Source organism: Vigna unguiculata, chromosome 3 (assembly GCF_004118075.2).
Source record: "Vigna unguiculata cultivar IT97K-499-35 chromosome 3, ASM411807v1, whole genome shotgun sequence".
Taxonomy (NCBI): Eukaryota; Viridiplantae; Streptophyta; class Magnoliopsida; order Fabales; family Fabaceae; genus Vigna; species Vigna unguiculata.
The window spans coordinates 62,396,529-62,449,549 of record NC_040281.1 but is presented as its reverse complement, the minus strand read 5'-3'; the positions used below and the strand labels follow the sequence as shown (position 1 = coordinate 62,449,549).

The 53,021-nt window shown below is 31.1% G+C and overlaps 6 protein-coding genes across 6 annotated transcripts; 2 read left to right on the top strand and 4 right to left on the bottom strand.

Annotated features, from left to right (window-relative positions):
• The first annotated feature begins 11,966 nt into the window (after positions 1–11,966).
• On the top strand, positions 11,967–16,030 carry LOC114177865 (two-component response regulator ARR2-like). Its single transcript, XM_028063451.1, has 6 exons — positions 11,967–12,393; positions 12,714–12,866; positions 12,951–13,331; positions 13,930–14,006; positions 14,107–15,288; positions 15,368–16,030. Exons 1-6 carry the CDS (start codon positions 12,141–12,143, stop codon positions 15,437–15,439), a joined length of 2,118 nt encoding a protein of 705 aa, XP_027919252.1. The 5' UTR covers positions 11,967–12,140; the 3' UTR covers positions 15,440–16,030.
• Positions 16,031–18,297: 2,267 nt separating this feature from the next.
• On the bottom strand, positions 18,298–20,821 carry LOC114177976 (COBRA-like protein 7). Its single transcript, XM_028063608.1, has 2 exons — positions 20,157–20,821; positions 18,298–19,963 (listed from the first exon to the last, which is right to left on the bottom strand). Exons 1-2 carry the CDS (start codon positions 20,674–20,676, stop codon positions 18,549–18,551), a joined length of 1,935 nt encoding a protein of 644 aa, XP_027919409.1. The 5' UTR covers positions 20,677–20,821; the 3' UTR covers positions 18,298–18,548.
• Positions 20,822–25,488: 4,667 nt separating this feature from the next.
• On the top strand, positions 25,489–26,498 carry LOC114176296 (leucine-rich repeat extensin-like protein 1). Its single transcript, XM_028061283.1, has one exon. It carries the CDS (start codon positions 25,666–25,668, stop codon positions 26,179–26,181), a length of 516 nt encoding a protein of 171 aa, XP_027917084.1. The 5' UTR covers positions 25,489–25,665; the 3' UTR covers positions 26,182–26,498.
• A 6,355-nt stretch (positions 26,499–32,853) lies between these two features.
• Positions 32,854–33,926, bottom strand: LOC114176848 (GATA transcription factor 16-like). The gene is made up of 3 exons (XM_028062028.1): positions 33,635–33,926; positions 33,418–33,558; positions 32,854–33,327 (listed from the first exon to the last, which is right to left on the bottom strand). The coding sequence occupies exons 1-3, from the start codon at positions 33,653–33,655 to the stop codon at positions 33,082–33,084; spliced, it is 408 nt and encodes a 135-aa protein (XP_027917829.1). The 5' UTR covers positions 33,656–33,926; the 3' UTR covers positions 32,854–33,081.
• Positions 33,927–40,391: 6,465 nt separating this feature from the next.
• Positions 40,392–44,720, bottom strand: LOC114178482 (importin subunit alpha-2). Its single transcript, XM_028064415.1, has 11 exons — positions 44,336–44,720; positions 44,116–44,212; positions 43,912–44,003; positions 43,687–43,818; positions 43,419–43,604; positions 43,167–43,330; positions 43,014–43,092; positions 42,688–42,816; positions 41,435–41,562; positions 40,958–41,345; positions 40,392–40,845 (listed from the first exon to the last, which is right to left on the bottom strand). Exons 1-10 carry the CDS (start codon positions 44,546–44,548, stop codon positions 40,976–40,978), a joined length of 1,590 nt encoding a protein of 529 aa, XP_027920216.1. The 5' UTR covers positions 44,549–44,720; the 3' UTR covers positions 40,392–40,845; positions 40,958–40,975.
• A 2,315-nt stretch (positions 44,721–47,035) lies between these two features.
• On the bottom strand, positions 47,036–48,050 carry LOC114179613. Its single transcript, XM_028066023.1, has 4 exons — positions 47,882–48,050; positions 47,481–47,731; positions 47,218–47,327; positions 47,036–47,122 (listed from the first exon to the last, which is right to left on the bottom strand). The coding sequence occupies exons 1-4, from the start codon at positions 48,026–48,028 to the stop codon at positions 47,088–47,090; spliced, it is 543 nt and encodes a 180-aa protein (XP_027921824.1). The 5' UTR covers positions 48,029–48,050; the 3' UTR covers positions 47,036–47,087.
• Between the last annotated feature and the right edge of the window lie 4,971 nt (positions 48,051–53,021).

The window sequence follows — 53,021 nt, the reverse complement described above, 5'->3', positions numbered from 1 at the left end:
TTTATCACTGAATTTATAATGATATTGTGATGTTGTGACAGATTTATAGTGGAAACTAATCACTAACTTTATTTCATTCATTGTCATATTATAATCGAAAATGTAAAGAGTCAAATTCCTCGTCATGTTCCACCAAACAACTTTTCCCACAAACACAAGTTAATAAATCTCATGTCTCTTACATGTATTTGCCACATCTTTAATTATTTTTAAAAATTCTTTTTTTTTTTCTCTCTCGAGGGATAGTGCTATATTTTAGTTCCACGTGATTTGATTTCTAATTTAAAAAAATATATATATAATTTATTTTGTCCAATAAAACAGCACTTGAGAAATTTTACTACTAACAAGTAGAATTGCAATTTTATTTAAAAGTGATTATTAATTAGTTGAATGAACAGTAGAATGAGTTTGAAAGAAAGAGAAAAAAGTAATATTATATATCTGGATGCCAACCCGCACGTTGTGATAAAATGAAAGTCTCTAAATTTGTGTGAAGTAACGTACGAATGCGCAATGAATTGCTGTTTTCCTCTTTTGTAAGCTGTAACACACATCACCTACCTCACCTCCTTTTTTCACGTACTTAACTTCTACTTCTTTATTAACATATAGGGACAAATCTAAAACTCGTCGTTCCATCTCACAATAACATGTATTCCTTTCTCTCTGCAGGATCCCTGAAATATACATAGAATAAGTGTTTTGAACTAGTTTTAATACCTTTAGATCATATATATGACCGCTACAACTTTAATCTTTTAGATTATGTTTTATTACTTTATATTTATTCTAACCAAAAATAACTTTAACCCTTCACCCTTTATTTTAGTAAGAAAGTTACTTCTAAGAACCGTAGTCCAGAATTAATTTTCTTGAAACAGTTAACTTGAGGATTTAATTATAAACTCTAAAACAGTTGTATTTGTATTCAGTTCTTTCTAATAATGAGTCTTGAAGAATGAAGTACTATATGATAATAGAACTTGGCTTTCAAAAGATAATTTTGTAAATCCTATTTAATAGCATAAAACTATTAAACAAAATATTTTGTAGTTGATAATCATAAAATATAGATTATTAAGATGTATTTATCATATTACATTCAATCAAATCAAAAGATTAAATGAGATACAAGTTTATGACAATCTAATGATCAATCTAAAGATTTGGAACTTTTAAAAAAGATATACACACGAGTCTAAAATATCATCTATACAGCTGCATCTTCTTTCCTTTTAATTGATCCAGCTACAACTTTTTTCATCTGTCCATATCAATTAAGTGATCATTGTTACAAAAGAAAACAAGACATAGAGAAAAGGTAAGCTAATGTACAAACAAAATTTAATCATTAAAGAATACAAACACTTAAATCATACATAACCAATCATCATATCTCATACAAAGACCTAAAAATATGATTTAATTATCCGGATACATGCATTGATATTAGACCTGGTAAGTAGTGGCGGAACTTGAACAAAAATTTTAGGGGGCCAAATTATATTTGTTATATATAAATTAATTTTTTAATTAAAAAAAATTCATTTCTTTACATCGTTTTCTTTATTCAAAATAAGTACTCATGATAATAAAATCCAAACACTATGACAATAATATATATGGAATCAAAAAAAAGTTACCTTTAGTCAAAGTGTTCATCTATGTTCTTTCAATGACTTAAAATCTTCAATAATTGAATCAAAACTGAAGCTAGTTGCAATATCACTTTCCATGAAAATCAACTCAATTACGTGTAACAATGAAAACATCTGAGTTAGGCCGTTCGCTTGATTTTTTACTAAAAAGATAGCACGGTAATCAATATGCATCATCTTTTAGTGGCGACATGAAAGAAATAAGTTAAACCATGTATATTGAAATCTTCTTGGATGATCATCTTTACCGGACAACGAATAATTTTCTAGATGCATTTGATATGGACCTCATTTTAGATAAGCCCTTCGTACCTCATTAATTTGATTGTGGGTATTGTCAAGTTTGAATACGCTTATCTGGATCACGATCTAAAGCATTTTCAAATTCATTATATATAATTTAGGAACCTTTTTTTTCCAGCAAAGAATGAATAAACTAAAGAAGAACACTTATGGGGTGCTCTAACCCTTTTACAAAAAGATCAATAACATGTATAAAAAGATGTAAAAGCTTGACATCGAAACCTTTCAAGACATGACAGTCAATAACTAGAGATCCATCAAAGATTAAAAAGACCCTAAAGAAGATGCACATGAGACTAAAGCAATAGCCACAAACTTGTTATGCTGCTCCAAAATACACAACCAAAAATAGAGACAGAAAGATCCTACACATGAATAGGTACAGGCAAGCGTATAATTTAGGAACCTTATAAAGTTGTTTTTCATTTTCTTCAATTTTTGAATTCTCGTGAAGTTTCACAATTTTAAATGACGTATATGTATTTTTTTCATCTTCATCACAAGCCTTTCTCTTGAAAAAAGAATCAATTATTTTACTCTTTTCCATAATTTTTCTAATATAAATTTGTCACATCTCACCTATTTACAAAAAGATAAAATTATGAATACCCCAAATTAAATCTTAAACAAAAACTCAATATTTTAAGAAAATTAATAACTTATAAATGATTAGCTTCCCTTATCTTAGAGTAGATTCCTAATTTTGCTTTTCCTTTACACAACTTCAAAGCCTAAAAGAGCTCTATCTACACAAAGAAGAGTTTAATCAACAATTAGAGCATGATTTTATTATCTCTAGCAAATAGAGATATGCCTAGAGCGTAGAAAAGCTACATATAAGAGAAAAACATATTGTTTCGAAAAAAAGGTAAAAAATGAACTTATTTAAAAGAATAAATTGTCCGGTCCAAAATGTTTCTTAACTCTTCAATTTTTTCGTAGTGCAATTTGATTTTGAAAATAATGGTGGTGAAAATTGAGATTGAAATAAGAGGAGAGAAAGAAATTGAGGCACGGAAGAGAGAAACAAAATAAAGAAGTGTAGGAAGTTATAATATAGAGAGAAAATGTGATTTTTAAATTTTAAAAAAGTTTTTTCAAACTAAATTAATATAAATAAAGTAATAATATATAAATATTTTTTTTAAATATATAAAAAATAAAATAAATAAAATATCGTTGGGAGATCCATGACTCCCCTGTCTCACTTATGTTTCGTCACTGCTGGTGAGTTGTGCACTTGTGGTGACATCCAATGCTCTGTCAAGCCATAGATAAAGAGTTTTTACTCTACCATACACAAAGTTAGTTTGTTAACGTATTTGACCAAGGTAAAACTCCTATAATAGGATCTCATGCTCCTCTCACCACATACTCTATTATTATTATCTATTTGAGAATTGAATAGTTATTAAAACATCAACAAATAACTTTCAACTGAATCCCCACATTAATACATACATTACTACAAATCACTATTAATCATCCTTGAATTCTTGAATTAGCATTGACCAATCTCAACTCAACCTCATCTAAATAATATCAATTACATATTATATATCACTCATTTCCTAGACAATAATTCACGTTTACCACAAAACACCAAAATTTTAGCATAAAAAATATTATTTGATTCTAATGTATTCGTTCAACATAATCATGTACTCGTTGAACATTTCTATTCTATTAATACTTTTTATTCGAATTCACAACATTTCTATTAAATCAAGTCACCTCCTTTTTAAATACCACATTTTATTGTTAAAAAGTTATTGCGCACTTTTTTTTTTCAAATATAATTATGAAAAAATTAATTTACTAAAAATCAATCTCATCAATCTAATGATTAATAATGTGTTTTGTGATATATCTCCTTTATTAGGTGGACTGTCTTATCCTAATCCCATAATAATTATGTTAATCAATATATTATAATAATATTTATAACAGTAGTAATTTTTACAACTTGAAAAAATCTCATTGAGGTCTTAAATATTTTTCCTCGTGTTATTCAGGATTTCTTTTTCTTCCATGTTGAAAATACCATCTCCTTATATTATTAGTGGGTTTTTATTTATACCGTCCGCATGATGAATTCAGGATAAATTGGATTTTGATATAGTAATAATTTGATTAATAATAGTAGTTATTAGCATATTAGAATAAAAACAGACATTACAAGTGTTCACAATTTTTTAAATATTTATATCGTATTATAAGTTAATATTTATATTGTATTTTTAGTTATAATATGTATATAAATTGATAAAAACAATGAGAATATTAAAAAGTACATGAATGTTAGGAGTAGAAATTATAAATATATATATATATATATATATATATATATATATATATATATATATATATAAACCTGTGATAGTTATATACAAAATATTTCAAATGATTATTTGACTTGAACTCATATTATAGATATTTTATTTTATTTCGAAAAGATTGATGTATTGAATAGATTTATAAATTTTGCACTTGCCATACTACATTTCGTTCGCACAGAGTCAATAACCACTTATATAATAAAGTAGATTTCTTTCATCTATGAGATTGTATGATCCTTTATCGATTCTCACTACCTAACACTTTTCTTTATGTGAGTTTAATATTATTAAAGTCAGGATAATCTCATACACAGAATCAACATTAATCTCATTCACACATAAATCAACATTTTACACTAGATTATGGGTCATGCGCTCACTATACTTGGCCACATACCCCACACAAAAATAGTAGATTATGATTAACATATTGAATCTACTTAGTCATATGCTCACTCATATTATTTTCAAAATATTAAAACATGTAATCCAATTTATTTATCGAAAAAAAAAATTTAACAAATCTTAATAATTAAAAGCATTTAAAATAAAATTTTCAAGTTTTTGGAACATTGTTCGGTTCAACCACTTGTCTTTCTCCAAGAGAGCCCACTTGTTGGCCCAACAAGTTCACCTACACTCACCTTATCATAATAGCTCGCACAATGAGGAAATTGTTTCGCCGAACAATCTAATCTCTAGAAGAGGTTTGTCTATTCACCAATCTTCTTTGAGCTCTTTAGATTTTCAAAAATTCACTTTCACTCAACAATTGGATGGCTCGTCCAACGAGTTTACACAATTTCAAAAATTCAATAGATGTATCAAATCAATCAATGGGTAAATTTGGAACAATTTTACTCTCTTGTACTGAAAGTGCTATAATTAGTTCAAAATGACTTTAAATGATACCAATTAATACTCACATAATTACACAAGCATCTCAATTATTAGATACATTAATAACTTTTATCACAACCCACACATAATCATAATCTATCATCATATAACAACTATATTTACTTTGGTCAACAATATATCACACAATTTTCCATAATCAATTCATTCAACCAAACTTACTCGTAAAGAGCAAACTAGTTTCCTTTACCTAAATAGAGTTTTTGACTCAATTAAAGACATTAACTCTCACATGATGTTCCATCTAAAAATAAAATAAAAACACATATCAATTATATAACATACCATAATATAATGATTACAAACATACGAAAAATCATCTTAAGCTTTTTTTTAACCATTTGCAACCGCACCACGTGCAACAAAAAATTCAATCTAACTCAAAACTTATACTAATCACAATTTTAATAGGATATATTATGACTCATGTCATATTCTCTAATCTATAAATAAAAGAGAATTATTTAAAATATATATATATATATATATATATATATATATTATATTTTATAGAATGACTACTTCTACTTTCAACTAATTTGTAGATTAATATGATATGATACCCACTTGTTTGATATGTTTCATGTAAGCAATTATATTATATATTTTATCTCAAAAATATAAGACAGATAAGGTAAGAGCTAACTTATTATTATTATTTAAAGTAAAGTTAAACAATTGTTTTAGTGTCACGATGTTATTTTTATTTTGTCTCTTATTTAAAAAATAATATATGTATTTTTTTAAAATAATCAGTATGTTTTCTTCTATCAAACTAATTAATAGAGTTAACAATTACATTTAACATTAAAAAAATTAAAACTATTAAAAACTGTAGGATAAAATGAAAAATTCATCATAATAATAAAATAAAAAACTATTTAACAACTATTTGACTTAGAAAATAAATTCCAAATATTTTATTTCACACGCTTCCATTTAGTGGCGAAAAATAAAGAAAAACAAAGATGCAGTTATTTTATAAAGAAAACTATTAACACTTTAATTATAAAAAAAATTATATCGTATGATTTTTTATAAAAATGTCAATATTTTTGGAATTGAAAAAATTATAAAAAATAGAAAATTAATAATTTAATTAATTTATTCAGTCATACTTTGTATGTAAGATATTAAAAAAAAATATATAGTATGTAAAGAAATTAATATAGTGTTTTTAAAAATTTGTTTGAAAAAGGGCATTATTTAGTTTAAAAGTATGATGTGTATGGTGTGTCCTGAAACATTAATTAGAGAAGGTAGAAGAAGGTAAAAAATGAAGAAAAGGACGTGTAGGAGACGCGCACGTACGTGGGAGTGGGGCCGCTTTCTGTTTTCAGCGATGATGACATATGAGTTTCCGTGGGTCCCACTTTTCCGCGTTGGTCCACTCGCTCTGCAACATCTTGCCCTCTTTTCCATGGCCCCACACCTTCCCAACACGCCACCTCTCTTTATCCTCTCAATTTTTTTTCTTTTTCATTTAAAACCCACAACAAATATTTTCTTCATTATTATTATTTTAAACACAACTAATAATTTCTTTATAAATAAACTAAAATAAAAATCTAAAAGGCATTGCTCTTTTGAATAATTGGACCACTCTCGCTCACTATTTTTTGTTAGTTATATCTAATCTAAATCGAGTTATGAAGTCAATTTTAGTTATTATAAATTCACAGAAATGCGATTACATATAATTTAAAAAATAAATAGAAATAAATATACAAGCTAACAATAAATACACAAGCAAATAATAGACATTTTTAGGAGTGTGTCAAATCAAAAATTGATAACTACAAATACTTTTTGGAAAAGAAAAACATTAATAACTTATGTCTTTTTGTCGTGTTTAAGATTTTTGAAATTCACTCTATGGACACTGTTGATGTTCATGATATGAAATTATCAATAATAGATAAGTTTTTATGTGTAAGGTTGACTGAATATGAATTTGATATTTCCGATTATTAACTCAACCAATAAAATTAGTTTATAATTTCAACATAACTTTAATCATCTTGCTAACATTTCAAAGAAATAAGAAATATCAGTATACATCATTCACTCTGATAATCACCTGCTAATTTATTCTTTTCGTATATTAAATTTATTAAAAAAACCATCTAAAAAAATATGATTGTCAATATATTCTTTTACTTCACAATTATATTAAGTAAATACAAAATGTTAAACTTATATGATTTTTATTTGTACATAACTACAAATTTAACAATTGAGCAATTTCATTAGTTTTTTTTTTTTTGTGAAAAATTTATTGTGATGATAAATTAGATGATTTAACTTTCATTCACATAAAATAATATACAAAATTTAATATTATACTTATATCTATTTATTTATACTTTTTTATAATAAGTATGGTTTAATTATTTTTTGCGAGATGTAATTTTTTATTATAGGTTTGATGTGGTTTACTATGTTTTGTTTCTAATTTTATTTTAATGATATTTAATGTAATAATAAATGGTTTTTGAAATTTCAGAATAATTAAAATGTGAATTTTGAAAAACTTTCGCACCTTATATGGACCAGTCTCATAAATTCTATTTTTGTTCTATATATATTTAAAATTTTCAATACAATCCATAAACAACTGTCTATTTTTCTAAAGCTAAAGCATGTTTATTCAATCATGAGACTTGGAAAATTTTAATTTAGGACACTCCGCAAACTATTATGAGAATTGAAAATAAGAACAGCAACATAATTATTCATTACTTATTATTCAAAGTCACTATTTTGTTAGATAATTGTAACTTTTATTTGTTAAATGTTTTTATCATTAAGAATGCATCCCAATAGTTAATAACTAAATTATAAAAAATAGCATCTATGCTTTCATAGTCAAAAGTTTATCTTTCATTAATAATTTGTTTCTTGATGGAGGTTAGGGTGGTAGACTATTACATGTCTCCCACCATGGAAATTTTCTTCGCACCGTTAGATCAACTCAATCTCAAATAAAAGGTTCAGATTTTTTTCTCAGGTGATGATCTTTATCTTCTTTCATTTGGTTCTTGTGCTCCGTCGAAGGTGATTTTTTGACAAGGATATTTTATTTTATTTATTGTCAATGTTTTTCCTCTTCTTTTCTTATTCTATTTATTTAATATTATTATACCAAATACTGATAATTGGAAATTTCAGATTTTCTTTGTAGATTTTTTTTTTTTTGCAGAGCAGACTTTAGGGAAATATTAATATCAGGAAGTTAGCCAATTTTTTAAGAACAAAAAACCGTTATTTATTATAAGGTAAATTTAAATAAAATTCATGATTTATCATAGGTTAATGAGTTTTATTTTATCCATGATTTAAAAAGTGACATTATTTTACTTTGACTGATGTTTCCTTAATATTTAGGCATCTGGCGGACAAATTGTGGGTCATACATACATGATAAGTTCAGTTTGGATAGCACCATGCATGACCCCATATTAGAACCAGAGAATTATAAAATTATTTTATAATAGGGTTAATCAATGATCATGTGAACTAATTAAAAATCTAGAGGTGTTTATTTTTCCAATTTTAACCCCATCCCTATTAACTCGGTTTGACTAAATTAGGATAAAATGAAAAGGAATGTTATAGGATTTGCATAGTGTTTTGCTTTATCATTATCTAAGGATATTTTCCACATTTAACACGTGTACTAAGTATTTTTCTTACATGAGTAAATAACATATAAATAAATAAATGCCATGTTACTTGACTTTGACTAATTTACATAGATTAAAGGGAGAGATGTTAATGTGTTTAAGTTAGTCATGAAACTGATGGTGTTATGTGTTTGGACTAAGAAATGGTTTTGTTAACGTTTTGTGGTGGTTATAACTAATTTAAAAAGAATAGCATTTACAGTAATTATGAGATAAATGAAATAAAAAATTAATTCTTTTGCGATAGCCATAATTAGATATATATAGAAAATCTAGATTATGATGATTAAAAGAATCGATTATTGCATGTTTGATTTATTTTTGATAAAGTATAATAAATGATAGCAAAATTGCATTAGAAGCTAAAATTGGGGGCTGTGGTAGATATGAATGATTAAAGGAAGAGATGATGGATGGTGGCATTGAAAGAATGGGGATTTGAAGAAAATAAAAGTTAGTAGATGAGAATGGGAGTGATGATTGAAATGCACACAGAACATAAACAGAGACAGAAACAGAGGTAGAAGGAGCAGAGAGAGAGAGAGTGAATTATTAGAATGGTATGCGAAGAAAGACAGGGAAAAGTTGGGGAAAGTTACTCACACTTTTCTCCAACTCCCATGAATCGCCATGTGGCTTAACTTAACTCACCATCTCCACCCCACACCCACACATTATAAATTATATATAATAAATATTTTAATTCCGCGCATGAACCCTCTCTCTCTCTCTAACAGTGACGCACACAAATATTCCATTTTCCTTAAAAGCATATATCACCTGTTTTCACTATTCTCTAGCCCATAAAAAGCTTAAATGCAAGAAACAACAAATAAATGAATAACCAGACATTATTAATAATATTGAATGATGAACTTTAAAGATTTAAATCTGTTGGGAGAAGACAAAGCGAAAGGCAAGAGTTAAGAGAAGAGTGTCATTGTGGGAGTAGTGGCCACTGGGGAATCAATGTCACAGTTTGAACTTCTATATATATACAGTCTACAGTTTTGTTTTCTAAACTAGTATTATTCTAAATAATCCCCACTTTTTCACAGTGAAAAGTGTTTCTTCTCTGCTCTTATTTATTCATCGTAAGTAAGAAAAGGTTCCCAACCGAATATACGTTTTTCAGATGATGCTGCTTTTTTGCACTGCTTCACTGCTTTTCCTGCAATATAAAAATTAAAAAATTTTGCCCCCCAATATATATAATAAAAAATGAAAAAAATGTATTTGTATTTTAGAAACATTCCCTGTGAAAATTGTGGTAGAGGAGATGAATTTGTAGTAGGTGGGAGTGGAAAAGGAAAGAGGTTATCCTATGAAAGGGGTTTGACGAGACACGTGGCGAGAGGGGGGAGATGGTGGAGGAATAACCAATATAATATTATCTTTGCATAAAAAAAAAGGGAAAGAGTGAGTCAGAGTGCACACTGATGAACGCAAAGAGAGAAAGAGAAAGGATAGGGATAGGGATTCAAGTTGTTGAGTGAATGAATAATGAAAGGATTGAGTTGAAGTGGCTTCAAAAGTAGAGCTTCGGAACCATAAAGTTCTTCAACGGAATACCCACTTTGCACTCCCTTTCTTACGTTACACATTTTCATATCCTTTAAACAATTAATAAAAAGCAAATATTAGTTCAAAATTTCTGAATACCCACTCTTGGCACACCAAAGTGGGTACCAAAACCACCAGCACTTGAAACATGATTTTGGACACATGAATGCTATTTTAAGGTAATTGTTGTTGAATAGGTTTCGAAGGTTGAGAATTTGGTTACGTTTGGAAGGGGTGCATGTCAAGGTGCTTACCATGGAATGAAGTTATATATATATTTTTTGGAGTCAAATCAATGAACTGGCTTGCATAAGTTGGGCATTGGTTTACATGTATGTGGACATTGACCCAAACTACCAACATCAAACTTTGTACTATTTTATTTATTTGTTTGCATAAAGCTTAAATGAGAACAGACCCACCATCGCCATGGATAATGCTTCCTTTAGTAAATGCTATAAATTAATTCCCTCTACATGCACCCTGCCCTACCATTTTTTCATCACAACAAAAATTAACACCAATCCGATACTTCTTATCTTCTAATATTACATTTTTCCTGTAAATAAACATTTTCCTTCGAATTCAATTATTCTATCTTCAGACACTTTAAATTAAATTAAATTAAATTAAAAAAATCAAAGTTAAAAGTTATATTTTAATTTATACATTACTTATTCAATCAGGAATACTTTCAAATATATGGATCACTTATTATAAGTTCAAAACATATTACGTGGGTACGACCTTCATGAAAAAAAAATCAATACTATATGTTATTTCTGTAAAAAAAAAAAACAAAACAAAAAATAGTTGGAAGGTTATAAATATTTTAAACAAAATTTACATTGATCAAGTAATTCTTAATTTAGTATTTCATTACTCCTTGATCAATCAAGAATTAATAATGAAAAATGAGTTTACTGAATACTAATGAGTATTTAATATTTCTAATCTCATTAAGAAGAGAGCATTAATTTTGAGATTAATAACAAAATAAATATATAATTGAGCATGATTATTAGATAAGCATGCATTGTTGTAGTAAAGATGGTAAACGTAGGCACAGTAAAATGTAAAAGGTTTTGGAAGAGTAGATTTAAGAGGAGGGGTTAGTCCTACCATGAATGAGCTGGATCCACTCTTTCAGGAGCCACTCACACCCAACTTTCACTATATTATATTTATAAAATTATAATTATTATAAATATGTAACATCACAAACTATCTCTGGAAATAACAAAATTAAAACTACAACTATTACCTTCATATTATTATTATTGGAAATTTATTAAGTATCATAATAAATAACATTGATGTCTTGCTTAAAACAATTACAAATACTGAATACAAAATAACAAATCTCATCAATACCGGAGAATAATTAAAGAATAATTAAATACCGAGAAATTCAGAGTGTAACAGTGACAAGGCGAGGACATAAGCTTGAGGCGCAGAACGATAGTTATTGTTTTTTATTTATTTTATATTATTATGAAATAAAAATATATTTCTCACCCAAAATTCTTCTTCTCTTTCTTTCTCCTCCGATTCTTGCGTTGCGAATTGGTCCAATTGCAAACTCAGCAGCACCTGCTCCTCAATTTGTTTCGCTCCACTTTGGCCTCGAACTCGATTCGAACTATGTGAACGCCACTGTTGTCTCTCGTATGTTGTTGCTGTTGCTGTTATTACTATTGTTGTGGTGGTTCTACTGTTCTGTTAGGTTCGGTTTGGATCTCCGAAGCATGAATCTGGGCAACGGAAAGGGATCCATGTCAACGGTTACTACAACAGCGGTTATGAAATCCGGAGACGCCGTCTCCGACCAGTTTCCGGCGGGTCTCAGGGTTCTGGTGGTCGACGATGATCCCACGTGCCTCATGATTCTCGAGAAGATGCTTCGCACGTGCCTCTACGAAGGTACCACTCTACTACTACTCCATCCTCCATCGGTTTGTTGTTACTGTTTTCTGTTTCTCCCTGTTTCCTATTCGAACGTCCGATAATTAATTGAACTTCTCAAAAAATAACAAAAGAGAAACAGAACAAAAATTGAAACCCCAACTTAATTAACTACTTGGGGATCAGTTTTTTTCTTCTTGATTTGTTGATTCTTCCTCTGAATCAGACTTTTCCTAACCGTTGGATGTCAGATTTGTAATTTTGTTTCTGTTGTGGAATTTTATCTTGGTTGATATGTATGCGAACTTTTAGAATTTTTGTTGTGGTGGTGGTTTCAGTTACCAAATGCAACCGAGCAGAGACTGCGCTTTCACTTCTTAGAGAGAACAAAAATGGGTTTGACATTGTTATAAGCGATGTGCATATGCCTGACATGGATGGATTTAAACTTCTGGAGCACATTGGGTTGGAGATGGACCTTCCTGTTATCAGTGAGTGCCTCGTTTGACCTTATTAGATCTGTTTCTGGTGGAGTGCATTGGTGTTTAAATTTGTATTTTCTGTGATTGTTGCAGTGATGTCTGCGGATGATGGTAAAAGTGTTGTTATGAAGGGTGTGACTCACGGTGCTTGTGATTATCTGATTAAGCCTGTTCGCATTGAGGCTTTGAAGAACATATGGCAGCATGTGGTTCGGAAGAAGAAGAATGAGTGGAAAGATGCAGAGCAATCCGGCAGTGCCGAAGAAGGAGATCGCCAACCTAAGGCATCTGATGAAGCAGATTACTCTTCCTCAGCTAACGAAGGCAGTTGGAGAAACTCAAAGAAGAGAAGGGACGAGGAGGAGGAGGCAGAGGATAGAGATGACACATCCACGTTAAAGAAACCGCGAGTTGTTTGGTCTGTGGAGCTTCATCAACAGTTTGTGGCTGCTGTGGATCAGCTCGGAATTGACAGTATGTATCTTTTGCCTGGGTTTTTGAAGTTGTTTGTAGCTTTTCTATCTTTGTTGCATTTCCACTGAAGTGAAGACCTATGCAACCGAACTTTTGATGCATAGTTGTTGGGATTTTTGTGTGTATATTGTCCAAACAACACTTTGACCACTTTGGTTTCCAGTTTCTCGATACTCCCATTGTCTGGTTCATTGCAAGTAGGTTTGGCATGGTTTTCAAATTATTCGGGTCAGCAATATTAATAGATACATTAAGACTCTATTTTGGCTTTAAAGTTGCATCTATAGTCAAGTCTTATCCCACAAGTTGGGGTTCTAGCCATTTTTATAGTCTTTCATGTATTTTCCGGAGTTCCTCTTCTACGTGTTTTACTTGACTATTTTCCACTGTTCTTATTGGAGCCTCTATTAGTTTGCTAATATCATGAACCATCTTTAGTGAGTTTTTCTCTAGTAATTTGCTTGTGCATTTGGTCATCTTGTCTTTTTATTGTATGTTCATTCTTCCTTTTGTTTAATCTAGTAATTTGCTTGAATATTCTTCTTCAGAGTTATGATACTCTTTAATTTTGCATGACTCATCTGATATTTGTATTCAGAGGCTGTTCCTAAAAAAATTCTGGAATTGATGAATGTTCCTGGGCTCACTAGAGAAAATGTTGCCAGCCACCTGCAGGTATCATACTGTTATACTGTCTGTACTTTGGGAAGGACTTGGTTTAAATTTTACACCTACTTGATTGAAGATCCCTTTTTTCATCTTGTTTTTGTTACAGAAATACCGGTTGTATCTTCGAAGATTGAGTGGAGTTTCTCAACACCAGAATAATATGAGCAACTCCTTTCTCGGCTCTCAAGAGGCAACGTTTGGGACAATTTCTTCGATTAATGGGATTGATCTTCAAACTCTTGCAGTTGCTGGCCAGCTTCCTGCTCAAAGTCTGGCTACTCTTCAAGCAGCAGGACTTGGTAGGTCAACTGCAAAAGCTGGTGTACCAATGCCTCTCATGGATCAAAGGAACCTTTTTAGTTTTGAAAACCCAAGGGTACGATTTGGAGAAGGCCAACAGCAACATTTAAGCAGTAGTAAACCAATGAACTTATTGCTTGGAATCCCCACCAACATGGAGCCTAAGCAGCTTGCCAATTTGCACCAGTCTACCCAATCCATTGCCGGTTTGAATATGCGAGTCAATGCATCTGCCCCACAAGGCAACCCCTTATTGATGCAGATGCCACAATCTCAACCTAGAGGTCAGATGCTAAGTGAAAATACTGGTCCTCGTGTTCCCAGGCTTCCATCATCGTTGGGGCACCCTAATGTATCAAATGGAATTTCTAATGGCTTTCTGGGCAGAAATGGAATTGCTGGTAATAACAGAGGACCTGCGTATAATCCTGTTCCACCAAACTCTTCGTTGTTGAGTTTTCCAATGAATCAAAGTTCTGAAGTCTCCGTCAACAATAGTTTACCTCTTGGAAGCACTCCAGGTATATCCAGTATCACAACAAAAGGCTCATTTCAGGAGGAAGTTACATCTGGAATTAAAGCATCTGGTGGATTCCCAAGTTATGATATTTTTAATGAACTGCACCATCACAAGTCCCATGATTGGGAGATAACAAACCCAGGCCTGACATACAGTGCCCCCCATCATGCAAATCATTTACAAGGTAACATTGATGTCTCGCCATCAGTTTTAGTGCATCAAGGGTTTTCTTCTACCCAGCAGACCGGCCAAAGCAGAGATGCTACTTTAATTGGAAAAGCTATGTTCTCCGTGGGAGAAGGGTCGGAGCAAGATAACCTCCAAAATGCTGTTCAACACCTCCATCCGCTTCTTGTTGACAATTCAGTAAGGGTTAAGTCTGAAAGAATTCCCGATGCAAGCTCCCAGACTAACCTCTTCCCTGACCATTATGGGCAGGAGGATCTGATGAGTGCGCTTCTAAAGCAGGTTTGCCCTTCATCTCTTTCTTTCTTTGGACCTGGAATATTTACAAATCAGTTTTCTCATGTGTTTCTAATGTTGGCAGCAAGAAGGCATGGGACCATCTGAGAGTGAGTTTGAATTTGATGCTTATTCTCTGGACAACATCCCTGTCTAGAACAAACCCTGGCCAGTTCTTTCTGATTGCAGTTTGTCAGTGTAAATAGTTTATGTTACACAAGCACGTTATCATCCTGCAGTTAGCAATTTTGGAACTGAGTCTAAATTGTTCAACAAACAGGATTTGGTTGATGTCAAATATTCAGACTTCTGGGATTACTAGTGTATTGTAATGGCTTAGTCTGAATGGTTAAGATGAATCAGATAAAAACGTCAACTGCATATATATGCACAAGGCACGTGCAATTTTGACTGCTATTGATAGCAAAGTTGCTAGCAAGCTTCTAATTTTAGGGTGTTCTTGAAGGTATGTTGGCGTAGGGCAGAATTGCAGAAGCAAGGTTTTGATACATCTGCAAAGTTGTCGTAGGATCTTTTCTAACTTCAAATAACAAATTATGATTTTTTTTTTCTTCTGTTTCTTTTGTAATTTATGTCATTCAAAGTAAGTAACGACTTCCCTAAGCATGTAAATATTGCATTTGGCTGCTCTAGACGTTTGGTCTGGCCATTCTTTTCTGGTTGCTTCTGTACTGCGATACTTCTGTGCTTTTAATGTTCATTATGTCATGCATTCTTTGTACATGAACCTGGTTCGGTACTTCTCTCAGATTTTATGGCTACCACTCTATAGCTATGCAATATTCATTGCTAAGCATATTTCAAGCGTATATGGGAATCTCTATGCTACGTTAGAGAATCTCTCAACGCCCTTTTGCAGCTTCCCGAAAACAACTTAATTATCAGAATGCACATAGATAGGGAAAGTTAATTTTGTGTATAAGTGTTTTCAATGCATATGCATGAATGTTCAAGTATAATCTAAGATACTTAGAACCACTTTAATCCCAAATTCTTGTCATCAAGGGCACACACAAAAAATCACACCCTTTAACAATTAAAGAAATTGTATTCAGGTACGTATAGTTAAAAGAAAAAAAAAACATTAATTTAGTCGTTTGATGCAAGTTAAGATTTAGTTGGAAGCATATGATTCCTACACTTATATATATATATTGCTCATTTTCTTATCTTAATTATTGGGGTTGAACATGGAAAAGGCATCCATTTTTATCTGTTGATGTAATTCAATATTTAGGTTGACATACATCAAAGTTATTTTACTAGATTTGTTTTCGTACCGATCAATCAATGTCGACTAAGAAATTTCTTCAATTGATACTGATAAAAAAAAATAATTCTAGTTAATGTTAGTTGAAAGTATTTATAGTCTAAATTAGAAAAACAAAAGTTAACATTGACAAAGAATAATATTAGTGTAAATAACAAAAAAATCTATTGAAGATATTGGCAAAATATAATAATAGAGATAGATTCCTTAAAAAAAAGCCTCTAGTTCAAATCCATCAATAATAACCTGTTATGAAAATTTTGATGAAAAAAAAGAAAAAAGAAAAAGAGATCTTTACAACATTCCTAATTAATGTTGCTTGAATCATTGCTGATAAAAAAAAATGTTGCTTGAATTTCTTTTAGTCTAAATTAGAAAAAAAACATTGGAGAGACATTGATATAAAGTAATAACCAAGATAGAGAGGTCCATAAAAAAAAATCTAATTCACATCTATCAACAATAGTGTTCCCAATATTGATATGAAAACTTTAATTAATATCAAACCAGAAACAAAATATTTTACAACACAAAAATATTCCTAACAGTTTTAATAAAAAACTAACTTCAATCGATTTAAGTAAAACTAATCTTAATAGAAACCAATAAGAACAAACAATAGTCTCAATAATGTTTTAATTTTAGTCAAGTCAACAATGTTTCAATCAAAATTGAACTAAGGTTAAAAAAACATAAATTTGAGAGATAAAAAAATTGAAACTATTACTTTTTAAGAAATCTCGGTACTCTCATAAAATTTGAAAATTTGAATTACGTTTAAATAAATTTATCTTAACAATATTTTTCATTATGAAGTATTTTAAAATTTTATGAAACCTAAATTCTGTTTAAGAATTCTCTGTTCAATTCAAACACATTCATAAGTTTGAAATATGTTGTGACCCTGCAAACGTAAAAGAAAATGGGTATACTTATCCTTTCATTTTCTACTTTGTGTCCTTTCTTCCACTTTTTCTTCTTTTTCCAATTTCTATTCTAAACAAAGGACAACTTTATTCAATAAGAAATCATGATGAGAAATTCCAATCTCAAAGAGGGCTATAGTTTTTAAAGTGGAATTGGATATTAAATAACGTTGGTTTATAATTAATGATTATGCATCTCATTTATTTATTTAAGGAATTTGTCATTTTACGTGATTGTGAGTGTTTAGATAGTTAGCCTGGGTTCTAAGTTTGAAACTCATTACTGTCATTATATATACAAAATAATAATTTTATCCTTTTTTTCTCATTTAACAACATAAAAAATGGTCATCCTTTCTACTTTCATCCCTTCTCTTTTAAAAAAGAGAACTACAATGTTACAAAAGTGATTTACCATTTAATTATATCAAATCGTAGCGGAAGAGATTATAACTAATATATTCTTAATATTATACAACATATCTATAATAAACTAAGTCTGATAAATGTTTAATTCGTATAAATATTTGAGGTATTACTTTGGACTCACATTTCCATTTCCATTTTTTTCCCTCTCTTTTTCCACTCCCTATATCATTCAAATTGCTTCCAATTTAAGTTATGCTTGGTTTAATCTCAGAATCAATTATTTCCGCCTCTTACAATTTAGATTAATTTAAACACTTTAACTACTTATGTTGGTCGGCGTCGATTTTTAAATCAGAATGAAACACACCTCGACAAGGAAAAATTACTCAGATTAACGCAAACAAAAGAAACAATGAAAGGAGAAAAAAATAAAGTTTTAATAGAAAAAGGAATATATTTCTATCATCATCTAACACAAATCTACAATCCTCTGTACTATAACATGCTCGAAAGAATCACATATGAATTGAACAATGAGTGACAGCATCCAAACCAGACACACGCGTGAATGTTACAACAGCACGACTAAGTCCACTGAGTTTCTGTGGTAAGGTCAATATATGAATCAAATCCTGTCTCGGGACAGAGCAAGCCAAAGTCTAAATCAAACATAGCCACTATCATCTCATCAAGAGGAACGACAACAGTGATAGAAGCACTGAAGTACCCAATGAAAAACCATTCCAAGAACCACCACTAGTTGGAAGCACCGATGGAAGAGAGCATTCCTCTCCATTGAAAAAGACTTTAGTGGGAAAGCCATCTCCACGAATCGTATTGATTCCAGGAGTAAGTTTCTTTGTGAAAGAGATCACTGATTGTTGTTTACCAGGCACCCTAGGATCTCTCAGAGGGTCAGCTCCATCAGCTTCTGCTACAAGGTAGTTCAGTCCTGGCAAACCTTGCATAATAATTGTGTTGTTTACGCCATCTAGAAGAGTTGCATTGAAAGAGTACATTTTCTCAAAACCTGCAGCTGCTTTGTCCATTTCTACTGCAGCAAACCAGTCTGCAAAATTGGTCTCACCCCAGTTAAAAAGTGTCACCCTTGCACTCCATCCTTTAGTGTAGTCCGAGACCAAATGCCAGTTGATGCTCACACCACAGTTATCACTACATGGCATCGGCTTTGGCACCGGAAAATGTTTCAGGCTTGCCCAAGCAATGGCCTTGGCGGATCGGTTTTCAAAAGGAACAAGAAGTGCCTCTGGTGGAAGCAACATAGCTGGGGCAGTAGCACTACATGTTCTCTCTGTGTTCTGGGGACATCCACAAGCACATGTTTTGCACGGAACAACTGAATCATTGTAATAGGCCGAAAACGAAACACAGCATTTTCTTGATGTTCCCTTGGCTGTTGTAATGTTGCACACAACCTGCCAACTGGCCATCACAGTTTTGTTCGACGGTAAGCCAGAAGGATCAGGGTTTTCCGTGGGACTCACTCTTACTGGAGGGCCACATTTATAGTCAGGGTTGAGGGTACCACTTATCTTCCAGTTCTGCGGCGGTGAAAGTTGGGACCGGTTAAGCGCCGGTGGCATCTTGAAAACCTGCATTTGGAATCTTGAAGCTGACATGCTAGGGTCCATGGAGGGCGGCAAAATAGTACCATTCCGGCAGCAAAAGGGAATCTTCCCAAGGTCAGAATCATTGAACTTGGTTGGAGGGAGATCGATTATGGTTGGCCTCCTCTCACAATTCAAAACAGTGGCAAAGTCAAGATCCCTATAGAATGTACCTTGCTTACCGAACAGACATTCAGAAGCATCCACAACAGAAGGATAAGCCCCTTTCATTGAATATATAAACTCATCATTCATCCAGTCCCAGCTCAACCTCCAGTTGTCAAGCCTCCCAAGTGGGTTATGGTTTGCAATAGTAACCTCAGCCCAGTAATTAGAATCGTAAGTTCTTATCACGTCATACATAATGCTAAGATCACCATTCTGACGTGGCAGAAACTCTTCATCCGTGGTGATGTTAGTTTTGAACTTGGGATCTCTGGTGCAGCACACACTACTAGCATTCTTCCCTGAAAATACAAAAAGTAACCCCACCCCATTTCATTAATCACAGCATTTCACTAAACCCGATCAATCCTTTCACAGATCAAACAAAACTAACCTTAACCTAACTTCAACGCAATTAAAAATTCAAACTTTTTTTTAAACAACATTTTCACAAGCACCTAAGCTACAGTCACAGATCAAGGAGAATAACCCTACCTTGGGTGGTGGATGCACGACAGAGGAATCCATCATTAGCGAGGTTGATGGATTTCGGCATCGGAACACTGGGCGGCGCCACCCCGAACACGGTGCCGACGAGGTTGATCTGAACCTGCATCTGGGTCAAGTCGCCGGCAGTTGCGACGGCGGTCTTGAGATCGGTCATGGGGTAGCCAGCGAAAACAGTGCCGTTTCCGACGGCAGCGGGGAGGGTTGTGCCATCGGCGAGAACCGCATTGGACGCAGAGACCAACAACTCGTCATGGTCGAACCCCACGAAGACCTTCCACGACTTGAGCTCATCGAGACCGTTGTTGAGTACTGTCACCGTCGATTCGAACCGGTAGGGCTGTTCCGCCGCGTTGGAGACATTGGGCGGGAGCCGCGAGCCGCCGGTATAGGCATAAGAAACGAGGATGCCGTTACAGGATTGAGCATCGGAAAACGACGTGGTTGAGAGGAAGATTGTTAGCGCAGCGATGGTGCTGAGGTAGCAACACTGGATTGGGAGGAGCATTCTGGTTTTTGGAATTCGAAATTTGAACTAGGAGAGAGAAACGCGACGCATCGATATTAAGTAGCTTTTGTTTGGTCTTTTTTTTTGTATGTGAGAAAGTGATTGCTGGAAGAAACGCGCTTGCAAGCAGCTGTAATCAGTGAATGGCATTTGAACGTGTTTGGATTTTAATTTTGGTTTTTATGTCTTTCTTTGTGCCGTGTTTGGTTAATTAATTCAAAAGACACAGCATGTTCCAGTTCAAAACTTGCGTGTCTTTCCATTCTCATAACCTATTAAAATTTATTATTTTATTATGCAAACGGATCCTCTCTTTTTTACAAAGGAGAAAAAGTGTATGTTTACTTTAGTAGAAAAAAATATATAAATTTGTGAATTTTTGAGACTCAAATCAAACGTTCCATTTAACAGCTCTATTAAGTGCTTTAATTTGAATTGGTAGATCCCCAATGAAAACGAGCTTTTAAGTGTTGACTCTAGTGGATTTATGTTTGCGTTTGGGATATACGTTATAACGTGATTGGGCCAAACGTGGTGGACTATTAGTGAAAAGCTAATATCCGCGGCTTGAGTTGCGGCCACGTCTGTGTCACTCTTTCACCAAAAACATTCATATTTTTCCTATAATTAACTCCATTTTAAATAACTTCACCACTATTTTTTATTTATTTTCCACTTCAAAGAAGTTTTAAATTGGAGAAAGTTCCGAACTAACATTCCCGTTAATTATAGGTGAAAAGAGAAGATATTTCTAAGCTGCGGAATTTGTCAACATAAACTTCTATTAGAAGTGAAAAATAATACAATTATTTCAAATTAAATGGGTTGCTAAAATAAAGATTATATGATATGTTCATATATTACTATTACCACTTCTTTTACTCAGCACTAACAACTATTTATTTATTTATTGCTGATAAAAAAAATGTTTTATTTATAGATGTCAATTTATTACTGTAACACTCACATGCAAAGTTTTTCTTGAAAATAATCTTGAGTAGGAAGCCCATAGGTTTTGTTGCTAGGACCCTGAGAGAGCCCAAGTTGGGCCCAATGTCACACAAATTTCTTTCTATACCACCATGGTTTCTATGTACACCTCCATTGGGGTGGTTAAAAGACCAAACGGCTACCTTCTGCTGCCACCCCTTGCCGTTGGCATCTCCTTCTTTCCGCTGCCAAAGTTGTGTAGTGGATTTAGAGAAGAAAGTGTTATAACTTGTCCACTATGAAAGCTTTAAAATAAATAAATAAATAAATAAAACTTTCAGATTATACAATCTGAAAGGCTTTTTTATGGAAAACACTCCTAGATCACACGATTAAAACATTTTTGTTATGAAAACATGACTTACAAATTGTATAATTTAAAAAGTTATCATTTTGTAAAAAAAAATTACAAATTTATCAATCCAAAAGTAAAAATAACTTTCAGATAGCATAATTTGAAAGTCAACTTTTAATAGCAAAGCAAGAATTTCCATATTTATAAGGTGCAAAAAGAAATTGGATTATGAACAGTTGTGTCAATGAGCATGATCTCCCTAATCTGGGCCTTTGACCCTTTTCTCTTATAAAACAGAAAAACCTTACATAAATTTCAAACAAAAATTGCTCACATCCACAACGAGATTTGGTGGAAGACTGTTATTATCAGCTACAAAAAACGTTACATGTCGTAATTTACTCACACCAACCAAATAATAACAATTTAGTGTAAAAGAACTTATTAGATTAATATTTATTTCATATAACTAAAAATTATGATAACGGATGGTTTTTAACATGTAAATTATGTTATAATTACAATTTATAATAAAGCGAAAAATATGTATTTTGTCCCTTAAGAGCCAAATTTGGAAATGGTCTCTGGTTGAAACTTGATCACTGTTTGGTCCATGTACTCTCAAAATCATTGTTTTAGTCCCTATTTTTGGATGGTGTTAGAAATAACAAACGGAGTGTCACGTGTTATTTAATTTTTTTATAAAAAAAAAAACTAGGGTCAGGCCGACGCTTTTCGCAAAAACTGGACAAAAATATGTTTTTGACACCTGAAGTTTGAATTTAATTTGAATATATTATTACTGATATATTATTATTACTATGTAATTATTATTAATATTAATACTAATAATAGTTATAGTATTATTATTTATTTTAATATTATTAATAATCATATATAATAATAATACTTATTGTTATTATTATATAATAATAATACTATTAATAATTATATATTATTATTATGTAATATTATTATTATTATTATGTAATTATTATTCAATGTGCAGGGACTAAACAGTGACTAAGTTTCAACCAGGAACCATTTTCAAATTAAGTTTAAACTTTAGGGACCAAAAACATATTTTTTCCAGTTTTTGTGAAAAGCGTCGGCCTAGCCAACGCTAGTTTTTTTTTTATAAAAAAAAATTAAATAATACGTGGCACGCCGTTTGTTATTTTTAACGCCGTCCAAAAATAAGAACAAAAAACAATAATTTTGAAAGTACAGGGACCAAACAGTGACCAAATTTCGACCAGGTACCATTTTTAAATTTGGCTCAAACTTGAGGGACAAAAACATATTTTTTTCCTATAATAAATAAACACTACTTGAAAGAGAGAATCCTTATAATATTTTCATTAAAGATTATAAAACATAGCCTTAGTGGTTTTCCTTTGTTTTCATTCTATCAACAATGAAATCTATGTTAAAATGATTCCTATGAGTGACTAAACATAGGTCCTTATTATTTTTAAATTGCTAATCGAAACTTGTCATTTTTCTCTCTTTCTTTGTGAGGTCATATAATTATAAAATCTCTCTTTTTCTAGGTGTCATTTATTATTCTTTTTTTTTATTTGTTAATTATATTACAGTCTAACACAAGCATGAATAATGAATAAAGGAAGTAATCAAGGATGCCACATTTCATAGTATTATTTCCAAACTTCTTGATAATAATATACAGCACATTCTGTTATTATTGTTCTATACCATCATCTTTATAGAGCATATAAATTCTTTCCTAATTCAATGTATCTGATATGACAATGAAAAATAAATTGCATGCAAATTTTGTACAAAGAGAGAGGATAGTATTTTATTTTTATTTTCCTTTTCAAGAAACAAACGAACATATTTGTGAAAAGAACCATCTGTGTGGGTGAATTTGAACGATGTTGTCACCATGTTTTGAAGATATACTCAAAACGACCATTTCGGACACTACAATCTCATGCTATTACCACTGAAAACACACACATCTCATACTCCATTCATCTACAAAACTTTTACATTTTATGCCATTTGAAACAATCATAAAAGCCATGACTTTTCACTTCTTTTCAATAAATAATCATTTCATTTCACAAATACTAAAGATATTCCACAGCTAGAAGAGTGGACCAAATAACATTTTGCAAATAAGACAACATTTTACTCAAAATGTTATTTATACTTAGCAACCTTAGGTGTGAGTCAATTCTTTGTTTGGTTGGCTGTGTCGTCTTTTCTCAAATATGTGATGTTGTTGGTTCAAACTTAACCACTGTATTAATTGCTTCAGAAACAACACAAAAACATAATATTTTTTCTGTTTTTAGTTTTACACAAGACTTTCATCGTTACCAACTCATGTCAATTTACCAAAAAAGAGAGAAAGTGAGCTTGTTTGTATTCTTATTAATGGCTTTAGTTGCTTGATTTAATAGCTTTTCTTGGGAGTACTTGCTCCTATATATTATTTAATGCCGTTCTGTTAGAAATTTAGCCATCTCATGAGTGTGTCCACGTAGAAAAACTTTCAACTGTTTTTTTATTTTCACGAAAAAACATAGGTGAGAATTGCACCCAACAAAATAAGAATTATCGTCGGAAATTTTAATTCGATTAAAAATAAAATAATTTAATAATTTAATAATATATAAATGAGGTGTAAATTTCTTTTTACTAATTAGTTATGCGAGGTTGAATTAAGTTTAAAATTCATTACTAACATGATATTATTTTAACAAGATTTTTGTGTAATTAAAATATTATTTTTAAATTTAAATGTGATCTATAAACATTTTATTTATAACTAAAAAAGTAATATCAAAACTGAGATACTTAGATTTTTTGAATTAAAATATTATTAACTTTAATCTATGTATTTATTCTTTAGTTTAGAACACTCAACTTTAATTCAGATGAAATACTAAAATTTATTCATTAACTAGTAAATGTAATTACATAGTGTAAATTATGAATAAAACAATTATTAAAAATGGTTAAAATTTTGTTGATATTGGTATTTTTATTAAGAAATTGTATTAAAAAGGAATGTTTATACGAATTGGAAATAGAGTACATAAGAATAAGATAGTATAATGTGATGCGATGAGTTCCTAACGGTAGCAGAGCCACGTGGAAGTTGCGTCTGCTTTGCGTCTCCTTCTTGAGTTGCCTCATCATCTCTTTCAACTGCAAAAATGAATCATCACCCAATTCTCTCAATAACACCCATGCATTTACACAAACTCTACCTTTTACTATCAAAATAAAACAAACACATATATGTTGTCTTCTGCACTGTCCTAAAACTAGTTATTTTAATTTCAAAGTTACGAGAGTAACGTAATCAGCTATTTTGGTTATCATAACATAACACAGCTCCAACAGTGCCAGTGTTCAATTCAAACAAGTCTTCCCAACGTGTGAAACCAAAACGTGTCGACCTCATCTTTTACAATATAACTCATTAAACTTTTATTTTTAATCTGGTGTCCGTTAACCAACCATTCATTCGCACACAACGAAAAATTGCATATTATAGTATAAAGTTGGTGGCGTTAATAAAAAGTGTAGGGTGGTAGCTTAAAAGATAAGAGACTAGGAGTTCCTATTTCCTACTCTTTACTTCACCCAACTTTCTCTTCCCACACTCCACTCCCTTCTCTTCTTTACCTTGCTTTCTAGGTAGCAGTAGCAGTAGTTTGTGAAGGATGAGGATCTTGTGTTTAACGTTGTTGCTTCTGTCTAGTGTGGCAATGGGAGAAGATGCCGATCATAAACACTCCCTAAAAGCCACCTCACACGCGCAGATCCAGTGCACAATGTGTTCCTCTTGTGAAAACCCCTGCGGCCAAGTTTCTCCGCCGCCGCCGCCGCCCTCACCGCCACCTCCTTCCACCACAAACTGCCCCCCACCGCCGTCTCCTCCTTCCTCCGGGGGCGGTGGCGGAGGTTCCTACTATTACTCTCCACCCCCACCCTCTCAGTACACCTACTACTCACCACCTCCACCAGCATCCACCGGCGGTGGTGGAGGAATCTACTACTACCCTCCCCCCAGCAACGGAAACTACCCCAGACCACCGCCGCCGAACCCGATTGTGCCGTATTTTCCGTTTTACTACTACAGCCCGCCGGCGCCGGGCGCCGCCGCTCCTACGCCCTGGACGGCCTCTTTTGTTCTCTGTGCAATTAGTTTGTCCTCCTTTCTGATGTTCTTGCTTTGATCGTAAATGCAAGAAACAAGAAAAAAAAGGGCTATAGTGGAAATAACGGCGCAGATTTGCAGATCTAGAGATTCTGAGGGAAATGAGAGTGAGAGATGGAAGCGGTGGTGTATTTCCCGTTCTGCCCTGCACACACCTACAGAACCCACACATGTGAACTCGCACGCACGCACGCGCATCCTCTTACTACATATGTTTTCTCTCTCTGGATTTCTAGTGCCAATGTAGATTTTATGTATTACTACTACTACTAGTGAAGTGTTATTTGGTCAGTATAAAATTGAAATAAATTACACTTATTCACGTGATGCAAATAATTTGGTACAGTGTTTCGTGGTTACTTTAAAATTTGTCGATGACTTTATACACATGAATCGAGTGTGTTGTGTAGGTGATGAAGGTGACAGTGATGGAGGTGGAAGCGAGTTTTATGATTTGAAAGTATGGGGTTGATTGAATTCTTTGTCGCCACCAACGTCATTCCAACCCAACTACATTCGGGAGCGTCTTAATAATGTCTCATAAATCAAACCCTAGCTTAACGTTCTTCTTCACAAAACATCAAAACAAAACTTGTCCTTCACCTTGTCGTCTTTTCAAACTCCATAAGTTTGAATAAATGCTTCCTACCTAATTTAGAAAAGGAAATGCACAAACAAATACGATTATAATCCCTAAACAAAATTATATACATTAGTATCAGGATTGTTCTGGAACCCTCTATTTTCCAACATCACCATTTCAAATTGACATTTTGGATTCGTTGACCAGAATTCGGTCAGCCTTTAATATTCTTTAGGTTGTGAACGCCCTGTTCTTCAATTCGGAGACACAGTGCACAAAAAATGTTTTCCTTTCATTAAAAAAGAAACAGATTTACACAAAATAAAATTAATAAGTTCATTAAACACTCTTCTGTCATCTTCGGCAAAAAGGAAAAAAAAAATGATGAACACCCCATAAGAAATTATTGATTTGGGTATATGATGAAGAGAGACAGGGTGCATGTTTTGTGTCTAAATTGTTAGGGAAATTTTATAGTGTGGTGATGGTCAGAAAATATGGTAAAGATATATTTTGATTTAGTTTTATGAAAAAAACAAAGTAAAGGACAAAAATGTGTTGGCAGGAATTAGCTGTAAGGCACAATGGTGGTGTGAATGCCAAATGGGCCCTAGCGTCCATATCCAACCTCACACTCTCTCTCTCTTCGGTTTTTTCTTTTTTGTTTGTAGATCATGTTTTGGCTCTGCCACAATGTTTTTTGTGTGTATAAGTATAACTTTGGTATTTATACGGATCTACTACAGCCACCATGAAAGGTACATAAACCTTTTTGTATATTTCAAAAGCTCATCATTAGTTACCTTTTAACGTAACACAAATGATTCATTTTTAACCATTCTTGGCTACCCACTCTCTCTTTAACTTTCACTCTAATTGGAACTCCTTCCATTAACATACCACGTAACATCTAAATTTTCTTATATGTAAATTCATTTATAAAATAATATTGTTTGAGTGGAAATTTTTTAAGATAAAACACATAATTCACCAAATAAGTGGAACTGTGATTCTAATAATTGACTCTAAGTTTATCGAAGAATTTCGAGTAGAGATTTTTTTAATTTAATAATTTTATCTTTAAGAAATTTGAAATCGATAAATTAATACTTATCAAGATAAAAAGAGATTTCCTTTAACTATAAATTAAAAAAATAAAAAAGTGGTTGTAAGAATAAATTTTCATACTCTTTAAATTTAATTGAAAAAATAAAAAAGTAAATTCAAAGATAAATTTTTATTCTTTTTAGACTTCAATGAAAATATTTGTTTCGATATACCTAATACTCTTATTGTTTAAGAGTTGAATATAAAGATCTAAAACAAATAATATGTATCAAATATCTTATAGAATTAACTCTTAGATAAAAGTTACTTGTAAATATTAAATTATTAATTCTAAGTCATGTTAATTACATAAAATATGGTTAAGAACTACGATTTTCAACAAAACCTAATAAGTCTAACTTACTAATTCTAATTAGTTACGGCTCTCCATGTTCCTCCTAAAAGAGGAAGAAGAAACAAATACATAATGAGCATCACTAGTTTTGAAATGTAAAGAATTCAAGACTTCATTTCTTTGTATAAATTGGTAGAAGTAGCTGAAATAAGTATAATTAGAAAACAAATCCTTGAAAACTTAAAGACTTTCTTACAAAAATGAACAGAGACAAAAAGTAAGTGAAAGTTTATTTTTTTACTCTTTATAATGCTTTCATCTTAAACAAATTAGTAGGAGAAAAATACATCAAAATAATTATGGTATATTGTAAATATAATTGTCATTTTAAAATATAACAAATTAGCACAATTTAAAATATAATTGTAGTTTTTTTTCACTCTAATTAATTATGTTATTTTACGTCTTTCAATTTTTATCATTATATAATAACAACGTCTATTTATTTAATTCTGAAATTATATATATATATATATATATATATATATATATATATATATATATATATATATATAATTTGACTTATCATGAATTTAAGTCAAGTGGTATTGAAATATTCTTTAGACTCATTTAACCTACAACCCACCTATACCTATTTCATATCTTTTAATTAGAAAAAAAAAACTAATTTCATTTTATTTATCTGCATTTATTTAGATTCTGTAATTTTCAATATCCTCACTTAACCAGCAATCCACTTCTTTACTAAATTTTTCTTTTTTTTGTCATTGAACAAGAAAAAAATAATTTTTTTGTATTTATTTACATTTCTTGATATTTTTGAGATCTTACAACATTGAATATTTGAAAATGACTAAAGAATATATATTTTTATTTTTATATAATTTAGTGTGTCAACCCACTTAATTTTTGAATCGATAATAAATTGATGACAATTGTAAAATTTCTAACTCACCAAAAAGTGACACATGTTAGACTCATTCATTTTTAATCCAATCCATTATATGTCACTCCATACAAACCAAGTTAGCTCACTTAAACATTATTAACTTAAATTCATATTTTTTATTTAACTACAGTGAAATATCGTATAAACACCATTTAAATTTTAAACACTAATAAATACTATTACCATTTTACTTTTGTTCTATTGTCATTCTAATATTTCCATTTCCAGTGTAAAAGTTATATGGGTTTAAAAGGTAGCTATAACATTTATGAATAATAAAATTAAAAGTATTTATTATAAGTGATTATATATTTAGATTCTTTAATCAATATTTGATTTCGCATATAACATAGAGTTTTTCATTATTATAAAAAAGGAAGAGTTACTATTAACAAAAGATGATGACTAAATACTTCTTTATACATTAATGTTAGGGGTAGATAATATTTTATATTAATTATAAGTGTATTCACTTATTGAGTTTTAGAAATATTTAGAAAATTTAAAATATAAAATATATTAATAAAAGGTAAAATTGGTTAGAAAAATTGTGTATACTAAAACAAAAGTTACAAAATGGTTATAAAAATAAATTAAAGAAAATTTACAAAATTTAAAAGATAAAATAATAAAATAAAAAATATTAATAAAAGGTAAAATGAACATGGAATTGTATACACTAAAATAGCAATTATAACCGTGAATGCTATTTATATATAGTCAGAGATGATACAATTATATAATTTATTATATTTTTTAACCAAATTATTTTTAAAACTTACAAATAAAAAAATGGAGTCGACTTTTGAAAATTAAAAAAGAAAATAAAAAAATTGACCTTGTTAGATACATATTGTGATTAATGAAAAATAATTAGTATTTTTTTTATTGAAAACTTGTTAGATAATAAAGATGATTATATCAATGATGTTCCGGTAATCCTGAATTGTTTTAGATAATAACATAAAAGCTATTAAAGAGTATCATGTCCTTGCTATCTAACATGTTTTTAATGAGAACAATTAAAATTACTTGCTTCACATTAACTACTATATCAATTTTATATTAACCACATAATCTCATGTTTGTTAACACGTAGAATGAATCTATTAACAAAACAAAAATTATACTTAATTAAAAAATATAAAATTTAAATACTTTATATAATAAAACTTAATTAAAAACATTCAAAATTTATAAAAAATTTAAAATTAAAATATTTTTTAAAAAAAAAGCAAGCAACCAAATCAATACAACTAACTCTAACCAAAATCATGCAATAAGTAATAACAACTAATAACCTAATTCCCTCGATGTAAAGTTGAAACACCAAAATCAAATAATCGGTAAAGGTGAAAGATGATTGTGATATTTGTTGATTTCACTATATTAATCTGTGTTTCAATTCAACATTTGAAGTACATAGGGGAAATCAAACATAACTTTGTGCTAAACAAAATTATCTAATTATACAAAAAAGTTTAAAAAAAAAAAATCACCAATCATATTTACCTTTTACCACTTCTACTCCACTGTCAATTCCTCTTAGTTTTCTCACACTCATCATTCAGGATATTTCAGAAAGCAAGACCTCTTTGACATGCAAAAAGTAGACATATTACTAAGCTGCATCGTCACAACAATTATTGTGTTCATTTCAATAATCATTGTGTTGGAATTTAAGGAAGATGCCATGTTACGTATACATAAACTCACATTGAGAAAACTTGAGGACTACCTCATAAATCTTCCAACAATGATGGATACGTAAGACAGCACCACGTTAACCAGGTACCATGTTTCTCATTCATATCATAGCAATGCTCAAATAACTTCAAATTGGACAAACAGCTGTATTTGTACTTTTGTTTTATACAATAAGTTCTGCACTTAGGGAAGATATACAAAGATAGAAGAAAACGAATTTTGTGATAAATGAATAATGTAATACAGAAAAGGAGAGAAAAAAAAAATTCATTTGATGCTATTCTTCATTTTTTTTTATAATTACAAACGTTCACTTTTATTAAAACCGTTTTTATATCTATAATGGATTGTCACATGTGATTTTATCCATTATACTATAAATTCTTTACTACATCTATAGATGATTTCTTTTACATATTTATTTATTTATATTATTATGGCTTTGTTTTATTTTATCATGATTGTAATAAATATAACGTGTTTGGATAACACAAATATCGTAAAGAAAAAGAATATAAATGAAGATTTGTTGTTTTACTTTGATTATTTTAATACAAAACAGAGCAATGATTTTTGTCAAAAGCACACCTAGAAAAGTAATGTTATATCATATATTTTGTCCTTTTCATCCAATTAAAAAAAGGACAACACTTTAAGAGTATTCTGAGTGGCAATTAGGTTGTCGCCAGTTAAGTATAAATTGTCATATGAAACCCAATATTTCGTATTTAACTATGGTCAATAAAGCATAATTGGTCTATTCAATTAACTACGGTCCAACTTTTTGTCATTCAAAACTCGCAATTGTAGTCAAAGTAGGAAAGCAATTTGGAATGAGTAAAAATGCTTGAATTTCAATACTAACAATATAAAAAGAAGAAAAAGTGAGTATTTAGTTTATAATGCATTAGTGGTCTTTGTTATCAACAGATTTCCATGTTTATTTGGAAATAATATTTGATTGTTAATATTTTCTAACATCTTAATTATTATTTTTAGATTGATTATCTTAATCATTCCGGAATGGTTTATCTCCATCTAAGTTTACACGTAATTAATGGTGAAATCATTGTGGCAATGTTTTGTAGGTGGTGAAAAAGTAAAAAGGAAATGAAACCACAGAGAAAAGACCAAAAATAAGATTACATGTAAGAGCCGCAAAATTAAGTCAAAGAAACTGATGGCAAAGCAAATGAAGATTGAGATGCATTGTCATTTATATTAATAAATGAAACTGAAACCTCACTCAATATTTGCAGTTCTTTTCCCACCTTTATTTAACTCGTGTCTCCATATGCTCAACATTGAAAAAGACGCATTTAGTAGTTCACATTAAAACCAATAGTCAATCCTGACAAAGACACAGTGAAATTTTCTTAAATTACACTAAAACGTCAATTTTTTTAAAAGCTTTTTTGAAAAGGATTATATTACCCCTTTTTTTTTATAATATGCATGCATCTAAACATTTTGTACTCCAGAGATTAATGTTAACTTCACTTAAACGAGGATGAAAATAATAAAACTCAATTGGTAAATTGATTAAAAGGTACTAGTGGTACTTCTATGTCAAAAAAGATATTATTTGGCGCTTCAACTTTGTAACATCATGTTACATTGATGTCTCAAATCCCTTTCTTTTTTTCTATATTCAAACTAGCGGGAACTATGAATTTCACCTTCCCTCCTCTTTCAAATTCTTTCCTTTTTTCCCCCAAATTTGTAACACCTCCAACCCTTTTCCATAAACAACAAACCGAATTTTAACAACTTACCAAATTCAATTACATAATTTGAATGACCCGCTTAAAAATTTGGGATCACCTCAATGATCGCTAGAGTTTCACATCACCGATTCATAGATCACAACTTTGGCAATTGATCACCAACTGTTTGTTTAAAACATTCGAATTTAGTGAATCGGAAAGTTAAATTGTTGGTCAATTTTCCTTTCACGGCACCGACAAGTAGCGATATATGGTATATAGTAAGGTGATAGCAGAGAAATGTCGAGACAGGGCAGAAGAAGTTTGAGAAATAGAGGACTAACTATATTACCAAAATTGGACTTGAATGATTTCATTTCTTACAACTGTTGACAACCAACCCACACACTCAATCACTCAATAGAGAAGAAAACTAAAACATATACAATTCGGAAAAGGTTAGGGGGGGAACATCCTAAAACAAAATCTAGATTTCTCCTTAATAATTCTTCTTCTGCATCTTCTACATCAATAAAATGATTGAATTTGGTTCAGGCATAAACGGATCCATACGAGAGCGACATCAAAAGCACCGCAGCTTTTTCTTCCTCCCCGAGCTTCTTCCAATGCGATCGATGCAACAAGACCTCCCTCCCCAACGCGCCACCACCGAGAGCGGCGGCACCGGCGCCGCCACTCTTCTTCCCCTTCCTCCCATCCTCGTTGCTCCCCTTGCTTATCCCGAGAATCGCTCTCTTCTTCTTCCTGCTTCTGATCCCGCAGGCGTTGCACAGAGACTGAAAAAATAAACGATAAGAGAGTGAGATCAAGGGTTGAGGTTAGTCCAGGTGGCGCGATCTGAGAAATGGAGAGTGTGGTGTACTGACCTTAGGCCCTGCCGGACCTCCCCTCCAGAGTGGAGTCTTGGTGGTGCCGCAATCGGCGCAGGTTTTCTTCTGCTCATTGTTGCTGCTGGGACTGTTCCCCGAGGAAGGCGCGTTAGGGTTTGAGTCCTCACCCTCCGATCCCTGCACAACAACCTCCATTAATCAAACAAACCCTAATCAGAAACCCTGAAACCACTGTACAATAGCTAACACTCACTTTTCCACTTGGATCCACCATTCTGATCACCGAGATCTGAGATTCGATTGGCTTCCGACAACACCACTCCCTTCGGCGGAATCAGAGCGAGGGAAGAAGCATGCAGAGTGAGCAGAGCAAGCAGAGTGAGAGTAAGAGAGTGAGTGTGGGGAGAGAGAGAGAGAGAGGGAGAGGGAGAGAGATAGAGAGAGAAAGAGAGAGGGAAAAAGAGAGGGAGAGAGGGAATCGAATCGAAACGACGACGCTCGCAACGCAGACACACGCGCACCAGCCGCAGCAGATCTAATCTTAAAACACCAGACCTTTATAAATGGGATGCCAAAACCCTAACTGATCCCTCCCTAAATTACCGCAATGCCCCTTCCCTCCTCTTCTTTTCTCTTCACCCGCCAAAACTCAATAAAATCATCAAAAACGCGCCATGCCTTTCCCTCTAACCTTTTCTTAATTCCTATCATTATTCTCATTTCTCAATCATCATCATTCTGCCAGATTCTTCTCTTCCAATCTTAAAACATTATTAATAATTCACACTCTTAAACTAATTATCGAATTTAGTCTTGTGATGATTCAAAAATTTAGGAATAATATTTTTAAAACTAAAACTAAAATTGCTTACAATAATTGGAACCGATATGAACAACTATGAACAACTAGGACTAAAGTAGAAGAAGAAAAATAATCCTAAAAAGGAACAAAGCTAATTTTGGATAGTCTTATTTGACCACTCTTCAACTTCTTTACTCAAATTTGTTTCTTTTTTACTATTGAAAACAAAGCATGGATATATGCATATAGGTTTGTCTTGCATTGATTCTCTCATACTTGTATTTATGAAAACAATAAATTCCTCAAGGTAATTTCTTTTGAAAATAACATCTCCTTGCCTAGCCATAGGGTAAACATGTCCCTCTCTCTTTAAATTTTCCGTTTGATTCACTCATAAAGGTTCTCACTTTAATGACAAACAAGATTATGGATAGTGAGACATGATTAAGAACATGTTTACGTGTACTGTGTGATGTTTTCTTATATTTATTTATTATTGTTTTTGTTTTCTTATATTTATTTATTTCCATAATTTATTTTTCTAACAATAGGCCTTTAAAATTAGTTGTAATAAATTTTATCCCAAGATTAACAGGGACAGAATCACAAACACAAAATAAAATTAAAAAAAAGTTAGGTACATTACTGGAAGAATATTATTACGAGTGAATCTTTCCCTTGTCTTTGACACCCATGATTCAATCCAAAATAACTTTATTTCTTGTTTGACTATTTTTGGTTGTAACTGAAACATGGTCAAACATGTAATAATACATTAAATAAAACTCACAAGTTTAGTCCATTTTAATGACCTCGGTTGGTTAATATTGTATATGGATTGATAGATCTCAATAAATATTCACTTGTTTATATTGTTGGAGTTTCATGCATCAATGTCATGTTTTTTTCTGTCCACTTTTCTTTTTATGTTATTTTTGTTTCTTAGCAGAAAGTTAGAAATAAAGAAAAAGAAAAAGATAATTAGAATAACATACACCCTATTTAAGTACCTAGTCATTATCTTGGGTTACACTTTTCCAATGTCCAAACAAACAAACATGACACAATTATTTAAGTATGTGATGTTCCTATTTTCGAATATGGAAAAGAAAAGTATTTGAGTGAGTGGTAGTGTTTTATTTCATCTCATTTGAAATTCGAGAAGATAAAGGAAAGGAAGAGATAGAAAAATCCATGCAAAACTAAAACTTATGAGAAAAAAAAGGAAGGTCACGTGACTTCAAGATTAAGAGATTTACAAGTAGTTGAATATCTTAATATTTATTCCACATGAATTTAATGGATTCAATCATATAACGTATAAGTTGCAACTGATTATGGATAAATTCATAAGAGTAGGCGTTTTCTATATTTTATTTTTTCATATTGCAATAATTAAAATAATATTAAATATTAATAAATAAGATTATCGATATGAAGTTAAATTAAAATAATTAATTTAAATATTAATATTTTGCAGTAATTTAGTTTGTATATTTTTATTTTAAAATAAATTTTATTTATTAAAAATAACAAAAGAAATTATTTTAGTTTTAAAATGGTTTTAATTCTACTTTAAAGTTTTAAAAATTATTTTTAGATCAAATTATTTTCAGAAATTGTTTTACATATTAATTTTTAAGTATTGACAAAAAATTATTTTATCATATCAATTACATTTACTATATTCTTTTTATCAATGTAAAACCCATCTTACTTTTTCATCCTCTTTTCCTTTCAGGCTTCCTTTAATTCAAACATTTTGGTGTGGAATAAAACATTTTTTGATCTTAAAAAACTAGAAAATGACTAATTTATAATAGTGAGAAGAGTTTTAAAAAATATTTTTGTGAAACTATTTTCCTACTCATTCAAATAAGCAAGAGAATTGTGTATCACCTTAAGTTATTTATCCAATCAATGCATTGGTGAAAGAAATAAACTTAATCTTCTAATCTTTTGTGAAAGAGTAAAGTCTATAGTGTAAAGTAAATGAGAAAACAGTGAAATGATGCACTTGAGAAAGTGTGAAGAAGAAGCCTATGACATAAAATGAGAGGACATTGCAGAAAGTAAAGTTTCTTATGCAACAACATTAACTTTATTTCGTTAGTACTGAGGTTGACTTCTATGATACCATAAAACCTGATTAAAAATCAAACACAATAGTAACCATCACAATTTTTTTCTTAAAAAACAAGACCTGACAAATTGGGGAGTAAATAACCAAATGTTGGCAATACCTTTTTTGTTTCTATTATGTCATGTAACCTCTTTTGGGACCACCTATATGAAACTTTTTTTTTTTTCTTTTTCATTTTCGTTCTAACTCAATTTCATTCTTGTAAACAATTTCTTTTATTTTCCCTATATATTTTTTAATAATGTGTCGTTTTTTTATATATATTTTTTTAATAAATTTACGGTCGGGAGTAGAATATGTAAGATTAAATGGAATAATAGTTTTACAATCTATTTAACAGTTTTTTTTTTTGACAAAAATATTCTATCAATAGACTTGAGTCTTAAGTTAGTTAATGTTTATTTTGACTATTATTTCATCCAAATGCTTGACATCTTAATACAAATAATCGTGTTGAACATGAGTGTGAGAGAGACTGGATGTAATATATACCCGAAAATCCTTAACTATCAATTAAATTAATGGTGTTAAGATTAATAATTTTTTAGTAATCATCACTAAATTTAGTTAATTATTTAGTTAATTAAACGACAGAAAAAACTGTTGAAAAAACAGTAAAGAAAATTATCTATTCGTAGAGGATGCGTCTAATCTATTTCAAATTATAAAAATTGAATAAAATCAAGAACGAACAAACAAAAAGCTGATTAAATTGGGATTTTTTTTATCATATAAGATTTTGGATTTGTTTTGAAAAAGAAAAACCTTAAATCAACTTGAATACATAAAATTATCCAACAACTCATATCTGTATAAGTAGTAATCTACAAAATTACATTGTCAATTTTTTAAATCATAATTTTAAATCAATAGAGTCGGTAAAAACCGTGTATAAGTTATTGGATCTTTCGATCAAAAGAAATATAACTTACGTTGTATATAGAATAGATTTGATTTTTACATACTTCTTATTACTGGATAATGCTCGAAAATTTAATGATAGTTACTTAGGTGTTCACTTGAGTGGATAAAATTGAAAGAGAAGGAGTGGATAGGTTTGAGTGAATTGTGTTTTTTTAAGTGATTCGTAGGTGATTGTGAGTAGACTTGGAAGTAAAATTTTTGAAAGTTTGTGAGTAATTTAATTGATGTGATAGATTAAAAAACATATTTTAATAGAAGTAATAGATAGATTACTATTTTTCCCTTTATATAATAAGTAGTATAAATTGATAATTGTATGAGTTATATTTATTTTAATTTTTTTTTACCACTCCATTGGTAAAATAACCTGCAAACAAGACAAAACAACCACATGTAGCCACAAAGTGAATCGGTTCTAATATGAAGATTGGATCTAGTGCATTGGGCATTGGATATACAAATAATAGGATCAGATCCCCTTCATTTCATGTAATATATTTCAACCATACAAGCAAGCACAAGTGATAAATGGTATTTCGTAAGATAATAATCTTAAATATGCTCATAATAGACGAGATTGTAAAAGTGTAACATCCCACAAATATTCGCTTTCACTCACTCTCGAATCAAGTCAAACAAACATGTTTATCACTTCCTATTCCATCATACCATTTTCTTTAAAATAGTAAAGTATCTCAAACAAACATAGCATTAAAGATTAATATAAAACTTCAATGGGTAGTTCTCTTCACAAAATAATGAATAGATCAATCATTATTAAATTCACAAAGGTTATTATTTTGTGTTGATAAGTTCTAATTGCATCATATGAATTAAAAAATAAAAAAATATTTTTTTTTCTTATTTTATAACTATTATTTGAAATTATTTTATTTTACAATTTTTGTAATTTTGTGAATTATACCTATTTGAAGAAATTCCTCCATCTCGTTATTATGTAAAGTCTAATAAATATTTTTGAATTGGTACTAATGCAGATAAATAGCACGTCCTGTTACTAAAATTGTTTTGAATTTCTGTATATTTAATTTATGCAAATTAGGTGTTCTATTTAACAATACGAGATGTTCCTAAATAATTTCTATAAATATTCCTTATACAATAGTTTTTTCCGAATTTCACCCTTAGAATTATTGATCGACTCATAATCAAACCCTTTTCTCAAATAGGGTGTCTCTCCAAATCTTTTCTTTGTCCTCGACTAAATAAACAAATATTTGTAAACTTCTTATCCGTTGATTATATGATTATATGCGTGCACACACACACACACACACACACACATATATATATATATATAGTCTTAATTAATGTTTTGGTCTCCTTATTATTTTTTGGATCAATTTGGTCCTCTAATTTTTTAGAAATGTTCAATTTAGTCCCTGATGTTAAGTTAACGTTAACCCCATGTCCGTACGTACATATCACGTGTCATTTTGTATAATTTTTAATTTCTTTTATTTTTTAAATTAAATTGCCACGTGTCACTTTATGGTTGTGACATGTGTCAATTCAAGAATTTTTATTTTTTAATTCTTATTTTTAAAAAAAAAACTGTCATGTGACAGGTCACGATTGTGACACATGTCAAAGCTAACATTGGTCGTGACCTATGTCAAAGCTAACATTGGTTGTTTTCAATTTTGATTCAATTTAGTTTCCTAATTTTTTTAAATGATTCAATTTTGTCCTCTTCAATTTGAAACCAAATTAATAATTATGGTTAATTACAACTTATATATTCATGTTAAAATAATTTTTTATCATTTATACATCAAATCATTCTCTAAATACTCATATTATTATATTTCTTATATTTTTCACTTTGTAATTTTTTACCCTTGAAATTTTTTACACATATAATAGTTAGGTAGGGTAATTTGATCTATAAATATATTAAAAATTATTTTAACATGTATATATAAGTTGTAATTAAGGTTACTTACTAATTTGATCTCAAATTAGAGAGGACAACATTGAATCATTTTACGGGGGACTAAATTGAATCAAAATTGTAAATAGAGAGACTAAATTGAAAACAACTATGGTTAGTCTGACACGTGACACAATCATGAGTTGCCACGTGGCACTTTTACAAAAAAAATTTAAAATTTAAAAAAATTCCCAAGTTGACACGTGACACAACCACAAATGACATGTGAGAGTTTATTTTTTTTTTTTTAAATTTGAAAATTTCATAAAATAACATGTGACATGTATGGAGACCGTGTTAACTTAACAGTAGAGACCAAATTGAAAAAATTAGAGAATCAAATCGAACCAAACCAACAAATTAGGAAACCAAAACATTACAGGTTTGGAATAGCGGAGCAAGTAAAGTATTATTAGCATAGCACAAAAAAGCGTTCCTCATCATTAATATGTTTGCTAGTGGTAATTGCTTCTCGGGAAAATTGATGAATGCATCAAAGATGCACTTGCTACTGACGGCGATTCTCAAATATCGCAGAACAGAATGGGATACGATGAGATAGAATACAATAGAAACAAAGACAAGGGTATATATATATTAGACATTATTAGGATATGATTTTAATATCCTTTTTCATTTCAATAAATTTAGGCCTGTTTTGTCCAATATTATCGTTACAGTCAATAGTTAAATTAATGTCTACCAAGATTGTTATAGACTTTTGGATTTATGTAACGTAAACTGTACGTTAAACAAACTATTTGTCAAACATAACCCATAATACTAAACCATAATTTATTTTGATCAATAAATTGAATGATTTAAAAAAAAAAAATCCAACCAGTATAGGAAACATCGCTAACTAATTATGCATCGCATTGTTTGTAAAATCTATCTTTAAAAGTTCATACTTAGGCAAATGATATACTAATCAAAGTGTAAAAGTTTATAATAGATCCATCGTCTCATAACTGGTTGAAGGGTGGAGATACCTGATAAATTTTGGATTATACTACTTTGACATCTATAATAACGTCACGCTCCATTTGTTCAAGTTAATGCTAAAGGTTTAACTTAATCTGCCTTATAAACCCTAAACCTTAGAGACAGTCGTTTGTGATGCTTTCCCAAGGCATATGGTAATCATGATTCATGACTGCCCAAAAAATATAGGAACAAGCAAAAGGTTCAAAAGCACGTACAAAATAACACTAATTTTCGTAGAACATAAAATCGGTTTCGGAAAAATATATTTACCAAAATCAAATACTGACACAGTAAATCTTTACCAATACAACTAGGACTCGACAAAAGTAGCACTCAAAGCCGCATTTGAACAAAACCCCCTCGCCAAATGGCCCGTGTCCCTGCCACAGCAACATATAAAATCCCTTCCAGATTTCTCACCACCATTATATATTTTTAAAACGGTAAACACTGCTGAAAAGGTCATTATGCTGCTGTTGAATCCACCAGTCCCTTCTTTACTTGGACATGGTAGCTAACTGACCCTCCCCGGCACCTCATAACCACAAGGGACACTAGACCGGACTGTAAGCAGACACAAGGTGCAATAACTGACCCTCCAAGACTTTATCCCAAAAGCCACCCGTCATAAAACCTACTTCATCCCACAAGCCCCTACAAATATTGAAATAAAATAGTTTAGAAATAATGCTGAGGCTTCTTCATACAAAATTAGAAAAAATTATATATATGATTTCGGATCTAAAATGCCATGCAAAGCATTTACCTTCTCAGGAAAAAGTCTTCAGCTGAAGTTGAATCCACCAGACGGGACTGGGAGCTCATTTCCAAAGGCAAAACCAGGTTGAGCACCATCTCCTGGAGGTAGGGTCTCATCTTCATCTTCCAACCAGTATGTTTCAAGCATTTTAACAGCCTTTTCATAGATTTCGTTGTTGTCATGACTCTGCAGGTTTTCAATCTTCTCCAATCCCTCAGCATCATCTATAATCTGTGCATACAAGTTGACATCTCCAGTGTTACCAAGGCTCTTCTCGGCTTCTCCAACCTTCAGAATATTCTCTAGGCCTTCTAAACAGACAGTGACAATTCTTGGGTCCGGACAAACAAGAAGATCACAAAGAGGCTTTATGCAACCCTGACCAACCAAGTACCTTGAAAACACCACAAAATTAAGTGAATACCATCAGAAAGTCCTAAAGAGCGAGTTACAAAGAACAACCAATCAACGGAAAATACATACTTAATCTGGTCATGAGTTCCACCAGATGTAGCATTTGAGATCGCCCAGGCAGCTTCCTTTTTAATGTCAAACTCAGCATTTTGAAGAAGATTGACAAGGGGGGCAACCAGACCAGCTTCAATAACAGCCTACATAAGTTTTTTCAACAAACATAATGTATTAATCCTGTGCTTTGCAACAATAGGGTATGAATAAGCTTGTTAATTCATGATTCAGATCATGAATTCAAAGGCTTATCATCTTATTGGTGAATTCTAAGATTCATGACAAATAATTAAGATTCACATATATAGTTAAAAAGGTCATAAAAAAAACAAATTCATTACTCGTGGTCATGATCAATAACAATAAACTTAAAACTGAGAACATTTTAACACGAAGGACATATCAAAATATCAAACAAGTTATATCAATCTCTTTTTTCACCCAATAACAGAACACCAAAGAGCACAAGTATAAAGATAGCCTCATCAAAGAGGAGAGACGAGTATAAAAATATAAGCATTGAGGCAGGGGACACTGACCAGCAGGATCTCTCCAATAATGAATGCAACCAACAATATAATAGAAGACAGGAACTGTACAATTTCAGAGACAGAATGGAGAAAAATGTAGGGTTTCTTTCTAAAATAATTCATGTGGGTCATATTATATGGTTCAGATTGTTTAATTCACCCCCCTTTGCCTCACATTTTATAAGAAAGAAGACGAACAAGGCATTTTCAGAACCAGGTCATGCAAAATCTGATCCAATTACATGTGCATGCAATCCGATCACGAACTGAATTGGGTGATGCAGAAATTTATAGCGATTCAGGAAATTCATAACCCAAAATGATTCAACTACCTATCATTATCATTGAAATCAAGAATCAGATCAAATCACAATTCTTGCAATTTTGACACAAACACGTAAACAGAAAACCCTGCTGTCAGCAGGTCAACAAAGCTCAAAGCTAAACATTGTAATATTTAATAGACGCCACTTTTTCCTTTGGGGAAGGGGGAACACTAGACCAATCATCATTCTCTCTTGTTGGCATATCAAGGAGAAACTAAACCTTGGTTATAACTCCACCATATCTCCACCTTAACTGCTTATTGTTCATAATGACAAAACCATAAACAAATCTTCAATAGCAAGCTATAATCAAATGTTCTCAACGAATTAATGCAATTAACATGTACACAAATTCAAAACAACAAAATCACCAAAAATAAAAAGCAGTGAGAACTGGGCATTGCCAGCTTACCTGTATCTGTTCCTTATTTCCAGCAGTAATGTTTGATATAGTCCAGCAAGCTTCTTTCTTGATGCTTTTTTTATGATTATGATTCAACAGGCTCAAAAGGCAAGGGAGCGCACCATTATTGATAATAGACTAATGAAAAAAAAAAAAAAAAGATCCACCAGAATTAGGAGATTCTTTGAAGAACAATATACATGCACAAAACAGAAGATAGCAGAAAGAGCACACAGAACAATTCCTGCTATAGAGGTGTGACGACTATTGTACTACCTCTTCTGCTCCTTTCAAAAGTATCAAAAGAATTACTACAAATGATGACAACTAATTACCTGAGTTTGCAAGTCATCGCCAGTCACAATATTTCCGACAGTACGAAGAGCAGGAATCAGCACCGAGGGAGATTGGTTCCTGAAAAGCATACATACAAAGTTAACCACTGACACAATAATCCATTTAACAGGTATAGTAGAAGTAGTACTCACAAGAGCAGCTGCACCAATCTGGGACATACACCTGCTTCAATAACTGCTTGAATCTTGTCATTTGTGCCATCAGAAAGATATGATAATGCCCAGCAAGCATCTGTCAATACTTCTTCATCATTGGAGAAGATCAAGCGCTCAAGTGCTGGAAGCGCTGGTCTCACCTGTCCATTAAATATTAGCAGTAAGAATAAGCTAAAAGACACTAACTCAAGAGGTGAATGAACCGATAAAGAGATAAAAGGACATTACCTGCTCAAATGGAGGCTGTGGCTTACCCCTACAAAAGTTAGATAATGTCCATGTGGCATTTCTTAACATTGAAAGTTTTGCATGTTCATTCAACTGAGCCAATAGTGGGACGAGGGCGCCATGGCTGAGCACTAGATCTCGACACCTAGGGGAGTCACCAGCAACATTTCCCAAAGCCCACACTGCCTAGAATTTCAAGGGAATTAATGTTTCAGTACAATTAAAACGCAAGATGCACGTGCTGCCCCACCCGCATTCAAAAACATACCTGCTCCCGAACATCATCGCTAGGCGAACTAAGCAGCTTGACAAATATAGGAACCGCCCCATGATCAATGACCACCTTAGTGTTCTCAGAAGTCCCAGATGCAATGTTTGTAAGAGCCCACGCAGCCTCAAACTAAACAAACAACAATTAACATAAACAACTAACAGATTTCAACCACGAGGAAAAACACAAGAATTGAGATGCAGAGCAAAAAGGTCCTCGAACCTGAAGTTGAGGGAAATCCTCCCTGACAAGAAACTCAACAAAACGCGGAACAACACCAGCTTGAATAACTTCCTCAATCGGAGGGCTCCTTTCTATAGCAAAAAACAACAACCAAGCCTTAACACATAAAATCCAAACGATATATACTACTAGACGATCAACAACTAGAATTTAGAAGCACAATATTCACAAAGCAGACATTACCAATTGAAAGCAGCTTGCGAAATTGCGTGGTGGCTTCAAGTTGAAGAGGATTCTCATCCGACCAAACTCCAGCAACCATCGCAGGAAGACTCTCTAACTGCACAAATAAATAACCATAAAAATTGGTTCTATAACTAACTATCATCGCAGTATCAAACCGCGCGATTAAACCCTAATTCGCACAAAAGCAATAAACAGAATGCAAAGACTGACGATGCACCTTCTTGTCGACAGTGGAAGCCTGAAGAGGAGCCGGAAACTGCTGCTGAGCTTGGAGACCTTCGCGACGCTTCTTCTGCAAGCTCTCTTCGCGCTTGCTCTTTCGGATCTCGACCATATTATCCTCTCTTCGCCGACGACCCTCGTCGGCATCAACTGCAACCTTGTAACGGTTGCGGCGAACCTCGGTTCTGGCATTTGGCCTGAGAGACATGGTTTTGTTTGGCGGAAATCGGATGGATGAAGAACAGGGGAAGAAGAATTTGAAAAACCCTAGCTAGATACTTGATACTACAGATTGGATTGGACAGTTAGGTTTATGTAATGTGAGGGTTTGGATCTTGGATCTAAACCTTCGCGCTCGATGCGGGTTATGGATCCAAGCAATGGGTCCTCAATAATAAATCATACCACAATCATAATGCGACCTAATGTTTTAAACTTTCAACGGTCATTTCATCCGACCATTAAATTATTTATTAATCATTTACATTTTAACTTTTCATCTGATTAAATTAATATAAATAATTAGATACGGAAAAATTCTGTTGATGTTAAAAATACTAATATTTTTTAAACTATAAATAATCATATTACAAATTTATTGGTTTTTATAATAATAAATCCTATCCATGACTCTTTCTAATTTATTAAAGGTGTAACTTGACATAAATATTCGATACAGTGATGTTGATCGACTTATTTGACATAAAAATAAACCATAAAATAAAATAATATTTTTTTACGATTAATTCTTCAAAGATACATTTTTTGTGTGGCTCTTCCAATTTTCTACTGAAGCAAATTGAGAACTGAGTTTCCTAATTTGTGATTACTAGTTTTTTACTTTTAAGATAGAGTATACAATATAATTGTATAAGATACATCGTAACTTAATGTTCTATTATAAATAAAATAAATTTAATAAATATAATTAAGCATAAATTAATGAATAAAATTATGAACTCAAATAAATGTATTTACAATAAAGTAATCTAGAAGCAATGCTATTCAAGTCATCCAGTAGAAAAAATTGTGAAGTGTGCCTTACTTATAACACTTTAATTTTGTAGTTTAATTATATTAAAACGTACAAATTTCAAATAAATATTATTATATTATTCAATTAAAAAATATGAAAACAATATTTAAAATTGATATTACCTCTCTCTTTTTCCATAAACTATATTATCATCGATTCACATATCAAGATAAGAATAGAAGGTAAACTAATTATATATCTATATCAAAATCATAAATAAAAATATAGGATAAACTAATTATTCAACTAAATATATAATTACATCACAATCAACATATTAATTAGTATACCAGAAGTCTACTAAAAGTCACATAAATAATTCAAAATTTTGCTTTTACAATATTATAGTAGTAACTTTAAACTCATAGTTATTCCTTATTGCTATATATTAAAAATTAACTTTATAAAGAGTCCATTAAACAGTTTGATATGTGTAGTTTAAATCTAAATATTTATACATCCCAGTTTAACTAAACAAAAATAATCTTATGTTAGAGATAAAAAAAAAAACAAGAAAATTACACCTAAAGAATTGGACAACTAAGGGAAAAAAACATACAAAATTATCAAAACACATATTAATAGTTAAATTAACTAAAGTTTTACCCTTCTCGCCTTACAAAACTCGTTAAATCTAGAAACACTCTCAGTATAAGCTAGAAAATGCAATATAAATATATTTATAAAACTTTAAAGGACTTACTCTAAAAAAATCTGATTAATTCGATTTGTTATTCGTTCGACCATTGTTTACATTATTTGATTAAAATTATAAAAATAATAAATAAACTTATTAGTGACGTTACCTAAAACAATCGTTTAAATTTATACCGTATATTATTATATTTCATTTCCATCATACTTCTAAAAGAAATTTTGCCACTTATCCATAATTTAATTGTATGCTATTCATTTTAACGATACTGTGGTAAAAAAGACAAATAATTAAAATTATATACGAAATTAAATTATTTCTATAGTATATCAAATTAACATGTTAATTTAGGGTTCAATTGGTCTAAAACAAAAGAAATAAACATATATGAAATTAAAATTAGACCAAAATTACTATTGTAAAATTGTAAAAAGGTAACTAAAATAAATAAATAGAGGTAACACCACCCACTAGCACACTACTTTTTTTTAAAAAATTAGTTATTTCTTTTTAGTTGGTATATAATATTTTTCTACTTTTATTCTGTTCCCAATTTTGACAAACAATGCTCAACATTTTGGGTGAAAAGCTTAATGTGTTGAAGTTGCAATTTCCAAATTCGAACCTTTCAATCATGTAAGTTAATTTGCAATCGCATTGGTTTGCTGCAGTGTACGATATCGGGCCTCATCATACTTCAACTATTTTTCTTCGTATTTTCTCCACGGAGTAATTTTCTTAATGTGTGTTGTTCCAACATGATTTTTCGTGTTAAAGACAAAGTTGTTTATGTCACAACTTCTTGCTCCTTGTAGTTCAAGACCCTAAACGAAAACACATTTTTTTGTAACTTAGTTCTTATCCATAGGTTCAAAGAAAAATTCACCAAACATAAAATTGTGTGAATCCCAAAACTATACTTTCCCTCAAGTTCACACAAAGGTGTAGCTTTTATTGAAAGGAGATGGAAATACAGATAATGGGGTCTCTCTGGTTGTGGGGTTCTCCCTAGTAACAGTGGTGATTTGTGGTCGAGATCCTCTTGGTAGAGAAGCACTAAGAGCTACCTCTCTTCGAACACTTTCTTGCTCCTGCGATATTCTCAGTGCACGTAGTGCCGTTAGGTATAAAGCAGAAGCTAGAAAAACCGTGCTTAAAGCAAACACCCCTGCACCACAGAACAAACCTTCTCTAACACTAATGCAACTGGGTTTAGGCTTCCACCAATTCTTCAAATGCCCTGACTCTACACTCACTCCTGCCAACAACAGAATCTCCCCAATTGCAAAGCAAATCCTACAACACATGGCCAAACCAATATTCATATTTTTTGCTCAATCTTCTCAGCAAAAGTTTAAGTTTTTCATTTGATCTAAAAAAACAGATAATAGGGAACTATTTGTCATGCAATAGGTGGAAAAATAACAACTTGTGACTTTTTTTCCTTACCAAGTTGTAACGAAGAAGAACCCAGCTTGCCATGTTAATGATTTGGCAGAAGCAGAATCAGGATCCAAGGTGAGTAATGCAGGTGATGAATTACTAACTGCTATCAACATGAAAGTGTGCTCCACCAATATGGCCAATGCTAGTCCAATGAAAGCACAGGAAGCGCATAACAATGGCATTTTCCCACTCCCACTGTAAACACATTCTGATTTACTTCCTTTTCCATTTACATTAATGCTCGTCCACATCACCTGTCATATCAACCCCACAAAATTGACTTGTAAGATTGAGATTTGCGCTCTATTCATATATTATGAAATTGTTTTATTTCTAGTAACTCAAGTCATCCAAGAGTAGGTAAAAGATACGTAATTTTCAAACAGTATTAACTAAACAGGTACCTTGGAACGTGTGGCTTCTGCTATGAGACACAGAACGAAGCAGAATAGACCCAATAGGATTGTGAGAGCCATAAGAAAAGCACCTGTTTTGCTACTCAAATCTGTTTTTCTTCTCCTTGGTTCAAGGTCAGCATGTGTGACTGCCATTATTGTTTGGGTTAAGCAGAAACAAAATTCACACGACAGATTGTTATGTTAGGAGTTAAGTTTTATGTTATGCAGGGAATGTTTGAAAAGAATAAAAACAGAATTGCTTGGAACAAAGGTTACTTAAAGGTCAGAGATTCTCGTAGCATTCACTCAAGGGACATTGCATAATTAATTATAAGCACTAAAAGGGTAGTGTTTGATGAGGATAAAGCGTGTGCTCATGAATACACTAGAATCTTTACTCTCCCAAAGTATACAAGCCTTTCAGTTAATTCAGAGTTCGTAAATGTTTACAAAAGTGAGAGAACATTTATGCATGCATTGCCCTTAAAAGGTATTGCCAAGTACTAAGTAGGAACAGTGGTAAATCGTTTTCTGACACTGCTTCTGAGATTAATGCGCTTTATTTGCAGCCCTGGCATAAAAGTAAGGTTGTTTCTCTTGTCGTCTAATGATACCATTGAATCTAGCGGTCACTGGAACAGCCTCTTATGTCGTGGAAATTAAGATTAAAAGCAGTGATAATCGAACACTCTTATCTCTTCTTACTGTTATGTTATATCGTTATACATATATTTTTCTATTTCTTTGTTGATCACTATATGTTGAATAGTAGTATACAAGGTGTCCAAATAAGATTTTTGATGAGATTAATGTGTATTTGACTCTCTGCAAACCCCATAATAGTGAGAATTAGCCACCCTTTTATCTCTTAGTGAGGAAGTGAGAAGTAAAAAACAAAACTGAGTTCTAAATTAAAAAGTGTTTGATGAAGAAATCTTTCTAGAAAGAAGAGGAGTAAAGACCAAAACCGAGTAGTTAGGACTTTCTGGAAAGAAGATATCTTTCTGCAAATGTTGGTTAAAATTAAAAAATTAGAAAGTTGAATGATTCTTTGTTTCAGATATGGGATAAAGAAATATGATGGACAGCCTATTATTCTTTTCTACAGATTTATATTCCTTGTGGAAGGCTTAAAGTGCAGGCATAAGTACAAAATTTAAAGAAGGAATTTTACGAGGTGGAATAAAACATGTTTGAAGGAGTTTTTTTTCTTTCAAAATTTGTTTTTTGAATAAGTTCCTTTCTGTTTTTAAATCTTTATATGTTGTTTGATCTTAATGTTTTAAAGATTTACCGGAATAACCAACTTGGAAAGACAAAAAGTTAGATTTAATCCAATGTTTTGTCAAATGGAAGATTATCAAAAACAAGAATTAAATTCGTGATCTTGACTTTGATACAAATTATTTGATCGGGTACTTATTATTAAATCAAAAGTTATAACAATTAATTAGAGTGTAACTCTTTTTGAGTAGAACCGTAATATTTTAAGTTACAGTTCGATAGTGACCGAGTCTATTCACCTCCACCATAAGACAATTAATATCACCTGGAACAATCTTTCCTCAGCAATTATCTCACTATAAATCTCATTCTTGAATTGTGATTCGATCCACATGACCTCGACAGGAACCAAATAATTGTGCAACCACAACACTTATTAGTATTTTAATCTCTTAGAAATCATTATTACATTTTTAACTCTATTTCTATCCTAAAATTGTTTTTGTTCGGTATACAAATGGCTCTAGGAGAGTTACTTTGATCAGTGAAAATAGTTAGTTTTGATAGAATTAATGATAATAAATTATTGAGAATTTGATTTAATATCTTTGTAAGTTAATTTTTTTGTTTTGGAGTACTTACACAAATGGTTAGTAGGTTTTAATATAAATTTTGGTTTTGTTTATTCTATTTGACACGGCATAATTATTCGAAGATGCGATGTGCATAAATTAAAAAGATGGATTAGAAACTTAAAAAATAATGTATACAACTGAATTTAAGAGTGTAGGAGTGGATGAGTTTAAGAGTTATTTGAAAATTGATTTCTAAAAAATAATGGGCTAAACTTCTTTAATGTTGTTTTAACTTGTTTTATGCAATCGCTAGTATAAACAGTTTAGAACATTTTAAACAAAAACATTTAACAAATCAGTCGATTTTTTAATTTCAAACCATTTAGCAATTGTAGTTGTTATAATCACGAAATTAATGAACATAAATAAGTTGAGATACAGAAATGATATATAATATTTAATTATAACAAGAGTTTAACTGTGATACGCTTCGGTGTAAAATGTTTACGATGCAATTTTTTTAGAATTTGCCATATATATGCATGAAAATTATTTGAAAAATTGAACGGTGCATGAAAAATAATGATTACATAACAATGTAAAAATATTTATACGCTCGGTTCGAATTAAATCCAAAGAAAAATAACAATTACAAAATTTTAAAAGAAAAAACTATCTTTCTTCTATGATTTTTCATTATCACCTTTTCATGCTTCATAAAAAAAAAATCAATGTATGCATATTTGATTTTGACTTTGAAAATTTATCCAATTTAATACTTTAATTATTTTTATCTCAATTTAATCTCTTTTTATTTAAAGAAAATCAATATAGTTTCTTTTATTAAATTGATGTTGACATGATTTGAAAGATGATTATGTATCAGTACCTCTAGGTTTCTTAATCCGTTCACTTTAAGTTTGATCACAGTCATCTCCAAAGAATAAAAAAAAACGGTGGTAAGTAAAATCAAAAAGAGAGGATGGAGAAACTAAGTGCCTAACACGTAATCATTAGAAGTGACAACGTGGGTAGGTCAATCCGTTGCGAGATGTTAAATTTGGCCTATTTCTCTGCTGACTTTATTTGTGTTGTCATCTGCTGAGCATTAAAAACACATTGTTTTAGTACTTTAAAGATAATTTTAATATATTTTAAAATTTGAAAATTAATGACCATCAGTGTATTTCGAAGGTACAACAGATGAACAACATAGTAAAATCAATAGAGAATTCAAACTCAAAGTACATGACTTTAAATAAAAAAGATATTGAATTAAAGACAACAACAATTGAGAGATCATATTGAATAAATTCCTCTATTATTAATAAAATAACATATTAAGCCTTAACTCCTTTACAATTATATTTTTAGTTAAAAGCACATTCATCCAATTGATTTTTGACAGAATCAAATTACTTTTACTCCGTAATCTCTATTATTTTCATGATTTTTGGAGTTCTAATTTGCTTGATGCATCTTAAGTGAATTCAAGATAAGAAAAGCTGATTTATTTGACTTTATTTTAGTTGAGTTGTAACTTTTGTGGCAGTTAACGAACCTATGGCATAATCAATAGATATAATTTATTTCATTGGCACTTAAGTCATGTAAATTATATCATATAATGAAAAAATGAAGAAAAGTTTCTTGCATGTCACATATCTAATGTGATTTATTAATATCAATTGCACTAAACTTACCATAATTCTTGAATTTTAATTTGATGATGATTTAATATACGAATCTTCTGAAAAATGTATGTATATTATTATTAATTTATTGTCTAATTGATTTTATTTTATTTTATTTTGAAATATATAATACTCAATATAATATGTTTGGTATGAGATGAATTGTTTTAGAGTACAACATAATAAATATGGGAGATTAATTTAATTTTAATCTTGTGTAAATGTTTTGATTTTCTGCTATTGTGATAGCATAGCAGATGTTGCATGTTGTTTTCATAATACTACTAGTATAAAATGAAAATTAATTAGCAACTAAAATTACAAATGGTTACTTATATAAAATGAAACATATTTTGTCTGTTTTGTGAAGTAGGTGTGATAGAGACGTTGTAAGATATTAACCTAAGAAAAATGATAGTTTGATACAGTTTTTTTTAACAAATTAGCTATTTAGATAAAAAAAACATATATATTATTTTATTATTTTATTTTGGTTAAAAAATAAAAAAAATTATTTAATTCTATTTATGAAAATTTTGTCAAATTTATTAAAACAAAAGTTTGTCAAAAAATAATTTTTCTTAAGTTAAACTCTTGAAGAAAATTAAACATGAATATATAATAGAGTGATTGTGCTGTGTCTAAGTGTGAAGCATAAAGGTTAGATTTCGTGCGTATTTTGGTTATGTGTAAAATTGATGTATAATTAGTTAGAATTGATTTTCTAACGCAAAATAAGTAAATGTTTGGTTTCTTTAATTAAAAAAAGAATAAAATTCATGTTAAATAAAAAATAATTAATTTTTACTTCTGCGTTGTAATATTAATTTAATTGGAATCAATTATCTGATTATGAACCAAACCCATCCGAAAATCTCATTGCCTGTGGTTTAAAGCATAGCTTTTAATATAATTTCACTTCTTCACTCTACTCACTTTGTTAGTACGAGCCTCGCCAAAGTTTGGCATCCCATTGTACTTCTTCATCTTTAAAGTTCTAAAATTTGCTGAATTATTTGACGAATGATAAATGGAGAATGAAGATTTTGCATAGTACGTAAACGTATAAGGGAGTTGGGAGGCAAAGTGCATATAAAGAGTGAGTGGTGGTGTTTCTATTGTACAGTGTATTTTGTCTGTTTGTTGAAGAGAAAAAAGTGGAAAAGAAAGAAAACAGTAAAAAGTTAAGCGACAAAAAAGAAGCACAGTAGAGTGAGGCACATTTTAGTTTTAGGTTTGTTCATTGGAATTTGTTGGCATAGGTGTCCCCTACCAAGTGTGTTTTGTCGTTTAGAGGAAGCAATGATGTTCCCATAGACCATGTTCTTAACTCAACCCCCAAACTCCTCAACCAATGTTTTCAAACAATTGGTCCACCATAACGTGCAAGTGTCGAACAAAATGGACTAATGTCACCCCAATTCCTTACCATTTTAACATAGATATTTACTAGTTCATATTTTTTTCTGATTTTTGTTGTTGTTTTTTTTTAACATTAAAAATATACTGTATTAATATTTTAAATATTTTTTTAATATATTTTAAAACAGTAAAATTAATAATAATCGGTGTATTATGAAAATACAGTAAAAAACAGCAAAAGAAATCAGCATAAAATCAAAATTTACTCCTGATCTCTTGCATGCATGTTTT

Excerpts from the sequence above, each read along its gene's own strand:
- LOC114177865 (XM_028063451.1), top strand. The coding sequence starts at position 12,141 with ATGTTGTTGCTGTTGCTGTTATTACTATTGTTGTGGTGGTTCTACTGT. Across the intron at positions 12,394-12,713 it reads TCGCACGTGCCTCTACGAAG|TTACCAAATGCAACCGAGCA; the intron begins GTACCACTCTAC and ends TGGTGGTTTCAG. Across the intron at positions 14,007-14,106 it reads ATGTTGCCAGCCACCTGCAG|AAATACCGGTTGTATCTTCG; the intron begins GTATCATACTGT and ends TTTTTGTTACAG.
- LOC114177976 (XM_028063608.1), bottom strand. The coding sequence starts at position 20,676 with ATGCTCCTCCCAATCCAGTGTTGCTACCTCAGCACCATCGCTGCGCTA. Across the intron at positions 19,964-20,156 it reads TCGTGCATCCACCACCCAAG|GGAAGAATGCTAGTAGTGTG; the intron begins GTAGGGTTATTC and ends TTGTATTTTCAG.
- LOC114176296 (XM_028061283.1), top strand. The coding sequence starts at position 25,666 with ATGAGGATCTTGTGTTTAACGTTGTTGCTTCTGTCTAGTGTGGCAATG.
- LOC114176848 (XM_028062028.1), bottom strand. The coding sequence starts at position 33,655 with ATGGTGGATCCAAGTGGAAAA. Across the intron at positions 33,559-33,634 it reads TGGTGGATCCAAGTGGAAAA|GGATCGGAGGGTGAGGACTC; the intron begins GTGAGTGTTAGC and ends GTTGTTGTGCAG. Across the intron at positions 33,328-33,417 it reads GAGGTCCGGCAGGGCCTAAG|TCTCTGTGCAACGCCTGCGG; the intron begins GTCAGTACACCA and ends TTATTTTTTCAG.
- LOC114178482 (XM_028064415.1), bottom strand. The coding sequence starts at position 44,548 with ATGTCTCTCAGGCCAAATGCCAGAACCGAGGTTCGCCGCAACCGTTAC. Across the intron at positions 43,093-43,166 it reads AGATTGGTGCAGCTGCTCTT|GAACCAATCTCCCTCGGTGC; the intron begins GTGAGTACTACT and ends TATGCTTTTCAG. Across the intron at positions 41,563-42,687 it reads GAAATAAGGAACAGATACAG|GCTGTTATTGAAGCTGGTCT; the intron begins GTAAGCTGGCAA and ends AAACTTATGTAG.
- LOC114179613 (XM_028066023.1), bottom strand. The coding sequence starts at position 48,028 with ATGGCAGTCACACATGCTGACCTTGAACCAAGGAGAAGAAAAACAGAT. Across the intron at positions 47,328-47,480 it reads TTCTTCTTCGTTACAACTTG|GATTTGCTTTGCAATTGGGG; the intron begins GTAAGGAAAAAA and ends CATGTGTTGTAG. Across the intron at positions 47,123-47,217 it reads TTGCATTAGTGTTAGAGAAG|GAGCAAGAAAGTGTTCGAAG; the intron begins GTTTGTTCTGTG and ends AGAATATCGCAG.